This window comes from Alexandromys fortis, unplaced genomic scaffold, assembly GCF_014885135.2.
Source record: "Alexandromys fortis isolate MF-2015 unplaced genomic scaffold, M_Fortis_MF-2015_v1.1 scaffold_8_1_9099942, whole genome shotgun sequence".
Lineage (NCBI taxonomy): Eukaryota > Metazoa > Chordata > Mammalia > Rodentia > Cricetidae > Alexandromys > Alexandromys fortis.
Genome location: NW_026067898.1, coordinates 92,265 through 155,201, shown reverse-complemented (window position 1 = coordinate 155,201; position 62,937 = coordinate 92,265). Strand labels below are relative to the sequence as shown.

Sequence of the window (62,937 nt, the reverse complement as noted above, 5' to 3'; positions counted from 1 at the left end):
GATTCATAAATAGCTGAGCATGTTTTCAGATTCAGGATGATTAAGAATGATAGACATAAGTCTGTCAGACATGTTGATATCCCCAGTTTCAAGGCTTTGCGTTCATTCTAAATGTCCTCACTTCTGCAGTTGAGTTTGTTGGTTCTTTCTCACTGGCCTTAGTTATTGGACTTCCTGAAGTAATTTTGGAATCCATGTTTCATGTCTTTCCTATTTTTCATCCTTTAACAATTGCTTCAGTTCATGTCTTCTTTTTTTCTTTTCTTCAAGATATGGTTTCTCTGTGTAACTGCTCTTCCATGACTGTTCTGGAACTCTCTCTGTAGACCAGTTTGGCCCCTAACTCACAGAGATCTGCCTACCTCTCCCGACCTCTGCCTCCTGAGTGCTGGGATTAAAGGTGTGAGCCACTATGGCCAGGCTCACATCTTTCTTATTTCTGCTCTTCAGTCAATCTCTTCCATACCAGGCTCACTTTTTTACAAATATAGACTCTTAAATGTGCGGTTAGTGATGTTTCTGCTGACTCAATTCTTTTCATCACTCCCAAGATCTTTCGACATAAGACTAGAGAGTTTGGCTCGATAGGCAGGAGCTTTCACAATTTTCGTACTACTGATTGCACTGTTGCTTCTCATGAAACCAAAGCATTTCCTGCATTGCACTCTGAAATCTTCCTGCTTCCCTTTCCTTCCTCACCATTCACCTTCTGAGGGATCAGTACTTGTCCCATTGATTTGTCTTTGTGGGGAATGTACACCCCTCACTCTTCATTGTCTTTCCATTTAGTTCCCATAGGGTATGGGCATAGCTATCCCCGGTCCCTATGTGATGATTAGTAAGTGAACGATTTGTTTGCATGGGATATTTTACACACTTTAAAGGCAAGTGTGGTTTTGTGTAACTGTGTGCCCCTGTGGAATTTCTTTTCCTCCCTCTCTCCCTCCCTCCCTCCCTCCCTCCCTCCCTTCCTTCCTTCCTTCCTTCCTTGCTTCCTTCCTTTATTCCTTCCTTTCTTTCTTTTCTCTTTCTTTCTTTTTTTTTGTACCTGTCCTGGAACTCACTTTGTAGACCAGGCTGGCCTTGAACTCACAGAGACCCACCTGTCTCTGCCTCCCAAGTACTGGGATTAAAGGAGTGTGCCACCACCACCCAGCTGCCTGTGGAGTTTTACGGTCTGTAACCAGAATCTTCATCGAATAAATGAGAATAAAAATACATGATTTGTGAAAGATAAATACAATCTAATTTTTACTTTTTGATAATAACTGCGGTGAGCTGAAAACCAACACCAATAGCAATAATGATAAAGTTTACTGAGAGTTTAACATTTCAAAAGCTTATAATCTAATAGATTTATGTATAGTGTTTTGTTCAATATACACATAAGTAATACTGTGTCTTAAGAACTGTCGGTATCAGCATTTTACAGATTAGAGATCTGAGACTCAGAGACATTTGAAGGCTCAGTTATGAGGAGTGACTTTAGTACTTTCTTTAATATGTGAAGCACTCTGTGTCATAAGTGTTGCTCATATCTGCATTTTACAGATAAGGGATCTGAGACTCAGGCTTGAAGCAACTTGCCCGTGTTCACACAGCACCTATCAAAGCTAGAATTTAGGGACTTTGCAAGCTAAACAATAGTTAAATTTGATAACTGTATACAAAGTACTACAAGCAACCCATGGCTGCTGGGAAAAGGAGGATTGACTTTCCCCAAGGATGATGCTCCTTATTGGTTGTGCAATGCAGACTGGTCAGCCCTGAAACCATAAACACATAAGCAGCAAAACCAGACTCAGCCAGTTGTATTTATATATGTTTGTGCACATACATACACATACATATACATGCTTTAATATATACTCCAAGAAGACAGAGTTTATACTGATGACATTCAGATTGAATTAAGGAAGTGAGGTAAACTTTGACTCCGAAATCCTTATTGTAATCATTCATGTGAGCTACAGTGCTGTTTAACTGTGATGGAAAAGACACAAAGAAAGGTTTACAATAAAATGCAGTAAAACCAGATATGATTTTACAAAGCAAGCGAGCAAGCAAACAAGCAAGGAAATAAAACCCTAACCTCAGTTCTCAGTGCAGTTAAAATATAACAAAGCACTTCACAAAAGGATTTTAAAGGACTTGGTAAAAACTGAGAAAATGGTAAACAGCTTCTAACAGAGATCCAAGGAGATAAATGGGTCTAATTGGCCTTTCCTGGAATTCTCCAGTAGACATTTGCTGGGCGCATCTCTTGGCAGGACAGAGTAGGTGCTGATCTAGGCAGCCTGCTGCCAAGGCTAAGGTCCTATCCATTTTGTCTCCTCATTCCTTAAACTGGAGTCCACAAGGATGAGGTTAGTTAAGCTATAGACAGCGACCTGCAGACATGAGCAGGTGTCTTACATTAATTCTAATGCTTTGAGCAGCAGGGAGGCGTATGTGGTCTCAAGACTATTCCGTTTTTGACAGTTTATAAACTTGTAGTGTGGTAGCATAAATAAGGTCTATTGATTCTTTTCACCTCCAATGCCTGCTTGTCACCTGCTATACCATGCTGCTATACAGAGAATGTGAAACTGACTTGGACTCCTGTACTCTTTATTCACCTTCTTTATGTTAGCTAACACTGGAATTTAGCTCTCAATTCCTAAAATATCTATTGATAGGCCATTCCCTGAGCTAGTAATTGCTTCCTGAATATTTAAGCAGTTAACTGGACATTTATCTGAGATATTTTCAGTGATACAATTTTATTAGACTTTTCTATTGTCATAATTCCTGCCTGGTTAAGAGATTTTGTTACACAAAGTGGAAAGATAATTATCCATTCAATCATTCAACAGCTACTTATGAAGACTTTCACTTAATCTTGGTGCTGCCCTAGATCTAACAGCTAACAGGTTGTAGGGCTGAGGATAAAGCTCAATGGCACTACTCTGATTCACATCCTTGGGATCTTGAGCTTGATTCTGAGAATGAGAGAAACACGCACAATGACACATAGACATAGCCATACACAGAGAGAGAGAGAGAGAAAGAGAGAGAGANGTTGGAAAGCAAACTCAAGTCACGCAAAGCTGTGCCTACTCATCCATATTTAATTTTGCTTTTTCATAGCTCAATGTTAACAGTCCAGTCGTCTACCTCAATCCAAAGAATGAGAGAAACACTCACAATGATACAGAGAGAGAGTCAGAGAGAGAGAGAGAGAGAGAGAGAGAGAGAGAGAGAGAGAGAGAGAGAGAGAGAGAGAGAGAGAGAGAGAGAGAGAGGACAGACACACAGAGAGAAAGACAGCGCGCGCGAGAGAGAGACAGAGACAGAGAGACAGATAGGAAAAAAGAAATAGTGATTTGATTTGATTTGGGTTCAACAACCAGAAAGCCTAGCCTATTTGGTGAGATCTAGGCCAATGAGAAACCTTGTCCCTCAAAACAAGGTGGATGGAGCCTAAGAAATTACTGACTGTTGTCCACCTCCGTATTCACACACACACACACACACACACACACACACATACACACACACCTGCTCATGGATGCACGTACTACATGCACCCTTAAATAGGCAACATTATAGGAACTGGGCAGGTTGCGTCAGTGTGTGTGTGTGTGTCTGTATGTAGTAGTGTGTGTATTTGTGTAAAACTGAAAAAAGAGGGCACAAATTTTAAGGAGAGGAAAGGGGGTGTGTGGTACATGGCAGGGTCCGGGGGGTGGGGGGAGGATGACTCTAGTTTGTGTCAAGTGGACACAAACCTAACCAGGAGACAAGGTCGCATATGCTTATTCAGTCCTTTGAACTGGAGCTTGTTTCTATCTCAGGCACTTAGCACTAGCCTCTGATGATGTCAGACTCACCTGGTGTTTTCCTCCTTAGCTCCTCTCCTGATGATGGTGGAGATGATAATGATGATGATGGACTATTAGTATTGGATCTTTTGAGACAAGGTCTTACTATGCAGCCCTTAACTGCTTGGAATTTACTATGCAGACCATGCTGGTCTCTAACTCTTAGAGATCCACCTTCCTCTCCTTTCAGGTTCTAGGATTAAAGACTTTTGCCACCAGGCCTGACCAGCATCCTGATTATGAACATCTTGACATTGTTCTTTGTTTTCTTTATATTTGATTATTTTGATTTTCTTCCACTAACATGTTGATTAATGGTCTCCCAGAATTTGTACAGTTTCCTGCTGCTTTCTTTTTAATCCAAGTCAATGCCTGACCATGCAGGTGTTCAAGAAATATCATCCAACGAAAGAGAATAATTAAAATACATGAAAGATATATAAGCACACGCAAACTAACACACACACACACATACATGTAAATCTGTGTGAAAGTTTGTTCTGCATTGAGTTAATTGGTTTTGCAGAGAAGGCAACTACATTATAATTCTTTAGAAATAAAACTGCAACACGTTTTTATACCATTTTTTTTTACTAAATATGAGAAAATACACCATTCCATTTGAATTACCTGAAACTTTTTTTTTTAAGTAACCCCTGGAAATTTACTTTGAAATGCATAAAATAGAATGTGTTAGTAAGTAGATTGAGATGTGGTTAGGTAGAAAGATACAGGATGAAACAAGTTTGCTAAAATATTGATCTTGAAATCATTTGATAGCTACAGGAATGTTCAGTGGAAAATTAAATTTTTTTCTGGTTCCAAGCTTTTATAAGCAGCCCTGGGAAAGAAAAAAAAATACCCAAGCATATTCACACTTTCAACAGAATTTAAATCCAAGATTCTATAATTTCTGCACTCCTAAAATTGAACACAGAGAGTAGTTGGCTATCATGGAGGCATTCAAGACAAATCTTTATTGTATATTAATCAACAAACAGTATTTTTATGTTTGGTAAGATTTGTTAGAATAACAACTGGGTACTTATATTGTTAATCAGGAGTTGGGTAGCTAGAACATTGATTTCTTCTATCCTTTCAAACTAAGATCTGCATTTGGGTTCCAGGGAAATGAGTACAGTCAGAAACTGTAGGTGGCTCATAATTGATACTTGTTGCAACTGGAAAATTCATGTTCTTATTTGTGACTCATAATCCTCTCATTTAAAGAAAGTATCCTCATCCTTGTAAAGATGAGTCAGTGGCTTTCTATCCTGTCGGTCTGTGTACTTAGGTCCTCTTTCAATATTCGTAGTTGTACTATGGGGAAACCCCTGATTATAATAATTACAATATGAATCTAAGGGTGTTCCCACTAAGCAACCATTCCACTTGCCTGACTTTTGATTATTACAGTCATGCTATTAGTGTGTATAGGCACATATTATTATGCACCATACATAATTTACAGACATGGAGATTAAGGTAAGTGATCTTGATAATTTCACTGTAGAGTATAAAACTAATGGTTTAGGATTAGAATGCAAATTCCTGGAGCTAATTCATTTACCTAGCCAAAAAAAAAAACTAGTCAAATTGTCATTGCTTAATTATTTTAAGCAAAAATAATGAGGAGCCAAGCTATGTGGGAAAGCCATCCAAACAGCATGGGTACGGTGAGCCCACAAGACTATGCAGCTGAAGCAGAGCTGATGGACCAATAGACAAATCCATAGGAATGTGATCTGGTGGAGAACCCGTATTGCAGAGTTGCAGAAACGCTTGTTTTTGGACAGTCACTGTCAATTCTTTGAAAACCTTGTGAAGCCATGAGTCTTCTCCTCTTCAAAATGGGATCCATTCCCCAAATATTCCAGCAGTATATAAATCATTTGTTAAAAAATTCTACCTGTATGGGCAACTGTGTACCTTTGCCACACCTTGAAGGCCTGATGTGAAAGCATTCACTCACCCAAATCTTTGCTCTCATAGTCAAATCTACATAACACTAGCTCCTCTCCTGCCAGCTATCCTATTGACAAGACTTCCACAAAGAAGGAGCCCTAGGCAGGAGGAACTGAGCAAAGAGAGTACATCTGGGTGGCCCCTGAATTCTCTAGCAACAGACTCAGGAAGGTGTAGTCTACTGGACTTTTGCTCTAACCTAACAAGCTACTAATATTCTGTATTTATTCTTCACCTTGGTTTCAATTAACATAAGGTCATAGCCCGAGAAAGTAACTGTTTATGCCTTTAGATTCCTTTAACCCAGACAGCTAGACACTGATGCAAATCGAGCACCTTACCTTCCTCCCAAGCCAACAAATTGCTATGGTTACCAATGCTGTGTCCCAATCACTGGTGAATGATGCAAAAGTGTTCAGAGTGCAACAGCCCTGTTGTGTTTTTCTGCAATTATTAATCACAAACTTCTAGTTACACTTAAAAAGTGTGATTAGTGCACAGAAACTTCTTAGAGTTTTTTTACTGATTCTTAACTAATCCTCCAGGTATTTGCAGGTGAGCTTCACAGCCACGCCCCCTTTGAGAGGTAAGGCGCCTCCTTGTCAGATGCACAGGTTTCTGTGATTCTGTGAAATGCATTCTTGTTAGCTGTCTATATATAAACTGGAAACCGTGTGGGATGGGTAGAGCAGCGAGAGAACAACAAAAACATCGAGAGAGCGTTGGAGAAGGCATAGAAAGAATAATGAGACAATGATAAAAAGGACTTAAGTGAGTTAATTTATTTCTCAGACCTAATCAGTAAGTTTTTGCAGGCTATAGTAAAACTATCTGAACCCTGAGAGGTTTAGTGGTTTATCCCTGACATAAGCCTCCGTACGTGGGGAGTATGGATTTTCGCTGGGTTGATTCAGTTTGTTACAAATCCTTAGATTAGTCTCCCATTCTGCTATTCTATATTTAATGCAGGATCCGTCATTCTGAAAGGTTAAGACCCAGCTTGAGTCTCTCCGTGGGAAACTATCCTGATATTTAAAAGCTGATGTGCGGAAGTCAACCAAGATGGACCTTCCCTGTGCTGTTCCTGGTACCTACTGTACACTCCTTTCATGCCTCCTGTGTAGGTCTGCATTCTGGTGAAGCACACTGATGCAGAGGGCTAAGTGGTATTCTGTGCATGCCACCAGCTTGCAGAAAGCTGTCAGAAATATTCTAAAGATGCTCATACCTTTGAACGCCTCACTAAGCTCCCCTTCACTGGGGTTTCTTGGCATGAAAATGAATGGACATCAAGGGTAGAGTCATATATTCCTAGGTCTGAAATCTACTCCACCAATTTGTGAATTCATACAAAATGCTCATTATCTCTAGGTGTCACATTTTTGATTTTTATAAGGAATTTAACAGTAGCATCTGCCACATAGGGCTGTGGTAATAAATGGAACAATGCTCATTAAATATTATAGCTCATTACCCAATGCCTTGAACCAGTAAGAAGTTTGTGGAGTTTGTGAGTGTCTAAAATAATTAAATTTAGGATATCAAAAGATATTTCTTTTTCCTCTTCATTGCAGAAATATTCATTATAGTTAAGATGTGTAATTAACCTGAATATTCATCAGTAGATTAATGAATTAAAATTAGGAACATATGTACAAAGAATGTTACCCAGCTTCAGGAGAGCAGAGAATCATGCAATAAACAATAGTGTGAATTAATCTCAAAAATAACACACTAAATGAAATGAGAATATAAAAGATATAGCACCATTTTATTTTTTTAATATTTATTTATTAGCTCATTCCCTTGTGTGCGCCCATGACACATGTGTGCCAGCATTGTGTGGCATTAGGGAACAGCTTGCTGGAGTTCTCTTGACTGTGAGAGACTCAGAGACTGAATTCAGAGTGTCAGTCTTAGCGGCAAGTACCTTTGCCCATTGAGCCATCTTACTGACCCTAAAATGCTTCTTAAATACTCAATAAAGCTTATTTCTATCTGATTGGAAGGGATTACATTAACATATTTTTGAAATCAGAAAAACCGTGCATCATGAAAAATGTTAATGGTACTTTAGCTACGGAGTAATTTTAATTTGTCTTGTTGTTGCCAATCAATAAAATTATCATCTTTCTGAATTCCCAACCAAATAATTTTATTTCCCACTGATGATGTTTGGTGTTTGTGTTGGGTGATGTGTTGGCTGTGTTTATTTTATTTTTTTGTTTAATTGTTCCATAGAGGTAGAGAGCCGAAACATGCTGTTTTTGCAACTTCTCTGATGAATGATCACAGAATGGGAGAACTGGTTCTGTGTAGGTAACTTTACTTCTTCCCGTCATACTCCAGGAATCAGATATGTGGGTCAAAAAGGAAAGTGGCTTAGCTATCCTGGCTCAGGAGTCTTTAAAAGAAATGACCTTGAGAGCTATGTTAAAGGCCTACTTTTTAGGGGATTCCCAATGAACTTGTAATAAAGATAATCAGCTCCTGCACTCTGAACCTCTCCGGCCCTTGATCCTGCTGCTTTTTCAAGTCTTCATCTTCTTTCTTCCACAGGGTCTTTTCTCTTGATCCCAATGTCTGACTTGTTCTGTCCCTCACATTTTACAGAGCTGAGCTCTCATTCGTCTCCCTTCATGCTGTCACATTTTTTCACAACATCCCCTATCCCGAATTTTGTTTCTATAATTCCCTAGGTTCCTTTTCTAACTACTCTTATGAATTGCGATATAGCATATGGCTTAGTGTATTTTTTGGCAATGCTCAGGAATATAGAACATCATATTGGAACACTACAAAAGTTTCACACTGACAAGCTGTGTAACTTGTAAGATGTACATAAATTCTTAGAACAACACAAATTAACAAAACTGAATCATGTAAAATAGAAAATATAAAAGATTAATAAGAAGTAAAGTATCATAGTAGGGTGTTAACCCAAACCTTCCAAGAAGGAAAACCCCAGGACTCGCTGACTAGATCTACTTCTTATTTATTTAATTAATTTTCATTTCCCCAATATAGTCTCTCTACATTTCCTAACATTTCTTTAAAAATTCACAGTCATACAATGTGTGCAGAATTTCAAGGATAGCCAGGTTTTAATACTGACTAGGAATTCCTTTGAGGTAATTAGGTTTGGACAGCAAAAGCTCTTTGCTTTTTTTCTAAGGACTCCCTTCCCCCCTCCCAAAAAATACCCAAGAAAAAGCAATACTTGAGAGCATCTAGGAACTGAACCAGGTACACCTAGGGACACCCACCAAATTGCAATTTCACCCCACATGCATGTCTGAGTCTAGGCAGGAGAAATTACCCTTGGCTCTACTAACACTGGGAAGAATCACTGAGTCAACAGAGTTCTGAATTCTTCTCATCTTCTTGCTCAAATTTCTCATTGGGCATTATGACCATTTCATAATCATAACTTTCTTCCCAGAGAGTTGATTCCTATTTTCTTACCTTTGGTATGTGTGTTTGTGAACCTGCAGAAATAGTGAGGAATTGAATGTGCTGTTTTTTGCAGGGAATTCAATCAGGAGTATTAGACCTTTGGGAGAGTGAATGACATGAAAGCCTACCGAAGACTTCAGACAACAGATCAGCCAGCAACACTTGTTTGCTTAGAGCTATAGAAGAAAGCCTTGTCCTCACATGTTTTTTTCCTACAAGTAAAGTCAAGTTTTATTATATCCTTTATGAATAGTTTAACAAAAGGAACCAGTGTGGTCGGAAAACGTCCATTCATTAGGGTGTTCCTTTTAGTAACCGACAGACAGAAGATCCCAAGAGATCATTACAAACAATTATCAAGAGTTAGAAAATCTGTAAAAGGAGGGCAAGTTCCTAGAAATATGGGCTGAAACCAAGACTGAACAAAAAAATAGAAATAGTGATCACTTATGAAATTCATTTATGAGAGAGAAAATGGTTAGGAGTAGGCTGAATTTGCTTCTTGAGAAAATGGCCTAAAACAGCCCATAGTTCTTCCCTTCACCCAAGTGATCCAGTAAGTGATTCCCATTTGGGGACTTTTGTTTTGTTGGGTGTGGAGTAAGAAACCTAGTCCTATATTCAAGAAACACTATATTCTTTAGCCAAACAGAAGCACCTTTAAACAGATATTCTTTATCAACTGTTACTGGGATTGGAGTTTGTTAATTCTTTAAGGAGACTTTAGAGAAATTCTAATTTCTCCACATAGAAACACATGCATGTGTACACTAACTACACACATGTTAACCACAATACAGAAAATCCAAGGTGAAGATGAACATATGAAGATATTTTAATGTTAATTATGACAAATTTTTAAAGAAGTTTACTTATTTGAAAGGAAGTAAGCAAAAATTTGTATTTCAGAAGGAATGCCTTAAATAAAAAAAAATTCTCTTCTAAGAACCATTACACTGATTTCCAGTGGACTTTGTCAGAGATCTTTATTACTTTTCTCCATTCCATTTATGTCCACATCATCTTATACTCCATGTGTAACAGTTTCGCTAGGTCCAAAATCCTACTGAAAAAGTTGAAAAGGTGAGCTACCATTTCCCTTTGATTAGTCTGACCAAAGTCACCTGTGTTTCTCCCCCCTCTCAGTTATAGAGGAGATCTTCAAAGTTTACATGTGCCTTTGGGATTCACATTCCTGGCACTCTCAGCTGTGCCAACACTGCCAGTTAATTCTCAGTTAATCAGAGAAAAGCTCTTGCACGGGCACCACCCCCTCTAGAGATACCAATAAGTGCACAACTCTCCATCATTCATAGTAAGCTTCCATCCAGAGTGCAGCAGACTTCTTTAAGGACCTAGAGGAGTAAACAAAATAGTCAGAAAATAAAACTCAATGCAAAGGAATTTCCCATGAAATTTTTGGGTGCTTTGCTTGTTTTAAGAAAATGTAGTTTCTAGCCGCATTTGGTAAGTGTAACTGTCTGTTCATCAGAGAAGGACATCAAATGCACTGAATTCCCTTCAGCAGATGAGTTTGGCTTTCTTCCAGCAAAGTTTGAGTTTTGTTTTTATTTTACTATTTTTATACAATATACTTATATATTAACTCATACCATATTCACCTACCTATCTATTTTATAATAGAAGATGTATTTCTAGGATCTTCATAGATAATATCAACAGAGACAGAAACAAATCCTTTTCATATACACTTTTGGCCTTAATTGAAAGATAAGCATTAAATAATTGTTTACTCAGCAAGCTCTTTAATCAAGGCTATGACAAAGACTGTGATAAGGATAGATCTGTTTAGTCTTGAGACCAGTGAAGGCTGACATAAGGGAAATATTGCAATGAGCCTTAGAGAGTGGTAGGGAACTGAGAAGGTGAAATGAGAAGTAGTTTTGAAGCATGTTGCAGGCAGAAGAAACATGGCAAAGGGATGAGATACTCAGGCATAGGGAGTTTTGGAGCAACTGAAGGTAGACCAGATATCTGCATGACAAAGAGGAAGAAGGATGTGAAGAAACTGACAGAGGCATATGAGATCAGATGTGACCATGATGGCCTTTACAATATTCCTCTGGTATTTTTAAAAAAGAGAACTTTATTAAACTCAGACCAGTGGTTGTAAATTTGTCCAGTACCATGTCCTGCAGGGAAATGCATACATATGCACATGGATTTGCTGCTAGACTCACTAGGCATGGCTGGTTACCCAGACTGATTCATGCCATCAAATCACTCTAGGTGGTAACAATTTCTCCAGTGGATCAAAGATTTGATGGTCGTTCCTATCATGTTAAAGTCTAAAGCATGTCCAGGGATCTATATGGAATAAAAAGACAAATCCTACATAACCACGATTTCAAGACATTTGAACTATCTAGGACACTGGGGTATTTCCACTAAGAAATACCTAGAGTCTAGTAGATAAATAGTAGATATTTATATGTCATTATTATTGTCAATACTGGTGTCTCTTCATGAATGAATGGTTGTTGGATGATTCAAAAGTTTCTGAAAAGCTTGGAAGCAAGAGAAATTAGAGCTATGAGCAAAGATAAATGATGTTATTACCTGATAATATCTCCAAATGCCTTCAATATGGGCTTATTTATATACTGCAATCCGTGCTTGGCACACAGTGACTTTACCAGAGGTGCCACTTTGTGATAATTATGGCGTGGCATTGTTGGGAAGAGGCTAAGAAAACAAACAGGAGATGTGAAACTTACACCTGAAGAGAAGCACAAAGAAGTTTTAGTTATTTCTAAATAAACTCTCACTAATAATGCAGACCCAACCTTGACCTCGCACAAGCTTTCTAGCAAGCCAGAGTGCCTACTCCCCAAACTTCTTTCAACATCTCTGTAAGTCATGTGGATGACAAGCATTTGGGAAGTGCTAAGAGAATAAATATTAACTCCATTTAATATGCTTAGTTTTGGTCAGGTCAAATGAGAATATGGATAAGCTAGCATTTTGAATTACCTGGGAGAGCAAAAGATTACATCTTTCCCATTCTTGACTCTCTTTCATTCTTCCTGTGTAAAACCTATCTGCTGAACAGTCAAATATTCACTCACTTGGGTCTAGCTGTGATATTTAAAAGTAAGTTGGTCCTGCCTCAAGTAATGTTACATACTTTGTCCCTCTTTGAGGACTGGATGGGAGTGGGGTGTAAGGAAGGTGGGGAAAGTGGGAGGTGGGGAGAGAGAGGAAACTGGTATTGTTATGTAAAATAAGATTGTTTTAAATTGAAAAAAAAGGAATGCAAAAAAGTTCTCAGATTGGAATTTGTGGCAAGAAGGTATGGCTTTCTAAGGTTTGGCCATAATTAGGCAAGTAATCTTCCTGGATCTGAACACTTTAATAATATATGGATTGTGGTTCTTCGTTTTCTAGGGTGTTCAAGGATTGACTAAGAATAAAGAATGAGAAAACAGAACATAAGAGTTTCTTTCTCTGACTCCTAGCTGCAGCTTCACAGAAGGAATCATGAGAAGCATCTTGCTGCATATTCTGGAGAAGATGAGCTATCCAAGTATTATCACTTTCCATCTCTTTATTGCATCTCCACTTAACTGATTGATTGGGAAAGTATCTTCAGATTCACCTGAGAATTGCAAAAGTGACTGGATTTCATTGATGATTATTTAATGATAGTTACATTAATATACTTAAATTTCAATAAATTGTGGTTATTCGGTGCTATACTTTTTCTTAGGTTTCATTAGCAAATAAAATATGCATGGGCACATGCACTCATCCATCTACATACCTCCCTCCACCCTGACCTATAGACGTCACCAGTTCTCAATACTCATAATATATGGAAGGAAAGCTACTGCTCCATTTCTGTAATTCCAGTTTGCTTTCCACAACCTTTAGATTTCCACTTCTTCCCTTCCCAACCCAACCACTGGCACTGATGGCCAGCAGTCTTTAGAGAACCTTGGTTAAACTTCTTAATTCTCTGAGGCTCTTCACTGAACGGTTGCCGACTCTGCTATATTGGGTCAGCCCTGGCTCCATAACGGATCATACGCTTCACTTACTGATGTTCAATTTGGAAGTTCAAGTGCCCAGTGAACCAATCATTGAAAAAGGACTGCTCAATATTGCAGGTGGCCACAATCTGTTAAGAAAGACCTTTCATTAGCTGTAAGTGAGGGCAAGTGTTGAAAATGCTACTTATTTCATGGAATCACCTATTAACCCAGGGTTGTTATTTGTTTATTTTTAGTAACTATGAGTGATACACAACAAAGTCCCGCCCTTCATGAAGCTTGCCATTTAAAACACACTAGACTATTTTGCTAAGAAGTACATATGAAGGAATATATAGGATTGAAGGAGAAAATGTCACAGCCATTCCTTAGACACAGAAGAGTAAGCAGTCATGAATGAGGAGTTTGGTTGAGATGAGTTGTTTTTTTTTTTTTTTTAAGAAATGTTGTGGAAAATATATGGTTAGGACTTGAGGTATTCTGAGTGATATAAAATAATAAAATATTAATAAAGTCTACAATAAAATTACAGGGTTAAGTACCAGGTAGAAACATGTTTACAACATGGGAATGTTTTAAAAGCCCTACTTTATAATATATCATCAAAAAAGCATTAATACTCACATAAATGAAAGGTCAAGTATTCTGGGAAACAATTAATATAAACAGTATGTAAATCTAACATGAATGTGGGAAGCACCTAGTCTAACTAATGACTAAAGAAATGAGTAAAAACTAGAAGATACAGAAGTAGTTCTTTGGCTGAACGCCTGAGAACCATTCTTCGACTGTAAAGGGTGAGGTTCTCTGAGTTTGCGTATGAGCCTGGAAATAAACGAGATAATGACCAAATTCCCCATTACTGTAACAGAGCCAGTGGAAAGGACCATGAGTTAGGAGGCAGGAATGTTTTGGGTTGGCCATCACTTTGCTAAGCATTAGCTGCATGTGTGGTGAGCACACCATGCTCCCTCTCTGAAATGTGTTGCCCATATAGTAAAATCATCATTTCTAGGGTCCCTCCTGGTGTACAACTCATCCTAGAATTTTGAGTCTTATATTTACTTGAAAGGCTTTGTTACATGAGTGATTAGAATAGGAAGTCAGCACAATTTTTTATGAATTCCCAGGTAATTAATCTTATCTTTAGATTTTTTAAACACCCATTTCTTACCAAAATAGAATTATAACACGTCTTCCCTTCATTTTCCTTTTACAGTCCTTCCCAAATACTCTCCCCCAACTCCTTCAATGCCCCACTCTATTTTCAAAGTTATAGCCTGTTCCTTTGATTACTGTTGTTACATATATATGTCCACGTATACACAAATATATGCATTATTGTTTGTGTGTATACAGTTTTAGGGCTAGTCATGTTGTATTGAATAGGGAGTAGTTTAGAGTTTCAATACTAAATTTCTTAATTTTATCATCAGTAATTTTGTCATAGCAAGGAAGTGGCCATGGATAATATATAAATAACTGAACATGATAATGCCTCAGTCAAACTTTATATGTACAAACAATCAGTGGGTCAGATTCGGCTGTTGGATTACAGGTGACTGACTTGTACTTTGCACGCAAGATTCTATAATTAAACTGCTTAGGTTTAAAAGCTGCTGCAATCACTTATTAGATGTGTGCACACATACAAGTTACCAACCTTTTTTACAAGTCAACTCTATCATTTTGTAAGGTGAGAATCATCATTATGTCTTCCTTGTGTAGTTAAATGCAAACCATTGCACAGTGCCTGTCCTCAGGGAAGTGCTTTATGAAGGCAAGTTACCATTATTGTTTAAGGCAAACAGATTATAAGACCGTCTGGCTAGAAGGATTGTCCCTTGGGAATGCCACCATCACCTGAGTGCTGAGCCAGTCGTGATTCTCATCCTTGCTCATTTTCATTGGTATGTGACTCATCTGGGTAACATAGGCAATCCAGGGGCTCTCAATAAACCTTTGGAGGAATACAAAGTAGTCTTGGTGACTCCTTTGGTGTGTTTTAGTTGAAATCACTGAGCTTGCATGACCTCTGGCTGAACAGGCCAAACACTGGAGACAATGAACAAGGTTCTAAGGTTCTAACGGCAGTCCATTTCCTCTTTGAATGCCAATTCTCACTAGAGTTGACACACAAGTATTTGACAATATGCTTTGTTCTACTTCCTAACTCACAGGAGCACGACCTGTAAGCAGTCTACTCTAGCTTTGGTGCAAGGATGAAATATACCAGTGGCTGAGTGCTTGCCTGGCATGCATGAAGCCCAGTTCAATTCCCAGCACAAGAAAAGAAAATTACCAGGTTCTCTAAGGGCATTTGTAAAGCAATTGACAGTTTGCCATCAGATAGAGCTGGGTTCAAGTTCTGTCTTGGCACCTTTCTTGGCCCTTACTTGTTCTGTTACCTTAGGCAAGTGATTTAATCTCTCCAAGCTTCAGTTCCCTGAGCGGAAAGAAAGAAAGATGATACTATCTACATCATAAGACTGTGTGGGGATTACATCAAACAAAGCGATGACTGTCAAGCCTTTAACCGGCTGTCTGATGCACAGTTGCTCTCATTATCCTTAAAACTAGTAGGCGTTTAGTGTAACAATGCAGCTGAATGAGAAAGAAACAAATTAGAAGTTTGGGAAGGGCTATGTATGCAAAATAGTGGTTTGAAGCCCTTTTGGTTTGTAGAAAAATTTCTCGTCATGATAAAAGTTAAAATTTTTCTTGCTTCATGATGATTCTTGACAGAGTTTCTGGTGTCAAACCACTAGCTACAATGCCTTCAAAGAACAACTGGCATGGTTTCGTTGGGAATCTAAGGAAGAAGGGGAGATTCAACCGGGACAAATTCTTAGAGGGAGCTTGTGTTGTTCAATCCTTTAAACTACCACCTTTCAGGTTGCTTTCAAACTTCTCATGGCAGTGGACCATGCTGTTATCATATTTTACTAACTACAAATGTTTCTGGTAAAAAACAAGGTTAGAGAAATAAAAAAAAAAATTCTTACTTGACCAAATATATGAGCAACACCGTTCCAAAAATGCCATAGAAAGGTCCAAATGTGATGAAATACCGAAGGTAAAAGCTGCTGACCCAAGCAATGTCCTGCAGAGATAAGCATTTTGGTGAGAAGTCTTAAACATGGTTCCAGATCTCGTTCTTTGGATACTTTCTCAATCAGATGTCCTGTTACACCTGGAGAACACGCAGCACTTTCAACTCATTTTCTATCTGGTCTAGGTTTCGAAGATGGGATAAGTAACTCAACTCACCACCCAGTACTTTCGAAGGTACATCACTTGCATGGATTGGAGATTGAAGTAGACAGGCATGAGGAGGGGAAGAGCAACTGAAAACCAAAAGAAAGTTGATGGATAAATGAGCAATGTGAACCCTGGTGCAAGTCAGTAGGTGTTTGTCTATTCCACATGCCCTTCCTAGAGGGTTGGCTTTGAGAAGGGTTGATACCCAGAACCACATTCTAAACTCCACTGGGCTTTCACACGTCAGGGATTGGGTCGGGGGGATAATTTGGCCAACAATTCCAGGTGCAAGTTTCCCGAAGTAGCTAATGAAATCTTGTAAGAGTCATTCTGATAGACACTTCCCCACTCTTCTGTTGTGATCTTTCAAGGTTTTCTTAGGTTCTGGAGTCTTTTAGGCCCTCTAAGTCCTCAGAGATTGATTCTGTCACAATACTTCAGTATGACAGGAATGAAGTCGTGTACTTGTTTTCTGGACAGAGAGCTATCTACCTGGTTTTCTCATCACATCAGTAAGGCTTCCAAAGAGCACAAAACAATCTCTGAGAGACTCTTAGACTGTGGACCAATATTTTTTCCCTGGTCAAACTTTAGCTAGCTTCCTTTGAGCTTCGTTCTCAACTAGATCCCAAGCTTGATCCATGAGGATTGCTAATTGTCAGCACAATCGATTTCACACATACTCACTGTAGCAGCTCAAAGCCAGGACACTCAGCTTCCTTAAAGTTCCCACTTGGGAAAACCAAATGCTGCCAGAACAATTTACTTTGTCCCATGCCCCCTGATAAGAGGAACCTGGCATCATTTTCCATAGAGAATTATTTAGGCTATGTCTAACTGCAAATCATTTCTCTCTTCCTTTGAGATTTATTTGCTGGAACTCAAGGACCAGGGGGCCTTCCTCTTGAAATATTATAAACAAAGCCTCTTTTCAAGTGGGAACAAAGCCCAGCACCAGTGAACGCCAGTTGCAGAGATGGTCTAACTGTATCACACTCCTTTCGACCGGGAGGTCAGTATCTTTCAATGCATTTCTTTAGTATTTGGAAAACTTTCCCTCCTCGCCATTTGTTTCTGCAGAGTTTTTAGCTCACTGGGACTGAAGCTCCTCTCTCCTTTCACATTAATCTGAATAAAATTTTCCTAGTCATCTTTAACAAGTTCATGGCCATGTTTCTCTGTGACAACTGGACTTATTTATACATAAGAGGCTCAACTGGCATTTCAAAGAGAAGTGGCACCAAGAAACCGTGGAGGGTTTGTGACGTAGGCATGCTGGAGTGAGTTTATACTCTGTCCTCACTGTTTATAAGCTAAGGGGATATTTAACAGTTACAGAAATGTGATGTGAAGACATAGTACTTAGCAAAGTTCAGAGAACAAATGCTTTTTTGTGAAACTACATGTCCGGTGGCAGCTACGATTTGGAAATTGGCATAAAAAGGGTGCAGTGACACCAAATCCCAGTGCGGAAGAGAGATGCAAGCCTACTTGACAAATAATTCACCTAGTGGCCATCTTCCATAGGTGTGTTACAAGTGACCACTAGTTCCCTCAGTGGGCAAATAGGCCACTGTGAGGGTTTCTCAGTCTCAGAAGTATTGAATTATATGGCTGGGCAATCATTTATTAGGATGGTTTTTTCCTGTGCATTATAGGATTTTTGAAATTATCCCCCTTCCCTTCCATACTGAGAAGCAAGAATGTCTCTAGACCTTGTTCAAATGTCCCCTGAAAGAACATATCCTCAGTAGACAACCTGTGGTGTTCAGGTGCTGTTTGTTTCCTTCCCTGATGTTAGTGTGTTTCTAGATGTGCAAGTATGTTTTAGATTGATGTACTTTGGAGTTACTTGAAAACTTGTTCATAAGTTACCAGGAGTTTGATTTTATTTAATAAGAATATTAATATTGCTATCAGAATTAGTAAACTAAATGGTTTTGCTTTCAAGCTTGGCATTATAGTGTAAGATCTCTTTCTCTGTCATCTGTCTGTCTACCTACCTCTCTACCTTCCTACCTATCTACCTACATCTATCTATCTATCATCTATCTATCTATCTATCTATCTATCTATCTATCTATCTATCCACATACCTATCATCTAAGTGTCTGATTTACGTGCAAATGTTATAGCTGTTTGCTGATCTCAGCAGCTACAAGGTTTCTTCCATGTAGAAACTTTCTCGATGCTCTGTATCTTGGGGGTCTACTTTTTCTGGTACCACACCGCAATTTTTTCAGTGTTGTCTTTCTACCTCTTTTTTTCCATTACAAAGGGTTTTTTTTCTTTTATTTCAATGTTGTTAAAATTTTCTCATACAAGGTGTTGACTCCCTATTAGCATTCTGACCCTCTTTAAGTATATCTTTTATTTCTTGCCAAATACCTAGTATGATGAGGCACCTGTTAAAAATGCCTGTTTACTTTTCTATTTTCATTTCATACTTTCCCACCAGTGAGTCTGAAATAAGATCTGTTTATTTTCTCATGAACAAATCAGATACGGGTTGGTTTCTGTGAGACAGTTCCAATCATGCCTTCAGCATGGCTCACTGACAAGAAAAGTGGCTGCAGGAGACTCACCCATGTAGAAGTACAGGTGCTGCTTCTCATAGTCAATGTATTTGATTTTCTTCTTGCCATACTACAAGGGCAGAGGATAAAAGAAAAAGTCATTATTCTCTAGCACGTGTGTGTGTGAGAGAGAGAGAGAGAGAGAGAGAGAGAGAGAGAGAGAGAGAGAGGGAGGGAGAGAGGAGGCAGACACAGAGAGGAAGAGAGAGACAGAGATGGAGTGGTAAGGGATGAGAGGGGAGGTGTGAATTTAGGACTCACTGCCTATCAAACTTGAGACACCAGAAGAACCAGAGCAGGCTTGGGAATAAATAGCCACTTTAACTGAGGGTAACTCTTGCTCAGAGTTTACTATCATTTTAAAATAATTCTCAACTAAAAAAAGTTTAATATTTTTTAAGTTATTCAAAACACTTTGAAATTCATTCTCTTCTCACGCAATGTTAACTTCAGAATAAATGTTTCTGTGGAGTTTTCTTTTACGCTCTCATTAACTGTGGTACTTAGACTTTAGCTTGAACTTCTGTCTCTGTCTCTACTGTTCCCATCTAATGGAAGCTCACTAAGAGGCTTTGTGACAAAAGGGATATACAGGCTACCTCCCCTTTCTCTCCTCTCTTTTCTTTTACATTCTTGTCATGAGTTTCAATTAACTTACTATACTGAAACATCACGATAGTGTATATGATATTTTTATAAACATTATATGCAGTTTCTCATCATGTGCAACTATATGATTCCACTCAGAAATTAGAATCTGATTCATTTCCTGGGTTTCTTGATGAGTCTGATCCATGCTCAGGATGCAATGGTAGCAATTACTTTGAGGCATAGGATTAATGATTGTATATCTATGATATCTAGCTGACATTCATTAAGGGATTAAATGAGTGAATATTAATTCATACACACTCTTTGTTTCCCTCTGGTAAGTAAGTCACAATATTAGAGGACGTGTTGGACTCATTTCATTTAGTTGTCCCTTGCCCTTCTATGTATAGAAATCTTCCTTTATATAGATAATGCACCTAGCACCTGCTTTTATTACAATAAATACAAAGAAATATTATGGTGATGAAATACTAGTATCTATTTGTGGTTGCTCTCAAGTTTCCAGACACCTAAGTAGTGAGAAACACTGGAAAGGAGTGAGATGGAATATGCTTGGGACCTGAAAAACCTAGATGGACTAGTTGAGTACCACCCTGAAGAAAGACATTAAGTCTTTCTGGACAGTCAAAGTGGGCTAAGAAAGTCCTGTTTGAATAATGGGTTAGGGTTTGAAAGGCTTTCAGGGAGGATATATGATAGGAAAAACTTGTAACTCAGACATCACTCTGTGGAAATAAAATATTGAGTTTCAGAGGTGGAATAACTGCAGTTCATGCTGTAGGCTGTAGCATCTAGACCTCGAACAAACATTCTGTGAGTGGGCTCACAGGCATCTTCCAGAATCTATAGAGATGGTTTCCATATTTGTGAAGTGGCAGCATTTATGCTAAGCGCAGCTCTCTAGAAGGTGATTTGGAGGGAGTCAAGTTACTTCCTTACCTGTGCTCCGGGGAGGTATGTCAAAGACACAAACCCATCATCACCATTCTAGTGTGGAGCATGGAAGTCCACAAGCACCAGGGGAATCAAACAGTTGTCAAAAGCAATTCGTTCGTAATAGTAGGTAACATCTTTGGCACGTACATAAGCAAGAACCTTTATGTTCTCCCTTATTTGGGGCAGAAGAAAAGTTCCTCAAAGACGGAAAAAATTTTCTAAAAGTTACACTGTTTTTGCATTCTGTGTTAAACATGTTCAGGCAACAAGCAACAAAGATGAAATCAAATTTCCTAATACTCTTAAGTTCTTCTGGAAGATAGAGATCTGTGTGAAAGTATGTGGTTGTTGGGAGCGATCATTCTCCCAGATAAGGGGTAAACTTCAGTCAGGATGCTTCCTTTGTTTAAGGAGCACTATCTTTCTTATAAAACTCAGTAATTTATATAGTCTTTTATATAACAGACTCAAGTTGAGACTTTAAAGAAGAATCAATGACTGAAAAATTCAGCATATTATTTTAACACACCAGTTTCTGTTTAAAAGTCCAAATTATGAGTTGGATCTACAGCTGTCATATAAGTCATTAAGCAATGTGGTTCATATAAATCAAACATACCAAAATGAATATCTCTTTTAACTAGACTAGAATGAGTTGAGTCAACCAGTTGTTGCAGTCTAGTGCTAACCAAATGCACTAAGTTTATTTTCTCTCAGTGACCTTTCTTCTTATCCTTGCTTTGAAAACTAATGTTGGTCCTTGTCATCTGATTCTACTCCCTGAAAATGTTTATGTTGCCTCAGAGGTAGTGATAAAGACTAGAAGTAAACCTGTCATTGGGATTGCTCAAGCAGGGTGATACAGGTTATTATATCTTCTGCTGTGGGAGTCTGGACTGAGTGACGTTTATGGTCAAAAATTTAGAACTCTTAAAGTTCTTTTATGCTTATAACCCTACACTTTCCTATTCAGGTCTTTATCTGGACCTTAAAAGGGAGAGAAGCTCTGAGATCCTCTGTGAAGTTAGAACAATCAAAATTGACCTTTCCATGAGAAGGATCACTTCCAGGAACATTTTCCTAACATGGTTGCTAAATGCACCTTGACAGGCTGAGTATCTCCAACCAGGAAAAGTGGGCCCAAATCAATGTCTGGATCCTTGGGGTAGATGTTTGGTTTCACATGATGCTGGAAGTGTCGATAATTCCACCAGTCAGCGGATAGGCCCTGAGGAGAAGAGAGAATTAATTAACTAATAGAATTTTATCCCCAGGCACCCCTTATTGTTGGAGTGTTCTGAATCTTCAAAGTGAAAATAAGAGATTGGTTTCTCTAGCTGACCCTGATGCTGAGCCACAGGATGATTAGACAAAGGTGCTCAGAGTTAGGAAGAAATACAAGAACATGACTTCAGGCTAAGAAGATTTCCTGAGAAGGGAAACATAATGTACTCATATGAAATGGTTTTCTAGCCTTCTTTTATAGGAGCCAAATCTAAAAAATGATTCTGAAGGTAGATGGAGCAGAGAGTTGTATTCCTATTTTACATATAAAGGAGCCTCACAGTTAAGACTTCTAATTAGCTATGGGGGAAAAAGTGACCCTAGGAATCTGACTTCAATGAATATTTCAAAGAGTCAAGAATCTGTGTTCTCTCTCCTTGGAGGCCTCTGCTCAGATCATTGCAAGTCCCAGCTTACTGCTCTTCTATGAAAACAAATGAGAATAAAAACTTTCTAGCTGGTGCCAAGGTAGAATCATCTTTGATTATTCTGCTCATGATTTTCTTTCTCACTCTAAGTTGGAGAGTTTTGATAAAGCAAAAGATTTGAGGTCTCTCAATCTTCTTTCGTATACTAGCTGTTTAAAAGCTGATGTGTAGCTTTTGGCAAATCATTCATCTTCTTTGAAGGTCAATTCATCCCATCTCAGCATGGTGACATTTAGTTCTATGGACGGCTCAGAGAGATGTGAGATGCTGAAGCAACAGTGCTGGCTTTTTGAGAGACCAAGTGGCTTCTTATTTGTGCTGTTTACAGAAGAATGAACAGCAGTAATATTTTTATTACCACATTTTCCATCTCTTAATAATCCATGTTTACATATTATAGATCATCGTTGTCCGATATAGAAGCTACTATTTGTGGCTAGATAAACTAAGTCTCAAGATTCATTTTGCAGAATCAGTACACAAAATAGATGCAAAATATTTCACTAATTTTTAGGTTGATTACAGATTTAAGTCATAATATTTTGGATATTATATTATAGATATAAATAAGCAGTTTAAATATGGCTATATAAAATTGAAGAAGGATGTCCTTTTGAAAGTTTTTCATTTTGAGAATTCATACAATACTGTGTCTATCTACATTCTCACCCCTCTGACTACTTTTGTGTACCCTACACTCCCCACCCAAGGTCATGACCTCTTCTTTAATTGCTATTGTTACATATGCATATGTACATATATGTACCCATATACATTTATACACGCATATGCCTACATATACAGCCATTGAGTCCATTTAGTATTATTCATATGTACATGTGTCGAGTGCTGACTTCTTGGGAGTAGACAGTCTATGAGGAGTTAGTCTCTGGAGGAGATTCTCCCTCTCTCATTAGCTGCTGATCACCTCTATCTAGCTCTTGGTCTATGGGTAGGACTTTGTAGTATTGCCCATGTCCATGTTGGTATGCCTGTTGCTGTTGTCATTATGCTAGCTTTGTTTAGGGAATATTATTGTTGAGAGTCTGTGAATGCATTTTCATTGTTATGCCCACGGGACATGATCTAACAGCAGGCACCTTGGTCTTACGATGCCATTTTAATATAGCTTATATACTATTCCTACTGGAGAAACGTGATGTATAAACCTCACACCTCAAAGGTGATGAGTACGCTTTGAAAGCCTGTGAGCATTAGCCCTGCCTTTCCATCTTCTTTCTGGAAGTTCTACTCTGAGACACTGCAATTATCTACCTACTCACAAACAAAAAGAATGGATGTGTGTTCCCTTTACTCCCCAATACTTCCTAACACTTTTACAGTGGGATTTCAAACTCCACTTAATATCTGTTTCCTGACTGCCTGGGGAGTCACTTCCCAGATACCTTATGGTTGCTCATACTTTTGTCCCAAGTTGTATTTATCACTCGCCTGTGGGGTCTCATTACACTCAGTCCTATTCCTATCAAGCTACACTGCCATTCCCCTTTTCACTCACTGGTTAATCATCTTGAAGTATATCAGATTCTGAGCTAGGCAGGCACTTACGATACTAAGAAAGGTGTGAAATAAGAGGTTCCCACACTAGCAATATACAATCTAATGGGAACTGTTGACAGCAAAATGCTGCATGATAAGAAATGATTCTCTTTTTAAATTATCTCTTCCCACAGCTGATATTTTGGCTACTTCCACCAGCTGACTGCCCTTTTAGGCAACGACTACCTGTGGTAACTGGTAACATGGGAGACAGGTTTTGATGCACAGTAGATCTGGGAACAGATCTTAATAGTAAAAAGCCCTAGAGGTTAGAACAGTGGCCAACATAATGTTGGGTGTGAACTAAACAACCGGTTCTACCTGAACCCCGTGTCTGGAAAACATTTTTACCAGAGACAAAGGGGAGTTCTTCATGGGCAGGAGAGGACTTTCAGCCATGTACCTGGCTACCCGAGACAGTTCTATGTGAGTCTTACTTAGGTCATTCCTTATTTCTAAATTATGTCCTTAATTTGGTGCAGGAGAAGGATCTAGGCTTTAGACTGATGTCAATTGGAATTTAAATTCTTGTTTGGACATCTGCTAGGTGTGTGACTTAGGAAATATCCTTAACCAGGAAATGGATGCAGCTCTTCCTCTTCCTTTCCACCATATCTTTAGAATACAGTCACAGATGTCAGGTCAGGTCTTAAACCTGACCTGCTCCATTATCTCTATAATGATACAGGATTCTTACTATTTGTAAAATTTTCATATAGGGAGATCTTGAAAAAAAGTTACCTGATGTCTATCTCAGGGGTCAATAATATCTTTAATTTCATTTTAAAAAGACCCTTTGGGATATTTGTACATACACAGTGTGAGATATGGAGATGAGAATTAAATCTAAATCTAAAACTCATTTGTTTCCCATATTCCTTGTCCTGGAGATAAATTTATTTAGCATTTTAAAGAATATTTTGGCGTGAATCAAAGTTCCATGATATGGAATTTTCCATTCCTGGTATCTTTTTGATGTTAAAAATATTTAGATTTAGAAACATTTCACATTTAAGTTTTTAATTAAGAATGTTGGATCTGTAATACACAAAATACAAAATGTATGTAGACATTTCACATTTCATGGTTCATTTTCAGAAAGGATATTTGACTATTTGTGTACTATAAACATTATGCACACACGCACACACACACTGGAAAGATGCTGAATAATACCCATGCTTTTCTGAGTTATGGGGGGAAAGATATTAGGCCTAGTGTTGAAATTTAAAGTTGTAATGATCATAAGAGGCAGGGATGTTGCTGCATATAATTTTCTTTGTCATTTCCTTCCTGCCCACTTCAGCATCCCACAAGCAATTTTCTCTTTCGTACATGTTGAAGCCTATGTTTATTTTGTTCATGAATCACTGGCTTTGCCTGCTAAAAGGCAAAGTATGCTGGCTCTGATTTTAGAGCGACTTCCCATTTTCTCATTCAAGTCAGGAGTCGTCAAAGATACATACATTTCAAACTATGAAAACTGCTTTTTAGAGATATAGCATGGGAAGACCTATGTGTAAATTGGGATTAGTGGGAAAACACTGGCTCTAAAAAGAGCCAGTAAGAGTAGAACTCACTGGAAAATTCCACATAGTTGGTACCAAACCAACTTCTAATTAGCTTGAGGGCAAACAACTTTTAATTCCTCTGTCTCTTCAGCTTAGGGGAGGGAACACATGCAGCTTTACTACCTGGATCTCATAGTGACAGAAAAACAAAGCCTATATTTTTATTTTGTGATATTTCACAGTGAATCCAGAAAACGTATCTACTTAGCAAAGGTGGATATAGGTACAGAAGAACATGACTCTAGGAATTTTCTGATTAAAAAATCTTGTCATATAATGTGGCAATTGCTTTTTGAGGGACAGACATGTCTCTAATGGGAATGCAAGTTCAACTCTGTTGCTTAGTCTAACCATGGCTCCATCAGCTGAATGAGAGAGACAGTGGCTAAGAACAAATGATCTCTGTAACCCAATGGCAGTCGGACATATAGGCTACTTCTTAGTACTATCATGATCTAACATTTTTCTTATTGATTCTAGATCCTCATTCTGGTTGTGAACATATTGTTCCTTATATTATCAATAGCTTCCATGATTAGTTCTAAACACTGTTACACCTGCTACCCAAATATCACATATAACTGCCAATAATCTCAAAGGTTGAAGCTTTTATCCATCTGTTTTCATTTTCTTTTCAACAAAGAAATTGAAGTTCAAAAACATTAAATAACTTGTTAAAAGTGACCCAGTTCTATTGTTGGAGTAGTAGTTCTCAGTGCTGGCTCTAGGTTAGAATTATTCACAAAGCTTCCAAAGAGCTTCACCCGCGCTGACATCCAGGCCTCGCTGAAAATAAATTAAATCAGAACATCTTTAGTAGTCTAGGCATACCTACATTTACCAAGACCTTCAGTTTCCTCCAAATGATAATTCAAATTGAGGAGCTCTACTCTGGCCTGTATTATTTAATAGTCTGGTATGAATTTCTCTAAATAGCCAGCTTGCAGACATTGGCTTAGATAGTCAACCCCCTTAAAGATTCCTCTTATCTGAAAAGTAGGGTTCTATCAATCTCGTGAGTCTTATGTGTAAGACTCAAAAATGAGACTCAAAGGAGACAGCTCTGTACTTGGCTTTATCTCCTTTGAGCTCAAACATTCTTTATCATTTGTTATTCATGGCTGCGTGCGACTCACTGCTCTCCAGGATTTTGGCTCCAGCATCCTCTTCGGTTCTCTTTGCTCTGTTAATTAGTTGCCTATTTCCAGGCTGGTAAACCAGGTGAATATCCTTGAGAAGTAAGCATTGCCTGTTTCCAGGCTGGAAAACCAAGTGAATGTCTTTCAGAAGTAATATAAAGAGACTGCACTAAAGAAGAAAAAGCAAGCTGACTCAGTGCCTGAGAACTTTCCCTAGGAGGTTCTATCTTGAAGGGATTGAAGGATAGGATTTGTTTGAGATGGTTTTTGTTTGTTTGTTTGTTTGGGGAGGGGAGTACATATTTCTGAGTCAAAATACTTGATTTAAACTGTAAACATTTAGAGAAAAGCTGAGATTCAAGTCATCTCCTGATGTTACAAAAGGTCAGAGATGCACATGGTAGTATGATGGCATACTGAGCATTGCCAGAGACAAAGCCCTTAACAGTGCAGTTCTGTCATCTCCGTTCATCTGTGCTTTCACTCATTCACACAAGAAGCTTAGTGAAGAGCTATGTGAACTCACTATTGCTGTGTAGGATAGCACATTTCGTTCTCAGGGAATAATGCCTGTTTTTATTTTCAACTCGAGCAGAAGTCTTGCGATCCTCCTCTTCAATAGAATCACCTAGCCTTCCTCAACTATTCTTCATCTTGGTTTTTGTATGTCTTCTGGGATAGCATTTTTCCTGTATGTACTCAGCCTCAACTTTCCAGGATTAATTAGATCTGATGAATTCCCCTAAGGAAAATCTTCATGTCCCTTCTAAGAAGATCTTCATTCATGATTTTCCAGAACATATCAAGATTTTAAGGATACAAACATTCTTCTGTGAATATTCCTGAGGACAATGTGAATTGAGCCAAAGAATTTATCAGAGTCATAAAAAAATAAACACTAAACACGTTCTTCTTAAAACTTAAACTTGATCTTGCTTTGTATTTTGCAATGTTATATTATGTATAATGATTATAAAACCTATATTATAAAGATATTTTTACTTAATGCTTTTTGCTGCTTTAAGTGAACATACAGGACAGAACAACTCCTGCCTTAAGGGTTACATTCCCAATCTCCATCATAATCCCTCACATCCTGTACCTTGAGGTGACACATTACAAATCTGTGCATCAGGCGGTTCCACTTGGACTTCTTAAACATGGAATTGTGTCCTATGTCATGTTGTAAAAACGAACTTTGAGCCTATGAAAGAGAAGGAGGTTAGAGAAGTTGCAAAGTTCCTTGTACATATGGGCAGTACTAACTGTACCCAGTGGGATAAAAATATCATTTATAAAGATGGGCATGATGTTGGCAGGGAGATACAATGAGTGGTTCCTGAGTGGGCTAGGAGGGGATATTGAGCACTGAATATGATCAAAATATATTGAGTGCATGCATGATGCTTTCAAATGAAAAACAAAAGGATGAAAACACCCCAAGCTTCTGTCTGAGGCTGCTGCCCAAGCTTAGGACACCTGCTTACCTGAGAAACTGTAAGGAGAAAAGAAATGAGTATTGTAACAGTCCAGCCACTGCCGAAATGACATAGTATTAGCCATGCTAAGACTTCCAAAACCAAGATCTGGGCAAGGTGGAGAAAGAAGAACCCCAGGTTGGCACTGAACATATTCATGGTCTCTAATGTTTTGCGCAGTTGCCGAAAATCTTCCACCAACTGTGGCTGTGAAACAAATATTCAAGGTTGGGATTAGTTCCTTCAGGGGGCTGGGAAGATAAATGGATGCGACATGTTAACATTTACAGTTGTTTATGGAAAATTCAAAGTAATTCATTTAGAAGCAAAGAGTTAAAATGAGGAGAAATGATGCTTGTCTAACATTTTATACACATCTTAAATCTTCATTTTCAGGGACAACTTTCCAATAATAGATTTCTACTTCTGAGAAGTTAGGGGTTTAGGGTATGGAATTTTATGAGTGATATCATGCCCTTAATTTTTCTTTTGAAGGTTCAGAGTTGGCCCGAGTTTTGTTATGTGCTAAGAATGACCTGCATGACCATCTCTGACTGAAACATAGAAATCAACACATTCATCCCTAGGGAAAGCGCTGTCATGTCACATAGGTTCGCATTAAAAACTCTTTCTCCCTTATAGCAGGAGAAAGAAGAAGACCTGGAAGGTGTGGAGGGACAGAGGAGAGGCAAACAGGAGAAAGATGGAAGGAGTTTTTGAAGAACTCTGTAATGTGTAAAACCCTGCACAGTAGATTCCTTTACCCACAGAGAAAACACATCAAAATTATCAGTGTATGTTTGAAACCGAAGAGAGTCCCACCTCATAATCAGGATGACTAAAAAGATAAATGGGTAGGTGATTACACACTTTGACTATACTGCATAAAGAGATGATTCATATCCTAGAAAGAACAAAGGAGGATGGTAAAAATTTTGTCGTACCACTCAGAATAATTGAAGATGAATACATGGGCTTTTTCTAGAATTTTGTATGGGATGTTATGGAACTTTGGTTGCTCACTGAAACTATTGAAAGTGAACCTCAGCTAAAGGAGACTGATTTGTGTTGTTTTCAGCAACATACACTATGTATCCATTTTACTGGTGAGAGTATTTCATCTAGATATCTAGAAGCTTATTCTTCTGGGAGATGGATAGATGAATAAGAAATATCACAGAAGCTAGGTCCTGGGTTACACAATCACCAAACTGTGAAATTACAGAGGGAGCTTGTGGTGCTTTATTTAGGCCAAATTAGTTTAAACCTATCCCCTAACTGTTTATGGATTTAACATTCTTTTATGCATGTGGGTGTATTTGTGATTGATCAAACTTTTAAGGGTCCCATTGTCAGCCCAAAATGCCCATAAGCTTATGTCCAACAACCATCAAATTGGAATTCTGCTGGCCATATGCACTTTTAATTAGCTTCTGATATTAATTTGTCTCTAGGGTTTCTCCTGGCTTTTTCTTTTCCAGCAAAATTATACAGAATAGGAGGTTACCAAAATTCAGAAGAGCAATTGCCTCAAAATAATTATCAAGCCAACATCAGATGTTGGACTTAAGCGTACACCTTCTGACACTCAGTTTTGCCGGTTGTCTACAGTTGTAGCTTCAGTAGCTACATAGATGTCAAACAGAAAATTCAAAATTCAATCAACCCAAGTTCTCAGAGAAAAACAATAGTTTAAAAAATGACCATCTCTCAGAGGCTAGCTGAATTTGTTTTGCCTTTTGCAAACTCTTTAGGAGTAGCAATTAACCTTTGCTATTACTTTTAAACACAGGGTGGTCACCTGCTACAAGCCACGGGGACATGTATGGAGGTTTGTAACTTCTAATACCACCAGTGTGTTAATGATAATGATAATATCTTTATTATGGAGAATTTACTATGTTTTAAATACAATTTTATTATCTTAGATGTTTTCTTTTGAATTACGGTCCCAATAATTCAAAAAGGTAGTGGTAGTGTCACTATTTTACATTTAAAAAATAGAACACAGAGAAGTTTGAAATGAGCAGGTTAGGGTGGGCCTCAGAGTCCAGTCTTCTAGACAGAACTGTGCTGTTGGGTGCTTTTACTGTCAAAAGTACTGGATTCATATGATGGAGGAAGGTCATTGGCTAATAAAGAAACTGGCTTGGCCCATTTTATTGGTTAGAACATAGGTGGGTGGAGTAAACAGAAGAGAATGCTGGGAGGAAGAGGAAGTGAGGTCAGAAGTAATGCAGCTCCTCTCAGAGCCAGATGCCTCGGACAGAGACGCCATGCTCAGCTCTCCCGGGTAGACTCGACAGCTCTGCTCTCTGGAGCAGAGACGCCAGGCTCCGCTCTCCCAGGCAACTTCGACCCAGGATGGATGTTGGTTAGAATCTTCCTGGTCAGCGCACCTTGGGGTGCTTACACACATTATTAGAAATGGGCTAAATTAATATGTGAGAATTAGCCTAGAAGAGGCTAGATAGAAATGGGCCAAGCAGTGTTTAAAAGAATACAGTTTGTGTGTTGTTATTTCGGGCATAAGCTAGCCAAGCGGCCGGGGTGCTGGGGACGCAGCCCCGTCGCTCCTATTTCAGCATTCATAGTACTGGATGGGCCAGTTCTCTGTGTAGAATGATTTCCGGTTACACACTGGACACATTTAAGTTTCTACAGAGATAAATTTCAAGCAAGCTAATTGTTTGTTATTAAGTAAAATCCTTTTACGTTTTAGGCAAAATCATCCCAACAATGTTCTAGTCATGGAGAAGCATTAGAAGACAGTATTTCAAACACTCAAACTAGTAAAAAAAAGAACAATCATCTTGGGGATCAGTTAGTAAACTGGGCCAAAGAGAAGTGGTTTTGAGGCCCAGTTCTTTGATAAAGTAGCTGTGTTCAGAAAACACAATTTTTTATTTCTGAATGATAATTTCCCTAAGCATAAAAAGGGCCATGGTTAAGATTTCATTCAACAGCTAATTGTAGAGGTCTCGCTGCATGTCTGATCCTGTGTAGGCAGTTTGGAGGACATAAGAATAAATGAGATGATAGTCTCTGTTCCCAAGCAACAGAGGTTAGTTAGGCTTCAAATACATAATTAAAAACAGCCACAGAAATAAAACCAGATCTAAGTTGCCTGGCATGAATTAATGCTTAGAGACGTAGACCTTGTATAGGATGAAGTACTATAAATTCCATTGCTTTGCTTTGATAATAAAGTATGATCATATTTCATTAGATACATATTTGAAATTATAAAAATAAAGAGAAAATCTTCCAAGAAAAAATATGATACTTGAAATATGCAGAGTCTACTTATTTAGAGATCAATAAAACAAGAGGTAGCTCATGCTGGAGGAGATGTGGAGTAAGGGGAACTCACTCCTCCATTGCTGGTGGGAGTGCAAACTTGGACATCCACTATGGAATTCAGGGTGGTGGTTCTTCAGGAAGATAGGCATCATCTGTTTCAAGATCCAGCTATACCACTCTTGCCGGCATATACCCAAAGGATGCTTCATTACTACCACAGAGACACTTTGTCAATCATGTTCATTGCTGCTCTATTCATAATATCCAGACATTGGAAACATCCTAGATGTCTCTCAAAAGAAGAATGGATAAAGAAAATGTGGTGCATTTACACAACGGAGTAATACTTAGCAACTTAATAAATAACATTATGAAATTTGCAAGCAAATGGATAGAACTAGAAAAAATTATCTTTAGGGAGTTAATCCAAAACAAGGAAGATAAAAATGTTACGTACTCACTTAGATATGGATATCAGTCAATGATAAGAAAGCTACAATATAGAGTAAGGTATTAGAGGGAACATATAGCTCTTGTTAGGAAAGGAACTACAGTAGATAATTATCAATGAATGGGTGAGGGTCTGGAGTGGAAGGATCAAGAGATGAGGGGAAATGGGGTTGAGGGAGGGAAGATGGGGAAAGACAGCTAGAACTGAGTGACATTTGAGAGGCAATATAGAAAACTAGTACAATAGAAATTTCCTAAAAGATTACCATATATGAAGATTATCTAAAAGAAATTGTCAAATAATGGGGAAGAAGGAGCCCCCAAATGACCATCTCCTGTAACCAAATGAAGTTTCCAGTATCAGGATTAGGTTACATGTATTGAGTTTTTGACCAACAAGGTCCAATGGGAATCCCCAGATAACTCAGGCTCTTGCCGAGACAATAGATTGCTCTCTTCAAACTGGTAACAAGACCTCATTGCTGAAGAAAACATTATACAGCTCATTGGACATGGAAAAGCTGAACTGGTGCCTTCACTTCTACACTCCAGTATCTTTAGTACAGAAAGTACTCTGCATGCTACCAAAAGAGAAATGTAAACACCCAGCCAACCACAAATCCTTTGATCTACAGTGTTGTTCTGCCTGCAAGATATGCTAAGAAAGGATGTCACAAAGTTTGTGGAAAGTAACCCAATCAATGTCTGATTTGAATTAAGGCTAAATCCATGAGATGTAACTCAACTCAACAAGGGCTGGTTGGCCAAGAACCAGAGACTAGACAGCCCAGAGACCTAGGGTGAAACCAAATAATACTGATATAAAACAATAGCAAAACCATGAAACATAGTGTTAAAATGATTCCTGTTGATATTCTGCTATACTCTGATCCAGACATCATTAGAAAAGCATCTGCCTTCATATGGGAACAAATGTAGAAACTTACAGCTGGACATTACACAGAAAGTGAAGGAGACCTTGGAACGCTCAGTCCTAAATGGGATTTTTCTATCATATTTCTTCCCTCAGAGCTCAGGGAATCTCACAGAAGAGGAGACAGAAAGTGTGTAAGAACCAGAGGAGATGGAGGACACCAAGCAAACAAGGCCCTCTAAATCAATCTGAGCAAAGCTCTTTTGAACTCACAGAGACAAAAGCATTCACATATCTTGTGCAGATCTGCCCCAGGTACTCTGCATATACATTATGTCTTCCAGTTTCATGTTTTTCTGGGGCTTTCAAGTGTGTAAATGCATGGGTCTCTGATTTATGTGCCTTCCCTTGGGTTCTTTTCCTTCTGTTAGTTTGTCTTGTACAAACTAGTGGTCCTTGTGGCGGTTTTAATTTTATCTCATATTTTAGTTTTTATATTTTATCATTATCTTTTAGAAACCTGTTCTTTTCTAATGAGAGACAGAAAGGGAGTGTATTCTGATGGAAAGGTAAGAACAAGCAGAACCAGGAGGAGTAGAGAGATGGGGAAACTGTAACTAGGTAATATCATATGAGAAATGAATTTAACTTCAATACAAGAGGAAAAGTGCCCTCTTTCTTTCCTGTGGGTTTGTTTACTTTTAATTATCCTTGGTCAAAATATATTAAAAAGAAAATTCCAGAGTTTGCAAGTTATGCCTTGTTTTGAGCGTAATGATGGAATATCTTGCCATCTGTTCCACTCTGTCTTTAACCTCAATTACCCCTTCGTCCACAGCCTCATGAACCCACCACCTTCTGTCCACTTACTTAACAGATATCCTGGTAGTCATAACTACTCTCCTAGCTTCATACTGCTTAAAGATGCTGCTCATATCATCCATTATTTTAGGGAAAGTCTTAGGCTGTACACCCTGAAAATAATACGGAACTATCATACTTAACTACGGATTCATACTCTCACAGAAAATAATAACTAGGCCTTGAAATATACCTTATCCGCAGTCGTTATATGCCCGTGGATCCTGCAGCTGTACTTACATTTTTGTTTTTCTCCTGGCTGGGTTCTTCAGGAGAAAGTTCTCCAATGAGCAGCGGCTGGAGGTACAGCCGCACAGTGCTGAGATTGAGGTGCATGGCCCGGAATGCATCCTGTAAAGCAGGGATGTGTGTTAGAAGCTTCCAGAAGAAGTGTTTATCCTCAGATCTGCTCCTTCCTTGCCCATCCCGGACCCAAAGTAGCAACAGTACAGACGGACTACAGAGCATTTGCTTCTAATCTCATGTGGTGCTTCAAGGTGATTCATCAACTTTATCCTTGAGACCCTTCTAGAAGAGGATGAGGCTGGTGACCCACCCAGGGCAGGCTCTGTTTGTCTAGGGACAGACAATTCCTAGAACATTGATTGCATCACTGCTTCTTTTCCTAAACACTGGAAGGAAGAGTTGCTTAAGTTAATTAGCCAGGGTGAGTCTTCAAAGTCCAGTATCAAGATTTATGTGACAGTTTCTTAAGCTGCCCAAGGCATGCAGTAAACAAGCTCTCTACAGAAATTACATTTTCTATCAAGGGCTCCCTCTTGGCTCTGACTAAGGTTCAGAAGAATGAGGCCTCTTCAATTAGTTATTCCAGACAACGGCAGACTAGATTTGATAGCAACACCTTAGAACGACGACACAAACGATTGGGGGAGCACAATCCTTGAGCCCTGGGCTGTCTAAAGTAATATCCTCCCAGCTGTATTCTGCACTGAAGGACTCTCATCACTCCGTAGAAACAGTGTTGCTAAGCAGCATATCCACATAGGATATGTATGTTTGGAAGTAAAAGAGTCCTTCCAAGTATTTTTATAGTTTTTTTTCTGGGGGGGGAGGTAAAGAAATTTTATGACACAGATGATTAGTTTCTTGCTATTATGACATTGTGTTTACAACTGAAGAAATATAACCAAAGTTGTATCTTAAGTATGTAAATGGGATACAAACACTCTGGAACAGTGACTATTGCACAGTACAGGTGGCAAAAAGCAGACCCTGGAGCCAACCTTCCTACTTCTCAGTTCGGGTTTTGCTGTTTACAGGCTGTGAAACTTGGGCCTTACGTATTTTTGCCTTATATATATTTTATAGTTTCTTCCCTAAATGGTAGTAACAGTTGCCACTCAATTCCTAAGTTATTATGAAGCTTGAATGAATTAATTAGGATGTTGACTGGCATATATTAACTCTATGGCACCTTTTCTGGGTAACCCTGGCTGTCCTGGAACCAGACTGGCATCAAACTCACGCAGATTCACCTGTCTCTGCCTTCTGAGTGTCTGGCTTAAGGCATGTGCCTCCACCCACTTGACTTAAATAGTAATTTTAAAAGAAGATTTATCTCATTATCAGTTATTTATATGCATATGTCTGGGTATGTGCATATGGGTGTTGTCTGGGTCCGGTGCTGACCTGGACCATAAATTATTTCTCTTGACCAGACCCCGACATAAACTATCTCTCTCTGGACTGGCATGGAGGCACAGGAATAAAGACAACTCACACGGTTTTATTGGGAGGGAGATTCTCAGTGATCCCTCATGAAGTCCTGGAGCTCACATCCTGGAGAATTCCTCCTGCTTTATTATCCAAACAGCCTTATGTATCAAAACATGAACTGAGGGGTAGAATCATGAGTGCTCTGTTTCCTAGGTAACCAGGTGAATGCTTTTAGTTACATCCACATCTACCTATCTGGCTCTGTATGCTAGCTGTCAGGTAGGCTTGATTAGCATCTCTATCAGGCATTCTCCAAATTACAAAGAAAGGAGCAAAACCACATCCTGACCTTTTGTTAGGTTAGCAACCACCTGTCTGGAAGGTTAAGTGACCATTTCAGATACTGACTATGGCTTTAGAGCCTGGCTGCCATACCATATAGAAATATGGGCCCCCAGGGTGTGAGTGACTGGATTCAGCTCTGCAGGGGCTGTTAGAGGCTATTGTAAACTGCTGGATATGGATGCTAGGAACTGAGTTCTACAAAAGCAACATTTACTCTTAACCAAAGACCGTTTTTCCAGGCAGGTCTCACTTTACAGTACTTGTTAACCATCTTTATTATATGTTCCACTAGTGGGGGGAACTCACTACCTACCTTCTCTTTAACACAGAAATTCAGACTTTTATGATATACTCTAACAATCACTGTGGAGTTGACTCTGATTATACGAGTGAATATATTGAATCTACATCTCCAATGTCATAGGACTTTGCATAAGCCTGCGTCTGAGAACGTGTGTATATGCTGAATATGGTATCAGAAGCATTACAATATCAACTTTGTAGACTGATTTCACCAACAGGTCCATAGATAGGATTCTAGGATCCTTTCAGAATTTATTGTACTGTACACACTTCTCACAGAACCTTTGGACAACAATGGGATGCACTGTTTCAAAGATGCTTTAATTTGTTTTTTTCTGGAACTAGGTCTCATAGACCAGGCTGACCTCAAACTCACTGAGATCCACATGTCTCTGCCTCCTGAGTGTTAGGATTAAAGGTGTGCGCCACCACCGCCTGGCTGATATTTTAAAATTTTCACCTTCTGTGAAAATACTAAAGCTTAGGTTTATTAACTAGTCAAAGAATTAGTCAGTGGTTAAGGGAGTGAATTTTGTATCTTATGGGTATTTATACTGATTAAATCATCATCTGCTGTTTCTGAGTAGGTTAGAATTGGAAAACATATTGGTGGGTCAGTTTTCAGAGTACAGAAGAAAATAATATAATTTCAGAATATGTAGCACATATTATAAAGATGTAACCCAGCACAGTTTCGAACTGTGTTGATAATTGATTTTTCTGAATACTATGTTCCTTTTGAACCCAAGGAGTAATCAGAAATCTGTGCTCTGGGGACAGATACTGAGGAGTCCCAGAGTTTTGTAGAACAGTGGCCAAGGGTTTGCAGAGCCCTTCCCATTGGATTACTGAGGAAGTACAATGAAGAAGAGTTTGTTTAATCTCAAAACACTCAGAGCTTTTCTAAGAGAATCTATATACTAAGTTGTGAAATCATTACATGGAAGCCCACAAAAACAGGTTCTGTTCCCCACATTCTTGGGCAAGTGTGTTCTTGCCGAAGGACGTGGAGCGGAGAAAGGAGAAGGGGAAGGGCCAGGATTTTCAGAATGCACCCTGTGTACAAGGAGCATGCCAGTCTGTAGTTACGGACTTACTGCTGTGAGGTTTATTGCTTCTTGTACAGGGAGACATCAGACTTTTTAGGAATATGGGATGGAACTCTTTCCTCCACATACCACATTGAGCAGCAGAGCTAGTGTTCAAATTTGGGGCTAAAAAGAGCAGTAACACTCTAAAAATCCACCCCAGACATCAGCGTCTATAATCCTTTTCCTGAGAGACATGCTGCTAGATGACCTTGCGATGGTACTAAAATCAGTCTACATCTTCTGGACAAACGGCTACAGAGTCTCTTAGGTGTTAGTCTCATGAAGTACTTTGCCTCGTTCTATCTGGGCTCTTCAGGCTTCATAGATCATATTCTTTATCAGAGCCTTGCATCAAATAAGATTCTGTTCCCTTTTAGAGCTCTGAATGTTTAGATTTTATACCCTTCCCTTCACTTCTTTCTTCCATTTTTCTCCACACAAAAGTTTTTCTTACATTTTTATCCCAATATTAGATATGGACACTCCTTCATATTCAGGCAACTCGTTCACAAGTATCCCTGAAAGCTTATCACAGTTGGCTCATTTGTAAATAAAGTACATATTTATCTATTTATTCATTGTGTGTGGGCACACACATGGATGTTAGAGGACAACTTGAGGGAATCAGTTCTCACAGGGATCAAACTCATGAGATCAGAGCTGGCAGCAGCAGCTTTACCTATGAAGCCGTCTGTGTCACTGACTGCACAGCTTTTCCTTACATTGTAAAGAAACTGTATACTTGCCGTTTCTTTGGAGAGTATTTGAAACTGAGACTGTGTACTAGGCATTGATGGATGCAGTCCTTATCTACCACTGCACCTAGAATAAAAAACTCCGTGAATACACCCTGATGAGTAAGGGAAAGATGAGAAGCAGGTAGGCAGAACGGTTCTGCGTGAGGAGTCGGGATGATTGAAGCATGAATAATAGGCTGCTCCCATTTTCCCTATACTACCTTTTACTCCCTTTTCAATCATCACTCTGCTGTTCAAGTTCACCATAAATTGCATAATATTGCAGCTCATCTTGGAACTGATTATTTTCAAAAATCATATCAACAAGTTGTGATATTGAACATGACTTTATGTTTCCAAGTACTCTGAAAGATGCAGATCTATGGATACTCTTTCCTGAGGGCTGATTGCTTACTGCTTTATCAGAAAAGCAACAAAATTCCCCCCGGAAATAGAACAGTAAAATCAGAAAGCTTCAGACAAAATTCTGATTTTTTTAAAGTTTAAATACTGATGTATAGATTGTGACCTGCACAAAGCCACAAGGTGAAATGGGAAACTTGAAATATATCAAGGACTCCATTTGCTAAATCTGCAATTTAGGGAACTGCAACCACTCAGAGACAGCCTGCTTCTTAAAACCCCTAAATGAAGGGCAGCAGAGGAGTGGGCTTCTTCATGTTCGGCACCTAATTTTATCTAATCATTTTGTTGTTAGTATTGTTTTTTTGTTGTTGTTGTTGGTGGTGGTGGTGGTGGTGGTGTGTGTGTGTGTAAAAGCTACAGCACAACTTTTGCAAGTCAATGCTTTTTCCCTGCAGAATCAGAGTTGGTGGCAAGTGCCTTTGTTGACCTGGCCCTTCCTACTCAAGCCTCAGTCTTTATGTAAATACACACAAATAACCTACTCCTCCCCGTGTGCTCATTATTTCGTTGTTTAGCCAGGTGTTATGAAATCTACACAGGACCTAACCTAGTGTCTCTGAGCTTATTCTTTGCAATCAGATATCGATAAATTACTTTTATTATTATTAGTTATATACTTAGTGTCAGATCTCAAACTTGGAACAAATGGCCAAGACCTGTTTGATAAGGCCTGAAATTTCCCAAAAGCTGTGGATTAAGAGACAAATATAAACTCATAAAACACCAGCAGAGAGAGTTTCAATGTCACAAAACAAGGCACTCAGGAAGTGGAGGCAAGAGCTTATTGTTGGCTACCTAGTGAGTTTCAGACAGCCTTAAAAAAGAAAAACAAACCTCAAGCTTACATTCCCTTGGGCAATTCCTTCCCCTCTTCTGCTTCCTTTTCAGAACCTGTGTCCTTCAAGGCTGTGTTACACAAGAGTCCTGGTATGCGAGAAGAGGATGAGATGGAAACAGACTGAGTTTGGGGAGAATGCATCTTTGCCTTGGGAAAGAGCTGCAACCTGGGAGGCTGAGGTGGCTGTGCCTCCACGGGTGTTCCTATGGCCACCAGAAGGTCTTCCTTTATACTCGGCTTTCTTCTGAACTCCAGTCTTTTCTCTCTTTCTCCCTCGCCCTTCTCCTCCCTTCCTTGCTCTCCTTCCATCCTTTCGTTCTTCATCCACCCCCTAGACCTATGTATTCTTCTGATGGTCTCACTCCATAATGGGCAGCCAGGTGCCTGAGTGAGGTACCCACATCAATTTAGACTTGCATCCTCCTTGCTTATTTGGTCACCCTTCAATTATTAAATTATATCTCTCCTCAGTGTTCCTCCTACTCCTCTTCTCTTTCCAGTCTTGTTGTCCATATTCTGTTTGGACTTTCAGCTTCTTCGCTGGACTCCATCTTGTTCTCCTTCCTTTTAACTATATTTTCTTAGTTCTTTACTTGATTGCCAGGCTGACCTTTCAGAGTGACAACATTTACCTTTACATGGTCCATTGTCTTTCTTCATGTTTTTGTAATTATGTTTTTACTAGCAGATGTTAATTATGCATACTAATTGGTTTAATTAGGCATTTTCATGTACATACATTTTCCATATATGTTATTACGAATATACAATTTTACTGCATTCATCCCTTGTTTCCCTCCCACTCCTGATGCCCCCCCTCACATCCTCTCTCTCCTTCTCACTTTTATCTCTTTCATTTGATGACCTAATGAATTTCATTAGGATTGCTTACAGGACCCTGAGTGAGGGATTATTTACAGCAGCATGGATTCCTTAAATTCCCTATCCATGACTGCACAACCCAAGAAAATATCCCCATCTACCCCCGGGACCATTAACTGCCTAGAGATAGTCAGGAAGCGCAAGACCTCATGTACCCCTTCCTCTTAGCTGTCACGGTCCATTTTCATCTCCTAGAACCTGGACTCTCTCCCATCTGTCTTCCTCAAACATCAATCATGCGTGCACTTTTGGCTGGCCTTATGCTAAACAGAGGAAGTGGATGCCTAAGCAACTTGGGTAACTTACTCATGACTAGTCACATGTATACACTCTTTCTGTCTGTTCACACTCTTTCTTCCCTTCACCCAAGCTTTACCTCTGTCAGCTCAGCTCATCCCAAACCACATGGATTCTTCCTTTTGTAGCTGTACATAATTCCTTTCCTCTGTAAGAGCCCTCCAAATAGTGGAAGAGCGCTCTACCATATTTTCTGTAAGCTTCTGTCATCTCTTCCTTATATGAGAAATGACTTGACTGTATGTAGTGTGTGTGTGTGTGTGTGTGTGTGTGTGTGTGTGTGTGTGAAGCGTCCTTCTGTGTATGCAAGTGTGTATGGAGGCTGGAGACTGAAGTCAGGTAACTTCTTCAGTTACTCTCCACCTTATCCTTGGAGATGACGCCTCTCTCTGGATAGTGCCTCTGCCTGGATAGCGCCTCTCCCTGGATAGCGCCTCTCCCTGGATAGCGCCTCTCCCTGGCCTGGGGCTCATTTACTCAGAGGCAGAGTTCAGAAATCTGCCCGTTTCTCTCTCTCCAGTTCTGGGACTACAGACGCCTGTTTCAGTGCCCAACGTTTTAAGTGAGTGCTGGCGATCCAAACTGAAGCCCTTGTGTTTCGATGGCAAGAGCCATCTCTCCAGCCCTGACATTGCCTCTTCTAAGGTGTGATGTTGAGAGATGAACAGATCGACCTGTGGCTTGCTTTCTTTATTTTAAATGTTGCAACTTCTGTATATCTACCATCATGATTTCACTTCATTCCCTTGGAACTTATCAGCGTCTAGTATAAAATATGCAGAAAAATATTTATTCATACATATATCTTGTCATCAAAACATTTAGCAATCTTTGTTCTAGAGACTGCAAAATAAACTATTGTGGTGAAATTAAATGAGACTCTGTATACTCAGTTCTTCCTGCTGAAATTTCTGTCACTGACTTTTTCTTAATAAACTCACATGGATGAAAACTCTCGAGCCACAAACTCTGATAATTGGCCCTGTAACATAAGCTTAAGATTATAGAGCTTGTAAACAACCAGATAACTCACGCATGCAATAGTAGAGGCTTATGTGCCGACTTTGTTTTATAGGTTTATTTAACTGTCGTGGAGAGCATTAAAATCCATCTTGGAAGAATAAAGTGATGATTAACTGCAAAAGTCATCACTTGTTGAATATGTAATCTCTGCTGAGCACCATAAGGGGCATTTTATTTGACTCCATTAGTTTTTATAATAAAACCAAGATTAAGGTATTATTACCTACTTGTGTAAGAAACTGAGACTTGGAAAACTTAAACACTCTCCCCAGGAGCTCCCTAACTAGTGTGGATTCCCAATGCCTACTGAGCCTATTTCATTCTGAAACCTATAGTTCTAAAGATCAGGCCACATTCCTACCAAAGATTTGGAAAAAGGAATGAGTGGTGGTTTAATGATCCCACACTACTGTACCCACTACTCAGGTTCTTTTTTTATCCACCTTTTAGGAGGCCTAGAAATGAGCTTCTATGTAAATAAGAGAAGGTTGCTCTGTCTGTGTGAGTGTGGCCAGGGGTCTAGAACCTATAATGCAGAGATTATGCTGTGGTCCCCAGCTGCGGGTCAGGAAATATTGTACCAATACCTCCTAAGCTGTAAAGTGAGCATTTGGCTTTGGGCCCTTGGGCTCCATGTTACGTTTACAATTAAAAGTCACAAACTATAATCAGAATTTCTATGCTGATAATAAACTAACTGAAAGCAACAATCACACTTGTGAGGATAGGAATGCTAAAATTTGTTGAATGTTCAATGTCTTCAATTACACAAGATAGTCTGAATGTATTCATTCCTTTTACTGGTGGCAATGCTATTTCTGTTTTGTAGGTCATGGAGATGAAACTCTGGCATTTCAGTATTCTCCATAAGTTCATACAAGTGGCCCGGTGTATGTGTTTATCTTCCAAGTAGCCAGTGATGACTCGAATTGCCCTGCTTCTCTTGTCTCTCCTACTATTCTTGAGAGACATTCCTTTGGAGAACGTTTTATTTTAATGCTTTTGGATCTATTTCCCTAAAGTATGTGGGTGATCAAGCATATCATTTTCTCTCTTGATATGTCCCAATACTAAGGTGGTCTGGGCATAGCTTGTGGTTTCTGTTATATAGTCTTTCCTTCTTACTGGCTAGGGCTAAAACAATCGTTTTCTGGCTTCTGGAGAATTAAAAGTCATTAGCAAACTCCAGATCTATCACTTGGACTACTCAAAACTCAGTGAGATTGTTAGCAATTTTCAACATAGGTGAAACCCCAAGTCCTTGCCAACACATCTTTGAGTCAGTTCTGTGAGTTAATCTAGAAAACCCTGATCCAGGTCAAGCGTGATGATGTATGCCTATAATTTCAGCATTTGGGAGGTGGAGGTCAAGAGTTCAAGGCCAGCTGGAGACACACAAGGTCTTCTTTCAAACAAACCAGGTTGTCTACTTTCTCTGAGCTATAGGAATGAGGGGAGGGACTAGCTAAGGAACTGTGGCTATTTTATTTTTATTTATTCTTATTTTCTTGTCATTTGAAATCATTAATTGTCCATCTCTGATTCTCATTCATACTGCCCTGCTTTGCTTCTCCTTCCCTCCCGTCTCTAGAACTCTGCCTGAGTGTGCTTTTCTGACACCTAGCATGCCCCTCTTCTTTGCTCCCAAGGAAAGATGGAACATGGTTTGCAAACCATATCAGAACTGAATTAGCGTAGATATGACGGGGCTTGATTGGACATCCATTCATCTGGCTGAACATGAAGGCATAGATGACAGAAGAAAAAACGCTAAACAGTAAAGAGGAATGGAAACTCAGGAAAACTGAGACTTACGGGGAAAGATGTTGATGGCATCACAATCTGACTTTACAAATCCATCGGATAGCTACTAAGTCCTGTTTCTAGAACATCCCATCTGCATACAGGTGTGTCCAGTCCTATGTCTAGAAACCAGTCAGAGAACTTCTTTGCTTGTGCATGAAATGAATGAATGCAAAAATATCAAGTCTCATTCCTGTTCTGCCTTATACTGATTGGCTGACCTTGAGCTTATTAGGGCCTCAAACTCTGTGTTTATCTGTACTGTGATAGAAAATAACACTTTCATATCATGCACAGAATATATAAGAAGGGATTTTTAAAAACAGGATCTTATATAACTTTGGCTGGCCTGGCCCTCTTTGTTTAGGCCTCATTGACCTTGAACTCATAGAGAGTTGTGCCTGCTTCTGCCTCTTGACTGTGTGTACTACCACACCTAGATTACAAAGATCATTGAATAAACTGAGAGAATCTGGCAGACTTCTTTATCTAATATTGAATGAAATTTAAAATATTTTCTTATTAGTATTACTTATGTATTATGTGTGTGTATGTGTGTGTGTGTGTGTGTGTGAGTGTGTAAACTCATGCATGTGGAGGTCAAGAAACACTCGCTGGAGTTGGTGTTCACCTTCTACCAGGTAGTTCCTTAAGGCTGAACTCAGTGTCAGACTTGACAGCAAGTGTCTTTACCTGTTGAGCTATTTGCTGGCTCTAATTTTTGTTTTCATTTTTTTTTAAAGGAACAAGATGTACCGGGCTTTTGAGGCAAAACAAAACAACTTGAAGCTTAGCATTGTCACTATCAGTACCTGTTGTGTAAACGGCTTTACCTCTGAGTGTCAAGCACACCATCTGTGACACGGAATAACATGCACAACCCGGCAAGAGTACCTAAGGTGACTCATTTGAATGCGTCTGTCAGTGGGAATTGCATCACTCTTGTCAAACTGCTTGAGCTACGCTATGCAAAAGAGAACTGTAAACTCTCCAAGTCCAGGCAGTTCTTGGTTTTCACTTTTATTAAAAATGTTTGATGCCCATGAGATGAATTGCTTTCTGTCAATTCCCATTTAAGTCAACATCATTCTTTCCCACCCCAGTTTTTAATCACCTATTTATAACTTGCTATTTATAAGACAGTTATTCTACAAGAAGAAGAAGAAGAAGAAGAAGAAGAAGAAGAAGAAGAAGAAGAAGAAGAAGAAGAAGAAGAAGAAGAAGAAGAAGAAGAAGAAGAAGAGGAAGCAAAAGAACACACACACACGGGGCGGGGGGGGGACAAAATTCAGAATGCAAAAACACAATAATTTCCACCACCATTGACATATGAATGTATACTATATTGAGCAACAGTTAGACTCTGAAGTCCCATTTTGCTTCTAGATTCTTGTTAGATAGGTAGGAATCCTGAAAAAGTGGTTTGGGAGGAGATACTGACTGTGGAGCCCAGGCACGGCATGTACTTCATTGTTTTGGGGATGAGAGCCAAGATCTCAGCTATTGAGTGGCAGGGAGAGGGAGAGAGAGAGAGAAAGAGGGAAGAAAGGAGGAAAGGAAGGGAGGGAGAGAGAGAGAGAGAGAGAGAGAGAGAGAGAGAGAGAGAGAGAGAGAGAGAGAGAGAGTCATGAGGGCGTCCTTACCGTAGCATCTTCCCCAGCATAGTGGTTGAGGACCCGATGCCCACCTGGATGCTTGCCTGCCCAGTCAGTCACATTGTAAACCTTGCGATCAATCACCAGCCACTGGTCGGTCTCCTTATTGTGTCTCTGGATCTCCTCCCAGGTGTACAGGTTGAGACATTTCCCCTTGCCATTTGCTTCCTGCTTTTCATAGACCTCCGCTTTCTCATTTGCTCTCGGTTTTCCATTCGCCTGATACGTGTCATTTAGACATGGCTGACAACTTCTAACAGGGCTCTCGGTGTGCTCAAGTTTCTCCTCCAACTTCATCGTCCCTGAATCCCTGTGAGTTTCCTAGTTCTATAATTGGGCCATAAAATGACTCCTTGCCTCCCTTTTTATTCCTCTGCGGTCCTGATGCCTACACAGAAAGCCTTCTGGCTAAATTGTCTCTTCAGAGTCTGACAGCGAGCACCTGCCCTGCCTGGTCCTGTTTCGGTCTGTAGTTAATCTTTGCTGCACGAGGACAGCTAGATTACATTTCCCTAGTCACCTCTCTCTTGCTGGCTGTAAGTGCATCCTCCTTCATCATTAAATATCCCAGAGTACAGAGCCAGAGCCAATCACAGTCTGGATGGTTAGAGGCCACACCCAGTGGGAGGAGGGGCTCAGATCTGGTCTTTGATTTTCTAGTGACATCATCATGGGTTGGGTTTACTTGTTCTCTGGAATACCTCCAACTAACGACCTTTAGTAATTCAACATGTGAACAAAAGCTTTCAGAATTTCCTGGATGGCTAGAATAGCTGTTGCTTGGATTAGGGGAATTTTCTTTGGACAGCTGTCATCTCACCCAAAGGCTTTCAAATACGTTTAAATCCCATCCACTCCCTTTTTTTAAGTGTCATTTTCAAAAGGGGGGAAAACCTAAGTGAACGATGTAAATGACTCCCCCACTCGATTTCACTTCATTAACTTTTTTTTTTCTGAATCTGCAAACACCTCTCAAGGTAGCATGAGTGACACATGGTGATTTGGAGTCCATGTCACCTGATCCATCCCTTAATCCTCTCATCCATGCTTGTCCTGCGAGGCCTGTTAGTGCCCCATCTTCCAGCTTAACCTGTCATCATGTCATAGCCAACCCATGAGATGTCACCTGTCTTTTCCTCTTCTGCCCACATAGGAATTTCAGATTTGCAGCAGCAAAATGAGATGGTTTGGAAACAAAGCAGAAGAGGAGATTCCCACGTCATGGTGGGAAGCTTCTGAGTCTTGAGAAAACAGGCTGCACAGAACCACAGCAAAACTGAACTGAATCTTCAACACAATTCAAAATTGCTACAAAAGGAGATTTTGTACTGATATTAGCAGCTGCTAGAAGTGGTCTCAATGCTCAGCTCTAAGGAAAAAGTATGCATCTGTTTTACACGTTGAATAAGATGTTAATATTTTAAAATAAAACTTCACAGAATTTTTTTTGGTAGGCACTCCTGACTGCAGTATTATTAATACAGAAGGAAATGTATTCAACAAATTGTACTTTAAAGAAATTTTCTACAGAAGAAAAGGCACTAAGTAAGTTGTATTTACTGGATAATTTCTGATGGGAAGAAGGTAGATCAAAGCATTGGCCTTTATCTTTGGGTTGTACAGTCATGTGCTATTATGCTTTACAATGTTATGGTACTTTCCAAGTTTTGACAAATTAACAGATGGCTTTTTTATAACTTTAAAATAAAAAAAATTAACGGAACCAAAAAATAATGTATAGGTTTGGACACTAAATAGATCATATTTCATCTCAACGATTTACTAGTTATGGGACATTCCTTAAATTACGTCTTTGCATTTTCCACCTATAAATAAAAGGAAAAGGATATTTCTCATGACTCCATTTAACCTACACCATAAATTCTCATAGTTTCCATGATCTCTGAGTGGAGGTTTTCTAAACACAGCAAATGTACCTGCGTGGGCATTCGTAGATCATATGTATAAATTCAGGAAAACTCAAGAAGGTAAGTATTAGGGAAGTGGGGAACAACAGTCAGCTTAAGGCATAGGGTGAGGCAGGTCAGCTCTGTAGGGGAGTAGGTTGGCACATTCCATGAGCTGGACAAAGCATTGTTTTTACCATATCATGTCATGCAGACATACCACAAAGTACGGTACCTAAATCCATCCAGAACCCTCATATCCGCCATTCAACTGTCATATCCACCTTCTCAACTGTCTGGAAGTTTCAGAAGGCACTGATATTGGGATTTTTGCAAGCAAGAGTCCTCAGAACAATTGTCCCCAAAGAAATGTTCTTTTTCAGAGTGGATGTAAGTCTGTCAGTATATGGTGATCTTTGGACTGCTTGAATCCTTCTGAAACTTGGAGGGGCTTGACGCAGAGGGGTAAAAGCTGTTTCCTTTTCAGTTACTGCTCTTGATTTTCTCACAATATTTTGACTCTTCCTTAGGGGGACAGTTAAGTATAACCTTCATCTTAAAGGTAATCCTCAGATTGATTACGATTACAAAAAGACGGGTATAACCCAAAGTTTCTTGCAAGGATAAGGTCATAAGATATTAACCTTACAAAGAGCTTTTTGAAAGCTGCCATCTGTTGCCAAGGAAGGGTGAGTCAATGGTTTATTTACAAATCCATTCATCAAGCCTATATTGAGTAGCTTCTGTGGGGTGGCGTTGTGCTAATCTTGAAAATCAGCTGGCCCTGATATCATCACTCAACAGGACAAGACTGAGCAATGCCAGGTACTGAAAGAACCAGGCAGTATCTCTGAGCCATTTGGGTTCAACCGTCAGAACACCAGTACCCCTTCCAGCTCAGGAGTCATTTTTTACTTTTATTTACTTTTTTTTTTGTTTGTTTATTTGGAGACAGGGTCTCATGTATCTCAGGCTGGTTTCAGACTCCCTGGATAGCCAAGGACGATCTTTAATTTGTGATAAGAGTGCTTCTACCTCCTGAGAGCTATAGTTACAGGACTGTATATGCACCAGCCTCCCAGTACAAGTGATGGGGATTGAGCCTAAGGCCTTAGTGTTTTACATAAATCACTCTACTAAATGAGACACATTCTCTTCCATGAGCTCAGAACTCTTTAGAGACATAAGAAAAAGTTTCCTGCCCTTAAGAAAATTCTATAACTTATTGGATTTTGATTAAAATATTGAACATAAGAAGTAAGATCTAAGTTTTCCACCTAGGGAAAGAAAGACTCAAAATAAGGAATGACTAAAACCTCTCTTCACTTAAAAAGAGGGCAGACTAAGGGTTTACCTGCTATTCAGAGACTGGAACTGGCAATTTGATAGCAGCAATGTCATTGTATTCTTAACGGTATTGACCTGATATTTGCAACTGCATATAAGGTGTTCAGAAAAGTTGGTATTGATCAATAATGCTAAAAATCATGGTACTGACCTGATGATATTTCTAACTGCATAGAAGACACTGAGAAAAGTTAGTTTGACAAATAATGCTGAGAATTATGGTACTGACCTGATAATATTTGTAAAAGTTGGTGTTGACCAATAATTCTGAGAATTATGGTACTGACGTGATAATATCTATAAAAGTTGGTATTGACCAATAATGCTGAGAATTATGGTATTGAACTGATAATGTTTGTAACTGCTTATAGATATTGAGAAAGGTTTGACATACCCTATATATGTTTAGGTTTAATGCATATATTAAGAATTTTAGATTTTGATACAACATAAAAAATTTAAGAGTTGCTCTAAACTAGCTGAAGAAGTATTCTCAACTCAGGTGATTCTCTTCTCCTTTAAATAGGAGACTACAGCCTTTAGGAGCATGATTATTCATAAGACATGATTATTTTATCCTGATAAGAAAGTATGGCTCTGAAACACAGAGCCCATAGTTATCTCTGTCCATTAATCTCTTTTCTTCACAGAGATCAGCAGTCATTGACAGGTTTGAAGCTTCTTCTCCCCAGATGCCTAACACAGGAGCTTGCATATATGAATACTTGTTCAAGAGACAGAAAACTTTCGGTAAATGAAGAGGTCTTTGCCTCAGTCAGGTGTGATCTTCTGTCCTGTTGCAGAAGCACAGGTTTTATTTAAATTAATAAGAGAGAGTGGAGTGTAGGCCCATATTTCTATATGGTATGGCAGCCAGGCTCTAAAGCCATAGGCCACAGCTGAAGTAGTTATGTAACCTTCCAGACAGGCTGTCGCTAACCTAACAAAGGGTCAGGATGTTGTTTTGCTCCTTCTCTGTAATTTGGAGGATGCCTGAATAGAGATGCTAATTCAAGCCTATGTGATTGAGACAACATATAGACCAGAAAGATGTGACAGAAGAGACACAAGTACATGTAGACATGACTAAAATCCATTTACCTGGTTACCTAGAAAACAGAATGCTAATGAATTTCCCCTTCAGTTTATATTTTGATATATAAGGCTGTTTGGAGAATAAATGAGGGGAATTCTTCAGGATGTGAATTTAGGATTTCATGAGGGATCTCTGAGAATCTCCCTCCTGATGAAGTTGTCTTTTTATTCCTGTGCCTCCACACCAGTCTAGAGAAAGATAGTTTATGTTGGAGTCTGGTCCAAAGAAATAATTTATGGTCTGAGCTAGCACCAGACCCCGACAGCCAACTGCTCTTAGATTGGCTTAATTCATGCCCAATATTTTAAAATAAACCCTGTCTTGGCAAGGCTTGGCAGTCTTTTTCTTGTATCTTGTTTGTCCAGTCCAGACACCATGCATTTTGTCAGTGGATGAGGTATGGGCAGTTCCTTGCTCAAAGACCAGCTTTGCCAAGAAGAAAGCAAAGTGGAGTGTCTTTGGTGCTCAACATTCTCAGGAATAGAATGGTGCTGTCAGGAGCGATCATGTCTCACATCAACAGAAACCTAAGTTATTTAGATGCCATGTCCTACAGTTCTTTGAAGTGGTTGAACAGTACCTATCTATGAAGAATACAATCTTTATGTATCTAAAGAATCTTATTAGTCTAACTATAAGTATGACAAACACGAATGACTATTGACCTATAATACTTAATACCTTTATAACTTAAAGACTGAGACTTCATGTTAGGATATTAAATGATCTTTAAACAACTGTGCAGCAATTGAGGACAATGACCTCAATATGTAAACAATGTACAAGTATCTTGATCAGAGGTGAAAATGTATAATACAATATGATAAATATATCCTAAAATTGTATCAATATACAAAATGTCTTAAAAAGAGATAGAAACTTTACAAAAGATAGGATGGTTCTTCAGGGTTCCTGCTTCACAGAAGATATTGCCAAATAGGATAGAACAGATCTTTAAATTCCCACAGATCTTCAAATTCCCGGCTTCATGGAAAAGTCTGCCAAATACTTTGGGCCTCAAGGTGAAGTTGATGCCCCAACATTACAGAAGAACTTTGGGTGACTGTCTAGGCAGCAAGATGTCTCTGTTAATTCTAGAGTTTTGGAAGTTGCTTACAATGCACTTCCTGTTATGTTGGGTAATAGTATATCCTTCTGGGGTCTTTAAAGAGTTGAAGACAAATAGTTGTTACAACTTTCCAAATACAAATAGACTAACTATTGTAAATCTAATTCTTGCTTGATGCCTGTTTTGTATAAGTAATTTCACTATGTTAAAGTTAAAATCTTCCTTTACTTAAATAGAAAAGGGGAGGATGATGTAAAATGTCCTTCTGTATATGTTTTGTTTTTATTGGATGATGAATAAAGCTGTTTGGGGCAGTGGTTTAGCAGATAAAATCAAGCTGTAAGTGATATATAGAGAGAGAGTAAGCAAAGTCAAAGGATGCCATGTAGCTGCCAGAGGAAAGACTCCAGAATGCAAGAACCACAGACTCATGGTGATATACAGCTTAATAGAAATGGGTTAATTTAAGATGTAAATGCTAGCTAGAAATACACCTGGGACATTGACCAAACAGTGCTGTAATTAATATAGCTTCTGTGTGATTATTTGGATCTGGGCAGCCAGGAAACAAAAAAACAGTTTCCGTGTATGTGTGTGTGTGTGTGTGTGTGTGAGATGCACACACAATATGAGTCTCATTTTCCTTATATACTAATCTCAACGTGTATCTTGTTTGTCTCCACTTCTGTGCTATTGTGAATAGAGTTCGTTTTAAAAAATTTATTAATTTATTTTTTAAAACAATTTTTCCTCATTTTACATACCTATCCCAGTTCCCACTCCTTTCCATCCTCTTGCTCTTCCCAACTTCTACCCACCCCACACCTCATCCACTTCTAAAAGAGGATAAGGCTTCCCATGGGGAGTCACCAAAGTCTAACACCTCACTTTGAGGCAGAACCAAGGCTGAGCAAGGTTTCCCTCCCAAATGAATGGGCTCTAAAAAGCCAGTACAAGCAGGAGGGATGAATCCTGGTCTCCCTGTCAGTGGCTCCACAGACACACATCTGTCACCCACATTCAGAGTTTGGTCCTATGCAGGTTCCCCAGCTGTCAGTCCAGAGTCAGTGAGCTCCCACTAGTTCAGGTCAGTTCCTGTTGGTTTCCCCATCGTGGTCTTGATCCCTTTGCTCATATTATTGCTCCTCCCTCTCTTCAAGTAGAGTTCAAATGAACACGAGAGTGCAACTGTCTCTTTGACCTACTGATTCCCTTTCCTCTGGATGCAAGATCATAGGGAACTCGATGTCTTTCCTCTTTGAGGAACATCCAGTGCTGCCTTCTATAGTGGCTGTATGAGCCGTCCTCTTCCCCCAAGCTGTGGGTTGCATTTACCTCTGAGTTATCACAGTATCTTGTGACAGCATATACTCAAAGAATAATTGCTCTTGTCAGATACTGGGTCTTTATAGTAATTTGATTTCTTACAGGCAATGGGAGGATAGACAGTCAAATGGGTAGGACAAAAGTAAATAAATTGATGGGAAAAGTATAAAGTATAAATCATAAATCAAAGACACTGACAGGGTTGGTGTGTCGAGTCTCAACAGCTTCATTATGAATCTTTTTCAGCCTCCCTCTCATTGTTCTCCCTTTTTCCTCTAGCACATATTAGTTGTAAAAAATTATGGATTATAATATAACACTTATTTGTGTGTGTGTGTGTGTGTGTGTGTGTGTGTTGGCCAGACAGATCAAAGGACAAAATCAGATATTATTCCCAGGCCAGTTCACCTTGTTTTCTGAGTCAATGATCATAGTGACTAGGAGCTCGCTCACTACTGTAGAATAGCTGGGAAGAAAGCAATGGGTAGCTACCTGTTTCAGCTCAGTACTGTAATTACATGTGGGTACCACCACACCCGACTTTCTTTCGTAGATTCTGCGGCTTAAGCTCAAGTCCACGTACTTGTATGGCAAGTCTTTTACCAGCGGAGCCATCCATCACCCTCATCCCCTCATTGTGGCATATTCAAACATACATATAAAATGCATTTTTGGCTATAACCACGGTTTCATTATCCTGTCAGTTTCCTTTCCCCATTCCTGGCTTCATCGTTTCCCCTGATAGTTCTGTTTATACATCTATTTTATTTAATTTTGACATTTTAGACATATGTCACATCAGTCTGACTATCTGTAGCTCTGATATGTCTTAAGGCAACAAAGGTGAAACTCAAGACAGTCTTGCAGTGGTGCTCTGCAGATGAGATCATCATTCTTTGGGGTGAACATGGAAGTCATAGTATCCTATAGCATAGTCAGGTACCAACAAACGCTGCCTTTAAGGTATAAGACTGAAATTGAAGGTTACAAGAGGCCAATCTTTGAGCTTGTAAAATCTCTGGTCTTGGCACTAGTAAAATCATCCTCAGCTTTTTTCACGCTACTTCCCTTTGAATAGGTGCCTTGTACAGTCTCTGAAGCTCGGTTATCTCCCGCTTATAGAGCATAAGACATCATAATGCCATCACTTAAGCTCACAAGAGATCATGGGGGCACAAACAAGGCTGGGACACGATTATGGTCGTTTTATAATGGGTATAATGGATACACAATTTCCCTGGATCTCAGTGTTAGGAATTTTTCCTAATACAAGCTCTCTGCCAAAGCAAAAATCACTATCAAGTCAAATCACAACAAGCCAAATTAAAAATATGATCATGGGCAGGGGGAGGAAAGAGACCACGCACTTCTCCTTTTGGAGCACACATAAATACATAAATACTCTGTGGGAGTGGTCCTGACCAGGACCTGGCATACTGCGATTTGGAGTCCAGACCAAAGCAACTCCTAGGTCAGGGAGGCTGGAATGGATGCTAGGGGCTGGGGACTACACTCCCAACTTAACACTCAGTGAAAGTTATTTCGATAGGATGCACCATGTCACACAGAGAAAAATATAACCATTCTTCTTAACCACAGAACCATAAAGAAAGTTGGACCCAGGGTAAGGAGATTGTCTCTCTGTTGACTTGCAATCTGCCCACCTTCCTGTTCAGAGCTGTGTTTTCAGTGCTCTGAAGCCTGCTCTGTCCATGTAAGTGCAACTATCATCATAACTGGCCAATCTTCTTTCCACATGGCTTCCTTTCACCAGGGCACACCCTATTTCTGTGAGTAAGCCACTGTACAAAAGGCACACCCATTCTCCCTGGGCAGTTTTTCTGAAGCCCTGCTTTATCATTCCAACGAAATTTGTTTGAAAAACATTGCAATTATCTGCTAGTGCCTAGGGTTAAAACAACCTCTTTGTTTTGAGGCTGACTTTCAAGATGGACCACTTTAGCTAGTCCTCTCTCATCCAGTGATTGGATTGGTGAGCCCTGCAACTGCCAAGGCAGGAATCCAATGAGGAAACACTATCCTTTCCTGTCATGGTCAGAGCTACTGCCTTATCTCACACAGGAGAGCAGTGTTGGAGGCTTAATCCTATGGACACCCATGCTTGTGCTTAACCATTCAGAGAGTGATTCAAGCTCTCTGTGCTCATTGTCCTTCACCCCCCACTCTTATTCTTCCTTATTATAAGAAGCCCCTGTTTCAGAATCTCAGGTTAGATGGGATTTGTCCTCCGTAATGAAAGTTACCTTTGAAAGTATTTATAAAGCATTTCCTCTCATCCTCTGTGGCCACATAAGATCATTCGTAAGCAAGTATGGTTAAAACGTGATTTGTTGAGGCAGAGTCCACTCCACAACTGCTGTATTGATCTGCCTTCTCTCTGTGCTTTCCCCAATCTCATCTTTTTCCTTTCTCTCATTTCTTCTTTCTCCTTATTTTTATTATTTTTGTGAGCCTTCAAGATAATAATAAAGTCTCCCTTATTCCCAGGTTTCTTCAGATGAATGAGAAAATGCTTTTTTTTTCCAAGATCTAGAAGCCACATTCAACTCATGTGCAGGAGTTTTTCTGTCTTTGCATATTCACATGTAGTGGCTTGTGAAGGACATTTAACTTGTACGTATAAACTGGCTCTTTTGGTAGATTCTAGGTGGATATTTGTGTGTAGAAAAAATCCACTGTCATTATTCATATGGCTTAAAAGTAAAGTGTTTGCATTTATTGGGTTATTTTAACTTTTAGAATTTTTAAGATCTAATTTAGTGGTAGAGAGGTAGAGTCCTTGCCTGGAATGCACAGGGCCTTGGATTTCAATCAAAAACTATAAAGAAAAGCTAAGTATTATAAAATTTATAATTATCAGATAAAAGAAATTTACTTTATATAGGAATTATTTATGACAAAATTAACAATGATAAATGGGACATAAAGATCAGAGAACAAAGCAGCCATACTAACCAGCCATACAGGCCAGGGAGTGGTGGTGGCACACACCTTTAATCCCAGGACTCGGGAGACAGAGGCAGAGGGACCTCTGTGAATTCAAGGCCACCCTGGGCTACACGCGACGGAATCTATCTAAAAAGAGAAACAGAGTTTGCACAAAGGTGATCCCAGTACCTTTAATCCCAGCATTAGAGAGATGGAGACAGAAGCGATATGGCTGGGCAGAGAGAGGTATATAAAGGGCAAGAGACAGGAACTCAGTCTAGTGTGTAGTTGAGGATTCGTGGAGATAGAATCTCTCTTTATTCCCTTCAGTCTGAAGATTTGGTAGAGGTATAAGGTCTCTCTAGTGGTTGGCTGCTTTGCTTTTCTGATCTTCAGGTTGAACCTCCCCCCCCAAAAAAGTTGTCCATTTCAAAGAGTTCAATAGGTAAAAAACAATAAAATATCAAGCTGAAAGCTTCAGTGGTGTGTGATCGTTGTAGCTCATCGTTTTAAAAAGAGACGAAATGTTTTCATTTCTAGAGAGTTTGTGAAATCCACAATCCACAGGCAATTAAAAATTAGTAGTAGGATTTGCTTTTCTCTAGATTTCATTTTTTGAAATTTCATACCTAAGAGAGTAATGCTATAAGAACATAGAAATGATTACAGGTCAATCATTCTTAATCTAAAAATATAATATCCCCCCCCCACAAAACTTGGAACATTTTATGCTCCAGCATGGCGCGAGAAATGACAAATTAGTTCTATGTGCAGACTTAAGTCTCACCCCCAATATATCCGTTGTTACATGTATGTATGTGCATGTTCCCCAATACAAACCTCCTTCTATCAGATACACAGGTAGCACTAAATATTTCTAATAAAAGCCACACAACCTGTAGTATATACTTATTCTCTGTGCTAAAAATGGTTAAAATCTAGCCATACTTGACTTTCGCATTTCACTTGCTTATTGAAGAATGATCAACACTAACAAGAGTGATGGCAACGGAGGGAAGACAAGGCACACACCACGCTCTCAATTCCTCAGATACCAGAGGTTCTGAACCACTCCCGGGGACAATCCTAGAGACATCCGATTTGGGACATTCTTTCCCACATTTGATGTTCACAGAGTGTATTTAGTTGGGATGGTGGCTGAAATTCTGAGGAAATTTTTAAGATAAAAGAGCAAGGCAATAGTTGAGGGGTTGGAAATTGTTATAGCTGAAGGGTAAGAAAATAAATTATTTCCCTAGAAGGATGATTTTATCAGGACACAAACTTATTTAAAAAAAAAAAAACCTTCAGTGGTCTTTTCAATGCTTATAGTGAGATTTATAAGCCTATTAGCTTGGGAATAAAATGATTTGATCCACACTGTACTACCTTCTGATTGCCTATACTATGCCCATGGGAAACGCCTTTTTCTAGTGTGTCATCTCACTTTCTCATACTTCCAAAGCTCAGTTCAAGTTTCTGTTTCTTTAAGAGTTTGAAAATGACCTCTTTGCCTCCTTATTCATCAGCTTGGCCTTTGAGTGCTGTATGTGACAATAATGACTCTAAGAGTTGAAAGATAAACCACAGAGCAATTTGGGGGGGGGAATGAAATTCAAATTTTTTGCAAAACTAAAGAAGAAAAATATTTTAATTGCTTAACAAAACAGGAATGTCTAGGACTACACATGTCATCATAATCTTAGGAATGAAAATGTACCTCCAGACCCTGTCATTCTCTTTCTCAACATTCAGTGTAAGTTTTTTCCATGTATACTTTATTCTCAGACATTTTACTACTCACCTGATAAATGTTAGGGGTTTGAACTTTAATTCGTACAAAGATATTCTCTCATCCAGTAGTATAAACTCAGGACCTGGATTGGCTAGGTCAAGACCTGGATTGACTAGTTCAAGACACTATCCAGTATCTTGGTTGAAGAGATGGCTACATGAATATATTCCCATTCCAAAACTCTTTAAATTGGACTTATTTTTCTATTATTTATTAATTTGTCAGGGGAATGAGCATGTGCACCACCGTAAGCTGTGTGGGAGTCAGAGATGGGGTAATTCATGGTGTTTGCTAAATGCCAGTGTGGTTCCTGTGAGAGACTCTGTCTAAAAGTAATCAGGCAAAGTGATAGATTTGGACACCTGCTATTCTCTGGCTTCCATGAGTGCACAATGCATATGCATATACCACACACTCATATTCTCACAAACATACATAAGTTGTTTCTATTAGTCATAATTCAGCAATTGAATCATTTTAAGTAAATACATATTTATTTTTTTTAATTTTTATTTATTTATTTATTAAAGATTTCTGTCTCTTCCCCACCGCCACCTCCATATTTATAATTTTTTCTGTAGGAAAAATGCCTTGGACAGGAAATGCTAAGTCAGTGGGTCTGACTGTTGGAGTTATTGGTGCCTATTAGCAAATTCAAGAGATTATTCTATCTTTAATCCTTTTAATAAATTATAATAGTTAAAAAACAAAGAATGGAACCTTTCTAAACAGTGTCTTAACTCATGGCCACTATGCTACTTTCTAGAATTTTCTGTCCTATTACCATACCTCTTCCACATTTATTGTATGTTTTCATGAGATACTTGTGGGATTGTGTCTGTTGATACCTTGTAAGTTGCCCAGACTAGGCTGAATGAAATAAATCACGAAAGCTTCAATGTTTGTTAGCCAGGAAGCTACCTCTGAGTGGTATTTCCAATAGAACAGTAGTCAAGATGATTCAAGGAACCAATAACAGAGGCCTGGGCAGATGGCTCAGTGCACAAAGTGCTTGTGCATGAGTAAGCAAGAGGACTTGAATATGATTCCCCAGCAGCCACCCAAAAGCCTGATGCTTGGGTGCACATCTGTAACTCCAGCCCCAGGATGGAGGGTGTCAGAAACAGCGGTTCTTAGCCAGTGTAGCCAGCTGATGAGTTCTAGGTTTGGTGAAAGACTTTCTCAAAATAAAGTAGAGAGTCCTTGCCCTAGTTTCATCTTGTTGTTTTAATAAAATAGCTGGACAAAAAGCAGCTCAGGGTAGGAAGGTTTTATTTTTAACCACTAGCCTCTCTCTCTAGCTCACTAGTGCCTTCTACTTTAAGGATCACTCTTGTACTATTGTTACACACATAAAATGGCATAGACCCGCTGGAAAAGAATTTGTCTATTTCTTATGCGTGTAGGTATGCACTTACCACAAGAGTGACTCAACAGTTATGATTCTACATTTTGTTCTGGAAAAAATAAAATTATGTCCCTATAAAAATCTCTACACCAAAGCTTACAGGAAGCTTATTTATAAAAGTCCTAAACTAGAAACCACCGAGATATCTCCCATGAAGAAAGTGATTGGAGGGGAGGACAGTCATATAAGGAATACTGTTTATTGTTAGGAAGTAACAAATATCAACTTTTATGTCCAGCCCAACCAGGAACTCACTTTCCTTCTGCCTCAACTTTCTGAGTTCTGGATTGTAGGCATTCACCACTATCTGCCAAGTTTTGGATTATTCTTAAGTACATCATGCTGAATGAAAACAAAAAAAAATCATCAAAAGTTTCTCAACTCTGTGACGCAATTACAAAACATTACCAAAATGACAGCATTACAACAGAACAAACAGATCAATGTTCACTTATGAAAGCTGAGGAAGGGCATAATTAGTAAGGGAGATGTGAGAGTTTCTTTGTGATTGGAAACCATTCTGTTTCTTGATTATGGTGATTAATTGACTCTATGATAAGATAAAATGTCATAAAACTGTACATCAAAGCAGATTCATGATGGAGAAAGATAGTGCGTATCAATACTGATGAAATCCAAATGCTGTCAATACCTGAGTTAATGGTATTGATACTTTGTTTTAATTTGAAACCTCTGCTATGATTATATAGCATTATTGTAATGAGAAGTTATTATTGTAAGGAGAGGTTTGATGATAATTACTTGGGTTCCTTATTTTCAAGTCTTAAACTATTTTAAATAAAAGGCAATGTTAGAAATCAACCTTGTACTCAGGTTCGAGCTCCTCCTATCCACCCAACATTAGATCCTGGGATTAAATACTTTCATTTCTGTTGTAGTGGTTTTGGAGCAGAGAGGAGAGGGCATAATCTTACCATGTTGGTTTTAATAGCTACTCCTAGTGAGGTGACTGCCATTTTCTTTGTTGTAATTGCTATTCCCTCCATCAGGGTGTCTCATCTTGAGCACAACTGATCTTTTGAATAAGATCATTCCTTCCTGCTTAAACATGGACAGCAAGCATATGCACCTAGATACTATGGTCCCTACTCACTGGACCTTGATAGAAAATTCTGCCTTCACCTACAGCCAAATGACAACATTTAACCTGTTTCTAGGCATTTGCAGTTGTTCGTTTAAGTGCATACATCCATAATTGAGAATCAATACCTCACACATGTTACAGAAAACATAAAGGAGGCCATCGGTTTAATTGTACTCCTGTGAGAAGCCCAACATACCAAAGAGGAAGCATTCATGCTGAAATTTTCAGATAGCAAGCCAGAACTGAACTATTAGGGGAGAGACTGATATCCATCAATCCCGAAAAAGGGCTTATTTTACTCAACGTGAAGGCAGTGTCTCATCTACTTTGCCCTTTTGTGACAAGGCAAGACAGTGCAGAGGTTCTTCTGCCTTGTATTCTTGCTGAGGTCATTTCAGATTTATCTAAAATTTGATCTCTTTGGGGAATACCATGGAAAAATTTCCAACTCTATTCTAGCAACTCAAGGTCAAGATGACCCAGCTAATTTATCTTAGTTTCCTGTGTAGAACCCTTATCAACTACCTGCTTATCTTCGTTTCTGTCAAACTGTATTCTTGTGTACCCTGTACACAAGCTGCAGAGCTAGATACTGGGATGTGATTTGTGCCTTTGAAGTCCATTGTCTAAATGCTTGGGTTACACTTAGGACCCAAAAACTTGAGTAAAATCCTAGCCTGCTGGAATGAAGATTTCAACAGGCTGTAGACAATGTCTGAGTGGTCACCTCCCTGTAACACTTTAAAAGAATTTAACTTGGAAATGAACAATCCAATTTTGTACAGTTTCTGATCTCCTTAATCCATGTCCTTCTATTAAATTAGTTTCCTTGACTCACTTATCAGAGTGCCCACTCTAGTTTACAGAATGAACTATTATTCAGTTACAGAACAGTACATAAAAGCCAATAAAGAAGTTTAAGCTTTGCAGGGTATGGTGGTGCACACCTTTAATCCAATACTTGAGAGACAGAGACAGGTGGATCTCTGTAAGATCAAGGCCAGCTTGGACTACATAGCCAGTTCTAGGACATCCAAGGCTACATAAAAAGACTATGTCTCTAAAAAAGGAGCATCACTAGTAATTTTAGCCTGTGCTCATGTGTACAATGATAGGGTGTGGTGGTGAGAATGGTGTGAATAAAAAGGCTCCTCTAGGGACCAACCCTGTAGGCAAAGGTGTGGGTAAGCCGGTTCTGAGGTTGTGTGCATGGGAGAGCTGTCCCCACTACTCATCTCTCTAGTGGTGTGGGCCAGGAGAGATGTCCTTCCTCCTTCAATGCCTGAGGCCAATGAGAGAACTGTCCTTGTCTCCCACCAGCTGTAGCAAGAGTAAGCCCTGCACCTCACCTGGTGAGCACTGTAGAGCTGATCTTGTAGGCAGAGGTGTGGGTGAACCTGTCCCAGTGTTGTGAGCATGGGAGAGATGTCCCCATAACTCATCTGTCTTGTGGTGGCATGATCAGGGGAGAAATGTCCTGCCTCTGCCCTCAATGCCTGAAGCAAATGAGAGAGCTGATCCTGCCCCCATCAACTACAACACTTGGAAGAGCAGGTGCACCTAATCTAAGCAGAGGGCAAGCTTTTTGGGAGTAAGTTGTAGACTCAGATAATCCTCTTAATAAAAGGGTGTTTTATTGATCATACAGTAGTAGAGATACGATTATTAACAACGCATCCAGAATCAAATTCAAATTTTAATCCCATGTTGAAATTCTCCCATCTCTGACAGAATCTAACAGGTGTATTGGTGAGGATGATTGAGACATTGTGTTTGAAATGTTTAGGACAGTTCTTGCCCCACTGCAAACTCATGACCATCCTCATTGCCACCTCATAGTCATCACAACCAAGTGTTTTGGAGTTTGGAAAATTCTTTTATGTACATTTAATCTTCTCAACCAACAGGTGGCTTTTTGAAGCAGGTGTTCCTGGAATTTAATAGATGTGGTAACAGTTTCAAAGAAGTGTAGACACTTGTCTAAATCCACACATCCTGTTAATATGAAAAGTAGCATACATCTAAAACATAGTTTTGTGCTTCTCCTCCTAGACTTCCAGCGTCCCCACTAAGACCTTTTATCTTCATTGCTAATCCATGGCTTTGCAAGGAGTGTGTGTTGAATAAATACTTCTTTCAAGGCAATTTTGTTGTTTGTTGTGTGTTTATTTTCCTCTCTTAGTAGCACATTAGGTTACATTTTTGTGTGTGTGTTACAGAATTTCTGTTTATTTCTTTTCTCTACTTAATTTTATTTTATTTATTTTAGGTTTATTATTATTATTATTATTAAAGATTTCCACCTCCTCCCTTCCTTCTATTTCCCTCCTCCTCCCCCTCCCCCTTCTTCTCCAGTCCAAAGAGGAGTCAGGGTTCCCTGCCCTGTGGGAAGTCCAAGGTCCTCCCTCCTCCATCCAGGTCTAGGAACGTGAGCATCCAAACAGACTAGGCTCCCACAAAGCCAGTACATGCAGTAGGAACAAAACCCAGTGCCATCATCCTTGGCAAAGCCCTTGAGGGAATGGAATAGTCGAGATGGAAGAAGGACAGATGTAAGAGCAAGGAAAGGGATATCTTGATTGAGGGAGCCATTATGGGGTTAGCAAAAACCCTGGCTCTAGAGAAATTCCCAGGAATCCACAAGGATGACTCCAGCTAAGACCGTAAGCAATCGAGAGACAGGGCTCAATCTGGACTTGCCCTGTAGTCAGACTGACGATTATCGTAAATATCACCATAGAATCTTCATCCAACAACAGAAGGAAACAGAGGCAGAGACCCACATCAGAGCACTAGACTGAGCTCCCAACGTCCAATTGAAGAGTAGAAGGAATGAGAATATGAGCAAAGAGGTCAAGACCATGAGGAGTTTGCCTGAGCTAATGGGAGCTCACCAATATCAGCTGGACTGGGAAGGAACAAGCATAGGACCAAACTAGTGTCTCTGAATGTGGTTGACAGCTGCATGGCTGGGGCAGACTGAGGGGTCACTGGCAGTGGCACCAGGATTTATCCCTACTGTATGTACTGGCTTTTTGGGATCCTATTCTCTTTGGATGTCTACCTTGATCAGCCTAGATGCAGTAGGGAGGGCCTTGAAGCTTCCACAAAGCAAAGTGCCTTATCCTCTCTTGGGATTGGAGGGGGGGGGATGGGGGGGTGTGTGGAGGGAATGGGAGGAGAGGAGGGAGTGTGAATTTTGCATAGGTATTTTTTTAAATCTAATAAAAAAATTTTTACAGTGAAGACATTTTATTCCTCAGGAAACCTAATAGGTCACACACAAATGGTGTAGAGCCGAACCAGCCACTTGTTTTCCATACATATTTATTTACATAGAGATATTGTAACAGCCAAGGGAGATGTGATACTTAGGAGTCTTATTATCTAGGGAACTTTGTAGACATCAGAAACAGAGATTGAAATGGAGCAGAGGTCAGGCAGGCAGGTTGGAAGAGAAGGTCATAAGACCAGGGTTCAATCTGTTACATGGATTCTGGGCAAACAAAACTGTCTGCTTTCACAGTGAGTAATCAGTGAATTTGACAAGAATGTTTTGCCAAATGAAGCAAATGGCTACCTTGTGACCATCACCTGGGCCTGTTGCTCTGTGGGATAGGGCTTGAGGGAAGTGAGATTACAATGTTTCCTTTATTCATCCTATGAGATCCACAGTAACCTCTCCAGCCACCTGGAGCATGTGATCTGAGCTGAATCCAAATCATGATGCATACCTTGTCTTCCCTTTCAAAAGTAAGATTGTATAAACACATTTAGGTCTTGTACATATATTTGAAATAATGATAATAATGGTGCCGAGCAAGGTAGCAATAATATCATTTCCTATCTCTCCAGATGTGCCAGAACAACTCCAAACACTTCAAATGCATCAGGAATGTTAAATCTGTACAACAACCCTACAGCTGAAGAGAGAAAAATTCAGGGGCTTGCCCATGTTTACACATCTCAGAGTGGTAAGACTGGAGAAACTACCTTCCCTTCTCTTATGTCCAGTAATTTATCTACCTCTTGATAATGAATCCTTTATGCTAGGCATCCCTTGATATTACTTTTTTTGTAGGTTTATTTACTTCTACTTTATGTGTACACATTTTGCCTGTTTGTATGCATGTGTACCATGTGTATATAGTGCCTATGGAAGATATGAGAGGATATTGGATTCCCTGGAATTGGAGTTAGAGACAGCGGTGAGCTATCAGTTGAGTGT

At 39.3% G+C, this 62,937-nt stretch overlaps 1 protein-coding gene across 2 annotated transcripts; it reads right to left on the bottom strand.

Annotated features, from left to right (window-relative positions):
- Positions 1 to 9,707: 9,707 nt before the first annotated feature.
- On the bottom strand, positions 9,708 to 45,214 carry LOC126487638 (fatty acid desaturase 2-like protein FADS2B). Of its 2 annotated transcripts, XM_050120574.1 has the most exons (12): positions 44,696 to 45,214; positions 33,871 to 33,981; positions 28,152 to 28,349; positions 27,767 to 27,868; positions 21,785 to 21,910; positions 19,144 to 19,204; positions 16,568 to 16,644; positions 16,303 to 16,400; positions 15,161 to 15,257; positions 13,346 to 13,425; positions 11,865 to 11,990; positions 9,708 to 10,639 (listed from the first exon to the last, which is right to left on the bottom strand). In XM_050120574.1, exons 1-12 carry the CDS (start codon positions 45,002 to 45,004, stop codon positions 10,591 to 10,593), a joined length of 1,434 nt encoding a protein of 477 aa, XP_049976531.1. In that variant the 5' UTR covers positions 45,005 to 45,214; the 3' UTR covers positions 9,708 to 10,590. The 2 variants fall into 2 exon arrangements, with proteins under 2 accessions (XP_049976531.1, XP_049976537.1); XM_050120580.1 differs by lacking the exon at positions 28,152 to 28,349.
- Between the last annotated feature and the right edge of the window lie 17,723 nt (positions 45,215 to 62,937).

Excerpts from the sequence above, each read along its gene's own strand:
- LOC126487638 (XM_050120574.1), bottom strand. The coding sequence starts at position 45,004 with ATGAAGTTGGAGGAGAAACTTGAGCACACCGAGAGCCCTGTTAGAAGT. Across the intron at positions 15,258-16,302 it reads TTGCTCATATATTTGGTCAA|GTTTATTGAGAGCCCCTGGA; the intron begins GTAAGAATTTTT and ends ATTCCTCCAAAG. Across the intron at positions 11,991-13,345 it reads AACTTCCAAATTGAACATCA|CCTCTTCCCAACAATGCCAC; the intron begins GTAAGTGAAGCG and ends TTGTTTTCTTAG.